Source organism: Urtica dioica, chromosome 7 (assembly GCF_054948205.1).
Source record: "Urtica dioica subsp. dioica isolate 48M chromosome 7, U.dioica_male_clone48M_v1_H2, whole genome shotgun sequence".
In the NCBI taxonomy this organism is placed as follows: domain Eukaryota; kingdom Viridiplantae; phylum Streptophyta; class Magnoliopsida; order Rosales; family Urticaceae; genus Urtica; species Urtica dioica.
The window spans coordinates 32,607,276-32,678,514 of record NC_142762.1 but is presented as its reverse complement, the minus strand read 5'-3'; the positions used below and the strand labels follow the sequence as shown (position 1 = coordinate 32,678,514).

Below are 71,239 nucleotides of genomic sequence, written 5' to 3'. Positions count from 1 at the left end.
TCCTCAATAATCTTACACAAATTAAGAAGAAGAAAAAAAAAAACAAGCTATTACATCTTAAGAATAAAAGTGCAGAATCCTTCCCATGACTACAATATATTAGGCCAACACAAAAGCTTAAGTACTAGCTAGAAGAACACATGATGAAATTTGGTTTATCCGAAAACATTTATTGATAAACGCATGCCCTAATAAGAAGGCCAGTAGGTATCAAGATCCATGCAATTGTCCACGTTGGCGTACGACGACCTACCATTCTGATCATGTCCACTATTATTATTATGAATATTACTCACGTTACTGTTGTGGCTGTTCATGTCCGTACCGTACCCAGTAGCGCTAACCACAGTAGCGATAGTAGTTGCAGCGCTGTGATCCAAACCGGAAAACGAGCCGGTCAATGAAGGGCCGTGGTGGTGGTGGCCAGAGAGGTTCAAGTTTAGGCCGGAGAGGGTGGAGGGTCGGAAAGTGGGGCCCGCGCCGGGGTCGGGGAAGAGATGAGTGTAGGGATTGGATGAGGACGAAGATGAGTTATTATTAGTATTGATGGTGGGTCTGTGGGCGAAGAGGAACTGCGTGGGGTCTCCAAGTAAAGGCATCATCATCTGAGTTTGGCTGTGGTTATGGTGGTGGTGGTGGTGAAGCATTTGGTTATGGTGGTGAGAGTGAGGGTCTAGGGCATAAGGGTTTATCATTATGCCATTTCTTGGTGGGTTTGTTGTTGGGTATATTTTTTTGGGACCTCCGCTCTTTTGGAACACACGGCAAACCACCCATTCGTCCTGCATATTCATCATCATATATCAGACGTCATAAATATTTATAAATAATAATGAATAAGAGCTTATTGTTAACTAGTTTTTGAGATGATATCTTGTCAATAAAATAGTACTATATGCAGCGACCAAGCCATAAAATTTCTTGGTGAAAAATTTCCTTAAACTATTAGAGTTGTAAAACAAAATCAAAGAATAGAAGGAAAATTGTACTATAATTAACATCAACAAGTTTACATATGCTCTAAACACATACGAGTTTAGATATTGTGATAATGCAAAACCTATACGTACACAGATGTATTTTTTTAGGGTATTTAATTAGTCGAAGATATTGAAATTACTAATGGTGTTATATTTATACGCAATCAATGACTTGCAAATCTTATATATGTAATTAATGTCATGCTGTTCAATTGAACTATATATAATATATACACACAAATATAGACTTTGTGGCCCTTCCAACTAAAACCCATAAATTTTTTTGCTTGAAAAAAACCCATAAATTAGTGTTAGCGCATCTTAGTTTCTTCCTCTTTACTAAATATTTTATGATCTAAATATCCCTTGTATTTTATCATGTTGCTTTATGGAATCAATGTTATTTATTTTTACCAAAATTCTAAGCAAATATATTGATGAACTTATAATTAACCTCTAAATGGGTATTTAATGGTTTTTTTGTAATATAAACGTTTCATTAGCTAGGTATGAAATTAAATGCGTAAATGATTAATATGGGCAACATTTGAGGCACAAGGTACCTTGGAAGTTCTAAAGCCAGACTTGGAGTGAATCCTGTACTCATGCATGACCCAATTAGTCTTCTCTCCTCGAGGAGCTCTTCCTCTATAGAATACCAAAGTCTTCTTCATCCCAATAAGCTCTGACGTCACACTGTTGAAGATCTCTTTGTCTTTCCCTGTAGTCTTCCAGTACCCGGTGTTCGTTGCTCGGTTTGTTCTCACCCCCGTCGGGTATTTCCGGTCCCTCAGGCTGAAGAAATACCACTCCTTCTCGCCCATCTTTGCCTTTCCTACTCAATTCACATTCACCATATTAAAAAATAACTAAAACTAAACAAACAAACAAACGGAAATGGTAAACAATACCTAATTTTATCTAGGCTTAAGAACTTATTTCCATTTTTTTAAGAAGTATTAAGTTTAATTACGTCGTTAACTATTTTTATTTATATTTTTTTTCCAATCAGATCTTTATTCTTGTTCGTCGGGTTTATTAGACAATTAGATCTGAGATTCTATTATTGAGCTGAACATGTTTTTTTTTTTTTTTTTAAATACAGATATACTGTGTATAATAAGCATGAAAAAAAAGCTATATGAATGAAATTCCTATAAAAAAAAAATCAAACCCATAACAAAATTTTGATATCTCGGATGTGTAAAAAATAAAAAAGAAGTTGTATGGGAAACAATAGATAGATTCACTAGGGTGATTGTTATGGGGGAAAATGACCGGACATGACAATCAAGTAATAATAACATGCAAATCTAACAAATTTGATTTTGATATATGCTTATACATATATACGAGAAAGCTATATTAACTATTAGGGTATGTTTTGTAGGAAAGGACCCTTATATATTGTAGTACTACTTGGAAGTTTTTTTATAAACATATAAATATATATTAGGGCGTCATATGTACCTGGAAGATCCCAGGGTTCGCATTTGTTGAGATCTACATCGCCGATCGCTCTTCCGGTAAAAGTGGCATCAGAAATCTTGTTTAAGAGGTAGAAAGTGATTAGTTCTTCGTCGGTGGGATGAAATCGGAAACCCGGTGGCAATTTTTCATCCTTGTTTCCTTCACTTCCTGTCATTTCCATACTCTTCTTTGCACTTTCTTCCTTATTAATATCCTATTTGCATATATATGAGCAATCGTTAGATCTTCATAGCACGTTTCTGAACTAAACAATGATTGTTTGTTTGATTTCAAAAAAGCTTACTGAAATTCCTAGAACATAAAAATAAAAATAAAAATACATATACTAGCTAGCTACAAGAACTTGGATTTTGTGGGTATAACGATCTTTATAAATTAATATGACTACATGCAGTGATATATGATTGAGTGAATCCCTAGTTAATTACCTTACTGGCGTGCATATAGATAAATCTCAAGGAATCAAGAAATCTTCTGTTAGGTTTTGATGCGTACTTGTTTTCCTTTTCATAAAGTAAAAATAATTTAACAAGATATAGTATTTACTATATTTGAAGACTTATTGTGCATGAGAGAGAGAGAGAGAGTGATATAGAGTAAATTGTAATTAGGGTTATGTTGCTTACCATGATGAAAACCGGACTATTAATTTAAACAAACTCGTCTTGGGTGTGATATTGAAGTTCTCACCAACTATGGGTATTCAAAGAGAAGCTCAATAATATGTCTAATCTGTAGTCTTCCTTTTATAAAAACTCTGGGCTATTGTTGAAGAAATCCGTATTACATCATCAATGTCCACGTGTTATATGGATTGTGTAGCTAGTACGGAACTCACGGCTGCAAATTAAACTAGCTAGCCAGACGAGTATCAATCGTAATTCGGCCCTAGGTAATATAGCATAGTTTATTTTTGCAATTAACATGTCTTTTATCCAGACTGAATAATTTTGAGATAAATTATACTTCTTTAATTTTATTATTATTATTATTATTATATGAGAGAAATCTTTCACGGTTTTTATTTTTATTTTAGTATTTAACTCGGTTTTTATTTTTAGTTTAGTATTTAACTTTGTGGCATTCATGTATTTAGACGTAAAACTTTAGAGGGACTTATCTGTGATATATAAAAACTCTACGGATTATTGTAAATTGTTGGGCTAAGTTCCATTTTATTGTAATAACTTATAAGGTTCTACATTGTGCATATTGTTGAGAATTCATTCTAGTTTTACTAAAGGGGAAATAAAAATCTGAAAATAATTTAAATTCTACGAGAAAAACGAATTGAACAGATCTAGTTTCAAATGAAGGTAATGAACTTATTATAACAAATCGACCATAATATCCCTCTATTTGAATTTTTCACGCTTTTTGAATTAGCTTTGGGACGTCATTCGCGTTCTTCATATACTTCGAGAATGATTGACTCCAATTCTTGCGAATTGTTCTCCGGATACACAGGGACTAAGGCGTGGACAATTCTATTGCTTCATAGTTATTCCAGTTAGAGTGAAAATATGAATTTTCTTTTTTTGGAAGCGGGGGAGGAAGAAAATTCTAAGGGAGAGAGAGAGAGAGAGAGAGAGAGAGAGAGAGAGAGAGAGAGAGAGATTATGTTTCACGATTTTTTTCTCAACCCTAACTCCTATTTAGTGATTTCCTGTATAGCTGCTCAGTCATAGACTAATCATTGACCAATCTAAGTGCTTCACCCGAGACTTATTTCTCACATTAGATGTAGAGATATAATCTAAGTTAATGCAGAGGGCTATGGATAAACCGAATGTTGTTGTGTATAAAGGTTTGCAACTAATCTTTTCAGTCATTGATTATGTCTTTATATTTTGTTTCATAGTAATCTTTAGGTGGTATCTAGGATAGCTTAGTGGTAATTCCACACCACCTCCTGTGTGGAGGTCGTGGGTTCAATCCCCACTGCAGCAAAACTGTCTTAAACAAATTATACCTATGAGGGTGATTATTAAAATACTCTTCTGTAGGCAACATTTTTAACATGCTTAACGTTTAATAAAATAAATTATATCACCATTTAGCCTCGACAAAGAAGAGCTTTGCAATCTTAATACAAAAAACATAACAACTTTGTAGTGCATAGATTTGAAAAAATCAAGGCACTCTGTCTCGATATCGATTTAGTCATTGCTCGTCTCTTTTTAATTACCTAATAGTTTCCTCCTCTCTTGTGCAATTAAACTGATCTTGTTGCCGATTTGGCCTTGAGAAAAACCCTTCCATGGTTGCAGATAACAATGGCGTATGAATGGCAACTAAAGTCTTCAAAAATGGCAGCGTTAATGTTTATTAACTTCATAGCTTGTGTCGCCAGTTCACTTCGATGTTTGGATGTGAATACCTTGCTCGAAACTCTAGAGATGTTTTGTTGGGCAGAGATTCTCCAAAATTCGTGGAATCAATCGAAATCAAGGAGGTGCTCAACTGGATGATCGATAGCAAATAAACGTACATCAAACTTAAGAAAATTAGCATGGTTTCAAATTAGGCCCTAAGGACCTGAGATTTTTCACTCCCCTATTAATTTATTATTTTTATTTTAGGAGATTATTTAAATTTGTTGTCATTTTTTAAAAAGAAAATTAAGAAAATAGCCAACTTAAACGTTTGACATTGGTAAATAGCCAACGTTTGATAAATATTAGGTAAATAACTATAAATGATGACGTGACCTAATATATGAAAGTTGTAATTTACCTAAGATTTACATATTTAAATGGGTCTAGTGGCTATCTAACCATATGAAACGTTAGAAATTTTGAAATGACCAACGTTTAGTTAATTTTTTGTAAATAGCAACATAAATCTATTTACGCTATAAAAATAACAAAAAACGCAGAGTAAATTTCTAGTAAATATGGTTATTTACGAAATATTTACAACAGTTTTTGGCTATTTACGAAAAATTTACAAAACGTCGACTAAAACACAAACGCTTATAATTATGTGGCTTATATCGCTAAATTTTTGTATATATGGAAGTGACTATTTATCTAAGATTTACCAAATGTTGACTATTTAGCAATGTCAAACATTTAAGTTGATTATTTTTCTGATGGACCCTTTTTTTAAACGATAATAAGGTAGCTCACTTTATAACTAGCTCAACTTGTAATTCGTGGTAGCGTTTCATGGGAGGTTAACGTCCCCGCTAAGCTAATTTTTGTGTTAGCGACGATCAGCCGTCTTAATGAGAAGTTAATTTATCTCTTTGTTAAAAATATTTTTTATGAATGTTTTGAATTAAAGAGTGACATCTTACATAGAAACCGCAACTAAGGCCAACTAAACGGTGCACTTATGTTACACATTTAAGTAATTATGGGATGAAAGTCTAACCTTTAAAGGAATATATATATATATATATATATATATATATATATATATATATATATATATATATATATATAAAAGTCAACACAAAGACTAATAGTAAGATAAAAGGGTCTTTAGACGAGATTGAAGTCGCTTCTATTTCAAACGCGACTTGAAACATGTCCATATTGGTTTAAATCAATAAAATGAAGCATTTATTCTTTTCAAGCATGTATTGTGATTTATTAGTCTTTGTCTACAAACAACTTACACAATGTGAAGAGTCAAATTCATATTTGCATAACATATCTTCTAATAGATGTATAAAATATTATATTCATGATCTTAGGAACAAATGGACGTTTAGTTCCAATAGATAATAATTAGCAGAGCTCATGATGTTTGGTTATTAAACATAGACAGTTTGGGACGAGTTCTTCTTAGATATGTTATGAAAATATTGAATATGACCAATGCACTTTCTAAGATTTAAAGCGAAAACCATTTAATTCTTAAAGTATTAAAGATACTATGTACGAACACACTCAAGTTTGCCTAAATCTTAAAATGAGACATAATCACTTATAATTAGTCATCTTCATTTGATAAGAAAATAGTTAAGATTCTTCTATAAGAACTTATGATTAGACACTTGGTGAAACGATTTTGTCATGTCCGGGTTATGAGTTTTCGTAGATATAGAAATCATGAACAAGATTGCTGAAATTTAATTAATGTATATCACCTCAGGCTTTTTTCTTCATAGTGTAATAAATTAACTAGGCCTAGCATTTAATTGAGAGCACTCATTACATAAAGAGCTGAAGGGGATGCTTGTGCTTATTCGTAAACAACAAAAGAGTTTAAGGGAATAATGATTAGAAAGGTAAAATGATAATTTTATAATTCTCATCTAGTTAATGATATTTATAAAGGGTAAACCTTGAAAGATATTTAATGGATCTCAACGTATAAATGTACTAGTGCATTGAATAGAAAACTAAAACATATGAGCCAATATAATTGTTATTCAATTTTTAGTGGAGTCAGTTAACACTAGGAATGAATGTTAGAAAACGTTTGTGAACTTTCGAGTCCAATGTATAAATCTTAAGCTTTGTTCATATGGGTCCATAAACTATCTCCAACTAGCCAACGAATAACTAGGATATGTTGAAAAAAAACTAAAATTGGAATTAGATTCAAATGTCGAATGAACATTTTGAGAAACACAACTTGAAAATTCACTTCGTGCAAAAACTAGATTTTTCATTAAAATCGCCATATAGTCAAAATATGATTTTGAGCTTTATCAGATGATGCTAAATGAAATAAAAACCATACGTTACAGTTGACATTATCGTCGCGGCATAAGGAATAAAAGACAAGTTTTATCCTTGAATGTTATACACATGTCATTTTCTTATTAGCATTAGACTAATTAAATGAGATGAATAAATAAAAAAAATTGTGATTTGATTGACGACAACATCACAAGCATCACGCTTGTCTGTGCATAGCCATATGTGGCAAGCGATTTTGGTCAAGGAAGAATTAATACACATGTCATTTTGTAGAATTTTCTTGAGAGCAAATTTAAGTGATTAATTGTGTGCTATATTCTTATTGGTTTATTCATTTTCACAAGGTTGAAGATACACTTGCATTCTAGCTTTTATTTTCGAAATGAACACTATCTATGTATCGGCACTAAGCCTTCTCCCATACATAATTAGTTGGTCGTGAATTCCTAGTTGTCAAGTGGCAAATAAAATTGAGTTCTAGACGATTTTCTTTGAGGATAGTTGTAGAATCTTCTTGTGTGGTTGCTCGTGCAGCCAAGCCAATATCGAGCTGACGAGAGAGGTGTGCCTTGAATCCAGGAGCTTCTCAAAGACCAAACACGCTTCGAGAAGTTGATATTCTTTTATATGCACTATCATTTACAACACTATATTAGTCCGTCTCTACAAGGAAACATACACATTATATTGCATATGTTAGTAGGCGCAACAAAAAGCCGTGACTACTCATGTCTTTAGCTCAGAAATAAGGACACAAAAAACACTCCAGCAACATGTCGGGAGTAGCAACAGACGTGTCCTGTCACTTCTTTTGTGGCATGAGGAATTTCAAATGCGACTTATCGCATCTATTTGTTTTTTTAAATTAAGAATAAATATTTTAAAATATAATATAAACTTTAAAATGTTTAAAAAAATAATTTTTAATTTCGTAAATATATAATAGAAACTAATATAAAAATTATATGTTATATCTATATAAATTAATATATATTTTTAATTTAAGGAGCAATCAAGTCAGTAGCTCATTAGCCCATCATTCTTTTATAAAATAGCTTAAGCTTCATTTTATTAAAAAAAATTACAAGTATGCAGTAAATCAAATTAACTAAAGTGGACTTGAAATTTAAACATGGACTATTTTTTAAAGTGAGATAGAAAATTAATTTTTTTTATGGTTTCGTTTAACACTTAAATTTTTTGTAATTTAATTAGTTTTGAATTTTCATTTTGTATAAGTTTTTTTTTTCTCTCTCTCTTATATTTGTAGGCGAATATTAAAAGTGAGAAATGTTAGCTCTAATTTTGATCCCATATACTTGTGTTAGTTGCTATATATTCGACTTAAATTTTTTACTTAAATCGGACCACGTATGCCCTAATGACTAGTTCAGGGAAAGTGATATTACTAAAAAATTTCATGATAAAATAATATATTGCTAAATTCCATTTATATGGCGTGACACTATGTTTTCTTTTACTTTTCTTCTAGTCTTTCTTGTCCCGATAAATTTTCTACTGTCCTAAGTTTCTTGTTTGACGATCATAATATTTGGGTAACCCGTGTCGCTTGACTTCAAGTCCGACGACCAAAACATGTTTTTCTTTGGCTGATTTCTTTATTTTCATTTCTCTTTTCATTCATTCATCATCGCACTAGGTATTATATTATATATATATATATATATATATATATATATATATATATATATATAAATATAAACGATGCAAACACTCCCCATATAAGAACCTATTATTTAATGAACAAATCAGCAATTAAGAGACCTTCCAATAAACCCAGTGGTAAACTAAAATCCAAAAGAAGAAAACAAAAAATTTCTGGAATACAAAATAAGAGTACTGATCGAACAAGGACTAATCGGCATAAATTCTAGTTGATTATTGGAAGTAGAGGTAAAAAAAAAAAAAGAAAAAAAAAAGGACTGTCAAGGCTATAGCCGATATATAATCCACATGATGTGATTTGCATTAATTAATTACCACAGAATGTACAGTAATACATATAAAGAGATGTATAATTATTGATTTTGTAGAATAATTTGGTCTCTACTATACTGATTTTACAATTGAGAAGGCGATAGATAGAATGGGTAGGTGGGGAAAGATGTTAAGAATGGGTAGGTGGGGAAAGATGTTGAGAATGGGCAAGTGCAGTAAAGGAATTAAAAAAGAAGAAATGAATATCTTAAAGTTTTATCTGATTTTTGCCGCAACGAACAATAATAAGCTCTTCGCGGTGCTAATGCAGAATTTAGACAACTTAGGCTTCTATTACTGTATAAACTCTTGCCATAGGGAGAATGCTTAGTACACACAACGGTATACTACTGTCGTTGTATAAACCCCGTCAACGCAACGAGCACATTACTAGCTCGTTGCGGCAAGAGGCGAAAAATTTAGTGTTTTCCACAAGAGTTTGAAAGTACCACTGATGAGTGCGTTTCTTACACACTAATCCACTCTCTTTTAGCTTAAATTTAGCTCATTTTTAAGTGTATTTGACGGTTATTGCAAGATTTTCATGCGAATTTCTGGTTTTGGGTGTTTAATCAAGTACCAGGACGTCATTTAAGCTATTTTGGAGCTCTCAGGAATCAAAACGGAGAAAAATTAAACATTTTGGAGAAAGTCAACGCTGGGAATCCAAAAATCAAGACTCACCATCATGGCGCGGTGAAATTGAGTGCGCCGCGGTGAACGCTTGCAACAGACCGTGGAGAATCACGTTTTGCAACGCGACGCGGTGGAAAAGCAGCGTGGCGCAACACACTGAAGGTGGATCCTGAAGTGTTTATTTCCTGTTTTTGAGCGAATTTGGGCATTAGATCTCATTTAAAGGTCCAGATAGCTCCGAAATAACCCCTTAACCTATATAATTAGACTTGTAACCTCAAAAACACATCTTTTTCTTTTCTTTTATTTTTCTTAAAGTGTTACTTTGGAGAGCTTTGTGAAGAGAATAAGTATTTTTTTGTTGGAATCGACACCTCCGACGAGTCTATTGAACTCATAACAATTGTTCTTCCTTCTTCATTTCTTTTTGTTTATTGTTAGTTATTTTTGAATCATTGTTGAACACCTTTGTTTATTAATATAAATTATATTTTGCTTTCATTGTTAATTTTATTGTTTTTCATTATTTTGTTATGTTTAGCAATAATCATGAATTCCATTAGAGGCGAAGTTTCTTATGGAGTTGCGATGTAGCCTGGATTGATGATGGTTGGGGGGGTTTGAGGTTAGATAGTTATTGTGTGTTTCATTATTATGGATTGCTTGATATGAATTGTTCTTAATGCTTTCTAGTGATTAATCACCATTAGAGTTGTTATCTAGGGTTGTTTGGTTATTTGAGAGAGAGTAAATAATATAGTGTTTTTGTTCATGTCTTCATAGTTGATCTTAGGTTAGTAGAAAATCTAGGCAATTTATTTAATTGTTTGAACTCTTGTCGTATTGCATGTAGTTGTTTAAACAGAACTAGAGGCCGGGAGGATAATAATCCGTCAATTACATAGGTTTGCTAGAACACTCGAGAGAGGTTAGTGAATAATTTTGATAGAGTGAGATTAGCATTCATAGGAGTAGATTTTGTTGCTCGGACCCAAAACCCCCGACCTAGTTATTTCCGGTGAAGTCGTGACCCCTACTTTCTCTTATCCGAAAAACTCGTTTTAAATCCAATTCTCTTTGTCTTATTTATTTTAATTAACTTTTCATTAGTTGTTTAAATCCATCTCTCAATCACCTTGAAATCAATTCGCATCAAGCTAAATAAATTGTTAAATTTGCTAGTTCTCATAGGATTGATACACATACTTCATACACACTATATTACTTGGGCAACATGTGCGCTTGCGTGTGTGAATTTATCGCAACCACATTCTACAATGATTAAAAAAAGGGATTCGCTAAATATATAGCCTTACAAACGTAATAAAATTGCTATATAGTCAGTTTTTCATTAATATAAAGTAAATAGCCATGTCATTTTAGTAATATGACTAAAGTTACGTTAATACCCAAATTTACATCATACACAAAGGGGTATATATGAAATGCTCAAATTGTTCACATGATGACACATCATCCGCATGACTATTTACCTTTGATTAACGAAAAATTAGTTATTTAATAATTCACAAATTTTTCGTGACTTAGTTATTTAGAAATTTGTTGAAAATTGTTGTAAGAAGTATCAAATTCTACAACGGTTAAAAATAGTCCGTTGTAGAAAGTACCTCTTTCTACAACGATTCAGAAAAATCGTTGTAGAAAGTGCACTTTCTCCAACGCTTCACTTCGTTGCCAAATATATAGTATGTAGCCATGTGATTTTCTAAAGAAAAAAAATTAATTAATTATTTGTATGAAATTCAAAACCTAAATCATTTGAAACATACTTACACATTTTAAATAACTGGTGTATAATTTTAAGAAGTATATTAAAATAAAATAATTAATCTTATAAAAAAAATTAAAATTATTTAAATTTTATTTTGTGTTTTTAAGTTCGATATGTAATTTAATTAATTTTTTTATTTATAAAATTGACAAAATATATTAATTTCAAATGTGTTTCAAATCGTATATTTGATGAATTTTCTTTAATTTTTTTAACATGTCTAATGTTACAAAATTAATATATTAGTGACTAAAATACCCCATAGAGAAGTTCCGCATTAACAAAAAAAGTCAAAGCTTATTGATCTCATCAAGCCAAATAAACAAGGGTAGTATAGCAAATTATTCATTGACAAACTTGTTTTTTTTTTTTTTAGCCACTGTTCTGCTAAATTCGTAAAATAGCCATTAGCAGAAATTAACGCTTAATAAATGTCATATATATCTTTAAGTAATCAAGTTTGCGAAAGACAATCAATATATTATATTTATTAATGGTTTAGCAATTAGTTATTTACACCCACGATTTTAGCAATTAGTTATTTCAGAAGTCAGAACCTTATTGAAAAAAACTGAAATTTCATAGTCAATCTAAATGTTTATATTAGTTTATAGTTGTTTGTTAAAAACCAATGGTGTGTAGACAAATAAATATATATCGATCAATGGTTAATTTCGTATCTCACTGTAAATAATGCTTAATATTGATAAATATATTCTCTATATATCTTGCTACTCCATATTTTTGGCCGATTTTACTACAAAGGATAAATATGTAAATGTCCATCGAACAAAAACTACCGCGTGTAAATAATTGGCTAGCTAGTTTTTAAAACAAAATTAATACGTTGACTAAATTGTAGTTCATATACATTTCAGGTGACCTAATTAGTATCATCTTTCAATAAACAAGGGCATCTGATTCTATAATGTTCATTACGCGTCTCCAAATTAAAATTTTGTGTCTGCGTTTTAGTTCTGAATTTTTCTTTGTATAGTGTGGTTAGTTATGATTTTGGAAAGATCGATATCTATTTTTGGAGCTTTTGTATGCATGAGCAACAATGGATATATGTCTATTATTTGGTTTACAAAAATTATATTTGTATCTCATTTAATCCCTTTTTCTTACTTAGAGAACACTTCATGTATTAAAAATAAAAAGGGTCTATATCATATCCACCTGTTTTTTTCCAAAAAACTAGCTTATATAGGTTATATTTGTATATATCTTCGTAGAAACCACCTAAGCGATTGACCGATTTCTCTTCAAGTAATAATTATTTAGGATGCGCGCACACGCACAGACAAACACACACACACACACACACACACACACACGCACATATATATATATATATATATATATATATATATATATATATATATATATATAGTTGTTGTAAGATTAAGACTATTATCTGCATAACATGATGACTGAGTCTGCAGAGATAATAATGTATCAACTTGATCATGGCCAGTAGTGCATCAACGAACATAATTGATTGGTTAATCTAAAGGCGTTTTTTCTCACTGTTGCCCTTGAACTTTAAGGTTTAATAGGTATGAACAATTATTATTATTATTATTATTATTATTATTATTATTATTATTTATTATTATTATTTTTTTCACAAGCAGCCTTTAAATTTTGAAGAACATAATTGATAGGTTAATCTAAAGGCGTTTTCTTCACTGTTGCCCTTGAACTTTAAGGTTTAATAGATATGAACCTTTTTTTTTTTTTTTCTTTTGTCACAAGCAGCCTTTAAATTTGGAAGAATTATAATTTTGCTTCATTTCCGTTATATTTTACACCAAATCTCGATTGTACGTCCCTCGCCACTTAAATGTCTTTAGGTCAAATCAATTGTTTCCTCTACGCACATATTCTCATGCCATTGATTTTCTTTGTATTCCGTCAACCAATTAAAGTGCAAGTACTTTTATAAATTCATATAAACAACTCATTTAACCCTAAAAAATACATTAAAAGATTAAAAAAAAAAAAATTCACGAGTGTCAAATTTCAATGTACTTATTACTGTAGGCATATAAAAACCTAACTTAAATGAGTCAAATAGTTAGGTTACTAATACACAAGTATCATGGCACGTATGGATTATCTTTATGGCAACCCTTTAGGTGTATGTACGTACTTGTAAGAGTCGTATAGAAAATTAAGTTTGAAATATAATTTTCAGGCACTGCCTAAATGATCGTTCTTGGAATCCTTCCTAAACAAACATTGATCATGTAATAAAAATCTCAAATGTAAATAACAGGAAACATCTATTTTCTTAGTAGTTTATTGTGTATAATTTTGTTAGCTTTTCCTAATAATAATTAATTAATAAATAGATAACAGAATGTAGAGACCATAACATGATCAATATATATATATATATATATATATATATATATATATATATATATATATATGCATATGTGAGACAAACTATGGTAATCGTTGTGATGAAAAAGTTGAAGAATTTGTTATGCCGTACTTGTTGCCATAATCAAGACATGTTATAATCAGTTTCGCAAGCCTTTTTCAGAGCTAGCAAGGCTACTTGTCATACACTTCAAGATGACTAAAATGTGAAACTGTTATGAGCTGTAATTTTTTTTTTTTAAGAGCCTCAACGAATTGATCATAGTTTATATATTAATATCATAAATAACCTTCTAGATGCCACCCTACTACTCATGATTGATGGATTGGAAACTTTATTAGGTTCTTATGAAGCTTCAATATCACCCAGCCGGTAAAATGAAATCATTTTAATTAGAACACGTTATTATTATTATTATTATTATTATTATTATTATTATGTACTAAATCAGGATAGCATGTTCAAATCATCTTGTTACATAACCATAATTTCATCCATGGTATTTACAAATGCTCTATTAATTAAACTTGCGTGTCTTTAACAAAATGTTTAAAAAAGACTTGAAAAATCCTATGCGACGACTTCACGAACACGGTCACAAAATACACGTCATGGCCTTGAAAAATAGCAATTTGATAATTTTTTTATCTTGACTTTGTTAGGAAAGTAGGTGTTAAATTTTTGTCGTGGTCGACGACGACTCTCTACAATCAACAACCTTGAACCCTAATAAATCGGATAAAAATTTGATCAATAATGTCCTTCTTGGCATACTACTTGTCAAGCACTTCAAAATAAAAATACCATACTTTTTTGTTGGATCTAAATTCGTTACATACTCCATGGCGTGCATATATGTCCATATGTTACAATAATTTGACTAAACTTTCAATTTCGTGCTCCAAATGGGTTTACCTTCTTGTTGTGCCTTTGTGGGTATTATCAATTTCAATCAGATCAATAAATTTTAGATTATTTAATTTTGTTACCAAAATAGGGATCCATATCGTTTTTAGTTGTAATTTTAGAAAAGCTTGGTCGAAATACATTGATATTTAGTTGAGCATGTGTCCTACTCAAAGCCTTGAAATTATACAACACTTTCTTTTCTGTTTAAAAAAAATTAACATTTTACTGTTGAAATTTTTTAAATTAAAATTTCGGATATATACATAGAAGTTAATAACAATTTAGTTTTGGGCGTATGTGAGATAAAATATAAATCTCGACACTATATTCTTAAATACTCCCCGCGACAACAAAACCAAACATATCGGTGACTCTAGTCTATAATATATATTTTGTCACATAGACGCATAATTGTACTAATGATCTAATTTAGTTGAAGTAAATGAGTTTTGTTGTTCCAATTTTGGGCAACAAACTTCGCAATTTGGCTATGTATATAACTATATCTCATCCGCTGCGGTAGGTTGGAAAATATATAGCCAGTGTCATTATATATATATATATATATATATATATATATATATATATATATATATAGAGAGAGAGAGAGAGAGAGAGAGAGATTAACTTTTATCCATGCACGCTTTATCCTTTTTATAGTCTCTCAATAAGAATCTAACATGAGTTACCAACAAAGATTTAGATACAAGAAAAGTTACACCGCAAAAATCAATCCTATTGGGCCGTACAAAAAATGCATGAGACCATAATAGTTAGCGCTCAAATTAAATAGTACGAGAATTTTGACGATTGGTATCTATTAATAATCATTGTCTTTCTTTGCGCATGGATTGATCCGACACTAAGCGTTTGTGAGTTGAACATGTATGGTTTTTCGTTTATTTGGTGTTGTGGCCAAGTTTTTGTTTAACTAGTCTGAAATTCTGATTAGTCGCAAAGACAAGATGTCGCACACAATGTGATGATAATGTGTCCGACAACTTGCTTGAACACAGATTATGGATAAACAACAAACAGTGCAGTAAATAAACGACACACAATATGGTTACCCAGTTCGGTGCAACATCACCTACGTCTGGGGGCACTCTGCCAGTGGAAAGGATTTCACTATCTTGTAGTCAATAGTACACACAAGGTTTATATCTGATTACAATCAACAAATCAATAAAACCTAGAGACTATTACCACCAGTGATCACCTAGTCAGGGACTCCCCCTGAATTTGAGCTCCGTCTCAATTCCACCCTTCGAGCAACCGCCTGGCTCGGATGACCTTCAGTCTTCAACAGTTCGTGAACCTTCAATCACGAGAACACAAAACCCAAATCTCACAAACACTCAATCTCTCTGGAATAGTGTTTGAGGAATTACACCGCTCTTATCAAAACACAAAGCCTCCCAATCCGCCGGTCTTGCACGTCTAGGAGCTCTAGGTATTTTGATAAAAAGCGTCAAAGCTGCTAAGGGAGAGCGCATGGCTTTTATAGCAGCTGTACAATCCTGGAAGGTATCTCGGGTTTCCTTACCCGGCCTCAAGCGAATATCACAAAGTAAAGACTCCATCAAAGTGAATATTCGTGCAATGAAGATAGCAGCGAAGCAAATATCTTGCAATCAAGTCAGCAGCGAAGCAATATCTCATAATTAAGTCACCAGCGAGGCAATCTGTGAAAACTGGAAACTTGCCCGAAATACTGTCTGCACACAGGAGGAAGGATGTCGTACCAGAAGCTGGAACATGAGGACCGACATCTTTCCAAACAACTTGCACTAAAAAATAAAGCCAACATATAACGTAACAACAATCTCCCCCTTTGGCTATTTTTTAGGCAAGCACTTCCAGGAATAGTTCTCATACAAGCGTCATAACCAGAGAAGAGAGTCAAAGTAAATGACCTCATGACGCCTCTCCCCCTGATTGCCTCAAAATAATACCAAAGGCAAGGATCGACCAACACAGAGGGAGGAACATAACAGCCTGATTAAGGAGATGAGAACTAAAACAACCAGCAGTTAGAAACCACAAACAACATTGTCTGAAAACACATACCGATGAGGAATGCAGAGGCTGATCACCAAGAGAAGCCAAGGAGTGTATCAACCAGAGCAACAACAATATTGTCATCTTCATCTTCCCATTCACCATTATCGACCACATCTTCTTCTTCATCCTCATCTTCAACTTTATTCTCTTCATCTTTTGGAGCAGGCAAAACAGACTGTGCCGGCAGTGAGGTAGAAGCACCATAAGACAAGAACGAGAGGTCATCACCTTAAGAGGGTCATCACAAGCAGTATTCCGACGAGTAGAAGTCTTGGTGATTTCTTTGAGAGCAGAGACTTCCTGAAAGAGCTTTGAGGATGTCACTCTGCACAGACTTGGAAAAACAGCAACCTTCAAAGATTCACCGACGGTGACAACAGTAGCGACTTAAGACCTCCACTTCCTAAAAGTCGTCCAGGGTGTCAGTGACTTCTTTCTCAACATTCCTCTGTCTCAACTTCTTCTAGTTCAAAAATCCTTCTTCACAGGCTCGCTTCTCTTCTTCTTCTTCTTCTTCTTCTTCTTCTTCTTCTTCTTCTTCTTCTTCTTCTTCTTCTTCTTCTTCTTCATCTTCATCTTTAGAAGACCTGCTGAAGCTTACTTCCCCAGTAATGTCAATGATCGAGAGAGAGGCTTTCTTGAGCGTTACACTTCTTGCGGCGGAGAGTGATGGATTCTCATGAGGAATTGACCCAGTAATCGCACCTCCGGCCTGACCATCGGCGCGTTTATTGGATCGCAAACCTCGAACCCGAACACCGTGTCTATAACTCTCCAGCCCAGGCCCCTTTGATTTAACATCTTTTGCCTTTATTGCGGTCTTTTCTTTCTTGGGAGGAAATGTAGTGCTGATCCCACTTCTAGTTCCAACCATTTTGAAAGGAATTTGAACAAAACTGTCACACAAGAAACCGTCGAAAGGGGTGAAAACGCAAAAAGTGTGAAAGAGGGGCGAAGAACAAAGCGAGAAACTAAGAAAAAGGCAATAGATCACTTCCCATCTTTTCTCGAAAAAGTAGCCATCTGCATGTAGGAGAGCATGGCAAGGAGTAATATGACGTTGTAGCAGGGAATGTGCCATGGTCCGTCTCAGGCTCAAGAGAAAAAACAAGTGGCATTTTAGCCCGGCAAAACAGTCGAATGGGCCAACCAGAAAAATGGGCCCATGAGAAAACTATCATGAAGCATACGCGAACATATAACAGAGAGGAACCAGCTCTAACAACTTCTTCTGCTATCTCCACAGATGAAACACGAGGAGATCCCAAGTTATCACAATCACTCTCCACAACATCTTCATACATAGCACTAGGTTCTGGGTTCTCATCAATCACATCAACATCCCTAACCTCCTTTTCTTTCTCAATCAACACGGGGAGTAGGGACAGAACTAGAAATACCTTGAACCCACACAAGAGGAGCTTCACTTGGAGAAAACGAACGCTGTTCTTAGGAGGGAACATCTTCATCGTAGAGATCAACAGACGATGCCTGGAAGAGACAGACCCAATGACACCTTGGATTGACAAAACAGCCTTCCTTGGAGCAATCATCACACCCTTCTTCTTGGCAATAATATTTTCTCTTGTAGGGAGAGTCTTCTTAGGTTGAGCACCTCCGGCCTGACAATCGGCACTCTTCCTAGAGGACATCCCCTTAACACGAACACCACGTTGGGTGATCTGAAACTCTATGGCTTCCTTCACGATAACTTTCTTTTTCACCATGGTAGAAGTTCTCTTCCCGCTTCTTGTTCCAACAACTCTGACAAAATTTGCAAGATAACTTCCACAAAATAACATGAGGCAAAGAGTGGTTACACTAACCAGAAAATCGTCAATAGTAAGAGCTGAGAACCAGAGAAGTCCAAAACATCGTCGTGAGAAAAGCTGAGCCGAGAGATTAGTCAAGCTCAAAAAATATGGCTGCATGACATCAGGGCAAAGAGTGACAGAGTTTTCCCGAACAACCAAAGGAGAGAAACTGGGCCAGAGCAAGTACAAAGCCCAAACTATGAACCAAAATGGCATAAGAGCCCTGTACGCGCGTCGAATGAGCCAACCAGATAAATGGGCCCATGAATAAAAAGAGAAGAAATTCCAATAGTAATCATCCACATAAAACACCATATCATAATCAAAGGCCCTCAAAAGACAATACTGGCCTAGACCCAGTAATTGCTATTGACCAATAACACACAGCTCAAGAGAGGACCGAAGATCTCTAAAACTATCAGCATCCAAAACCTTAGCAAAAATGTCAGCTAGTTGAGTTTTAGAGATAATCATACCACTGATGTTGTTGCAGAACAATGTCTTGATATCTTGGCCGACATCATACTCAGCACTCATTTGTTTCAACCACAAGAGTAGAGTGTTGCTGCTACCAGCTTCAATATATTCAGACTCTGAAATGCTTTTTCTATCAACTGCACTTCCTGCCCAGTCAGTGTCACAGTACCCCACACGAGTAGAAGTAGCATCACAGGAATATAAGAGCCCAAAGTCAGCAGTTCCAGAGATGTACCTTACAGTGCGCTTAGACTGAGAAAGATGGCTAACTTTGGGATTAGCTTGATACAGAGCACACAGACCAACAAAGTAAGCAATATCTAGGCGGCTGATGGTGAGATATGAAAGGCTTCCAATAATACGTATCCCATCTTTAATATCACCAATGACCTCTTCAATATGGTGATTTTTCTGAATTACTGTAGAAGGAGCACATCTTTGAGGCACAACTTCAGTCTCCTTGTCAGGGAATGGCTTATCACGAGGAGAATCGTCTTCAGACACAATGTCGACCACTTTGTCACCAACATCTGTCCTGACATCTGTGCTACTAGATAAAACTTCATCCTCATCATTAGCACTTTCATAATTATCATAAACGTCATTAACAACCACATTTATAAACTCCATCATAGACTTGGTGCGTTTGTTAAAGACACGATAAGTATGACTATTTCTGGAATACCCAAGAAAGATACCTTCATCATTTTCGGGATCAAGCTTACGACCAGGATCCCGATCAGCAAGGATGTAGTGCACTGAGCCAAAGACATGGAAGTACTTGACGTATGTCTTTCTCCCCCTACATATCTCGTAACGAGTTACAGTAGTACCCGGACGAATGATAACTCTGTTATGAATATGGCATGCAGTGTTGAGCACTTCAGTCCTCAAGAGAAGAGGAATGTCTTTGGCAAGCATCATCACTCGAGCCATTTCCTGAAGAGTCCGATTCTTCATTTCAACAACCCCATTTTGTTGTGGGATGATGGGGGCAGAAAATTCAGGAGCTATTCCTTCTATGCTTTCTCCTTTTTCTCTTTGCACTTGCCTCTTTCCACCGAGACTTTCAGTTTGCATAGGACCCATCAAGTCCATGTGTGAGAGCTCCAGAACACGTGAAGTGGTAAGATGTTGCACCATCTTGTGCGACTTCTGAACCCGTTTTCCTATCTTAGCTTCATCTGCCTTGGATAAGAGACACTTGGTGACTTGAGAGTCTTTGACCGGGGACCACATGTAACAGTCGTTCGGAGTCCTGGTTCCTTTCATAAGTTCATCCTGTTTATCATTTATCACAACACACTCATCACGAGTAAAATTAACACGTAAGTCCAAGTCACAGAGTTGGCTAACGCTAATAAGATTAGCAGTGAGACCCTCAACCAACAAAGCCTCTGTTAAGCAAGACAAACCAGGATAGTTAAGTTGACCTTTACCAATAACCTTGGCCTTCACTCCATCACCAAAAGTAACATAACAATTAGTGTAAGGTTTTATATTGGATAAAGAAGTCTGAACACCTGTCATGTGCCGAGAACAACCACTATCAAAGTACCAATCGTTACCAGTGGAGGCAGGTTGGGAGGTGTAAGCAATGTTGGCGCGATAGGACACATTTTTTACTCTCCATTCCATGCGAGATGAGTGTGAAAGACCTGGTTGAGCTTGCTTGTGGGAGGATTGATGCCGATGAAGATTCCTCCCATATAGGCGATAGCAAAATGGCCGAATATGACCCTTACGACCACAGTGATGGCAGACCCAACGAGGTCTGTTGACAAGAGACCTGGTTGGTCTATAAGGATGTTGCTGATGCTGATTCTGGAACTTGTCACGACCAGATGTCTGAGACATATTTCGCGGCATCTGGGCAGCAGACTTTTGAGGAACAAAAGTAGTCTGAGACGTGGAAGCACCGTGAGTATACCCAAGCCCCTTCATGTTCTTTGCAGGCTTTCCAACAGCAGACTTTTGAGGGACAAAAGTAGTCTGAGACGTGGAAGCACTGTGAGTATACCCAAGCCCCTTCATGTTCTTTGCAGTCTTTCCAACTGTGAGAATTTTATCCAGGCTGTCGGTGCCGGAGTTCAGCATCCTGACTGATTTAGTCATCTGATCCAGCTCTCCATTCAGCCGACTGACTTCCTTCTTTAGATTCACAATCGTCTCTAGTAGCCTTGCCTTGTCTTTAGTCAGAGTGAGAATAAGAGCACTCTGTTTGTCGAGAATCTGAGACTCCTCAACCCATTTGGCGTGCAAGGTATTGTATGCGTCATTCATGACATCGTCAGATAGTTCTCCATCTAGAACAATTTTCTGAGAGCATTCACCAAATTTATCAGTAGACTCATGAGCAGTAAAGGCCACAAAATTACTTATCTTATCAGAGTCGCTATCTTCATCCGAAAAGGTAGCGTTGTACCCATTTTCCTGTTTCTTGAGGAAGTTAGGACACTCCTTTTGAATATGTCCGAAACCTTCACATTCGTGGCACTGAATGCTTTTGCCTTTGCCAGGTCGTTCACCGCTATCACTGTTCCTGTGAGGGTTGGCATCCTTCTGGAATCTTTGTTGAAACTTGTCCTTAACATCTTGTGAGACATTTTTTCCATTCATCTGGTTGAATCTCTTCATGACCCTGCTATAATTTCTTGCAAGCATAGCTATAGTATCGTCAATGTCACTATCAGAATCTGAGAATACCTGATCCTTTTGTTTATGAATAGAGCCTTTTAGGGCCACCCCTTTGTGTTTCTTCTCTGTCTTGGGCAGGGAGAGCTCAAATGTCATGAGAGACCCCATAAGTTCATCAAACTTCAAGGTTTTGAGGTCATGGACTTCTTCAATAGCCGTGATCTTCATTTTGAATCTGGGACTCAAAGCTCTCAGAGTTTTCCGAACAAGATCTTCGTCGGTCATGGGTTTCCCAAGAGAGTAGGATTCATTGGCAAGGTCTCGGATGCGAATGTTGAATTCAGCAACAGATTCATCCTCAAGCATAGTAAGAGCTTCAAAATTGGTTGTGAGGTATTGAAGCTTCTGCTCACGGACCTTTGTGGTACCCTCATACGCAACAGCAAGGATTTCCCAGGCCTCTTTGGCAATAGTGCATGTATTTATCAACCTGAAAACATTTGTATCGACCCCATTAAATATAGCATTTAGAGCACGAGAGTTACCAAGGGCCGCCTCTTCTTCAGCAGGAGTCCAGTCTTTTTCGGGTTTTGCACCAATAGAGGCTCCTTTGTCATCAGACTGAACAGGAGCTTCCCACCCGTGTATCACTGCTTTCCAGGTTCTGCTATCAAGGGACTTCATGAAGGCAGTCATGCGTGCCTTCCAATAACCATAGTTGGTTCCGTCGAGTACTGGAGGGCGATTGACAGAACCTCCCTCTCGGGAACTATCCATATTAGGCAATCAGAAAAAAAATCCAGGAAACCACCTAAGAGATCAAGGTGCCTGCTCTGATACCAATTGAAATTCTGATTAGTCGCAAAGACAAGATGTCGCACACAATGTGATGACAATGTGTCCGACAACTTGCTTGAACACAGATTATGGATAAACAACAAACAGTGCAGTAAATAAACGACACACAATATGGTTACCCAGTTCGGTGCAACATCACCTACGTCTGGGGGCACTCTGCCAGTGGAAAGGATTTCACTATCTTGTAGTCAATAGTACACACAAGGTTTATATCTGATTACAATCAACAAATCAATAAAACCTAGAGACTATTACCACCAGTGATCACCTAGTCAGGGACTCCCCCTGAATTTGAGCTCCGTCTCAATTCCACCCTTCGAGCAACCGCCTGGCTCGGATGACCTTCAGTCTTCAACAGTTCGTGAACCTTCAATCACGAGAACACAAAACCCAAATCTCACAAACACTCAATCTCTCTGGAATAGTGTTTGAGGAATTACACCGCTCTTATCAAAACACAAAGCCTCCCAATCCGCCGGTCTTGCACGTCTAGGAGCTCTAGGTATTTTGATAAAAAGCGTCAAAGCTGCTAAGGGAGAGCGCATGGCTTTTATAGCAGCTGTACAATCCTGGAAGGTATCTCGGGTTTCCTTACCCGGCCTCAAGCGAATATCACAAAGTAAAGACTCCATCAAAGTGAATATTCGTGCAATGAAGATAGCAGCGAAGCAAATATCTTGCAATCAAGTCAGCAGCGAAGCAATATCTCATAATTAAGTCACCAGCGAGGCAATCTGTGAAAACTGGAAACTTGCCCGAAATACTGTCTGCACACAGGAGGAAGGATGTCGTACCAGAAGCTGGAACATGAGGACCGACATCTTTCCAAACAACTTGCACTAAAAAATAAAGCCAACATATAACGTAACAACATAGTCTCGTTTATTTGGCTATCTTTCCTGCTCGATTTTCTTACTAGACAGTTGTAGTCTGCAATCTAGATCTTTAATCGAGCTAGGTATTAATTTTCTTTAAGCATTAGTTTATTTATTTCTGGTTTAGCTTGTGTTTTACTTATAAACAAGCTTGTTAAGGCCATCTTTGTTGGACCTATTATTTCTCAAAGCCCATTACGTGGGCTTTGTATGTGGAAAATAATGTGGCTCAAGTGTATTACCTATTAGGTTTAATAATAAATAAGATAAATTATATTGATTAATTAATTAAAAGGTAAATTCCTATTGTACGCTGATGGTGGGTCTATATAATGAGAAACCCTAGGGATTGGTCATCTCTCAACCTATTACGTAGTTTTCTTCTGCCATCAAAAGAAAGCTCTGAAGTCTAAGGAGGTCAAGAGAGAGAAATCAATTCCGGTGATTATCCGCTGCCGTCACCGTCGCTCTCGTCATGGATCGAGGTAGGTTTTCTCAATCCCTAATGTTCTGTGAGAATCATCTAGTTCTAAGATCTTGGCTATCAGGATCGTTTAAATTATGCTTACATGTGGTATCAGAGCCTTGATTGATGAATTAGAGATTTTCCGATTACGTTTTATTTTTATTCCGCTGCTTTAAGATTTGCCTTTATTTTATTCAATTGAATCTGTGATTTATGGAATTATACTCTCTGCGATATGATGATTTATTATTTTATGGAGATCGAGTTTGGTTATTTTGTCAGTGGTGATTTAATGAACACCGAATAAAGTGTATCGGTGGTGTCGCCGCTACAGATTTGCAGATTGATTAGAATTACTTTGATTTTATTTTCGTTGGTTTCTGTGTATCACTGCCATTGATTTATTGTTCATGGTAGAATTATTATAATTCTCAATATTTGCTTTGCTCTATAGAAATTCATATGGTGATGTATATCATAGCCTGTTTTAAGCTAATGGGTATGTTTGAAGGAATCACACGTGACTTTCTTTCTTTTGGCTTACTGTGCATATAATACAAAGATCTTCATGATTCAACGTATAAAGTTTTTAGTTTGCTTCTGCTTTATTATGATGTTTTTCTTTATTGTGTCAATTACGAATACTCAAGTTTTTATGAATGGGTTTTTCCTCAGAACGTATATCAAGCAATTAATTGTCAATTAAGTCTGTTGTTCATTAGATTTTATGTAGATTCGTTTTGAAGGGTATATAACGTCTGGCTATTAAAGCTTATATATATGCCTAAATATCCTCTTAAATATTTAATGAAAATATTTTATTTATGATGTTTGTTTTCCTTTTACCGAATCATATAATATCTCTCCACACTACAACATTTACAACATTTACCGACGATTTTTTTCGTCGGTAATAACCCTAAAGTCGTCGCTAAATACATTTAGCGACGATATTAGCGACGATAAAAATCGTCGCTAATTTGCCGTGCCTAAATATATTTAGCGACGATTTAATCGTCGGTAAATATTTAGCGACGATAATAGCGACGATAAAATCGTCCGTAAATATTGTGACGAGAAGTTTTTTTTCATTTTGAAACAGACCATTAGCGACGAATTTGTCGTCGCTAATTACCGCGGGAAAAAATCCCGCGTCAATTAGCGACGACAAAGTCGTCGCTAAATGTTGTGACGAGAAGTTTTTTTCGTTGTGAAACAGAGTTTTAGCGACGACTTTGTCGTCGCTAATTCACGCGGGAATTTTTCCCGCGTCAATTAGCGACGACAAAGTCGTCGCTAAAACGTTGTGTGAATAATTTTTAGCGACGATTTTATCGTCGCTAATTATTATTATTATAAATTTTTTTTTCGTCGTTTATTATTTATTTTTTACGGTTTTTTTGTTGTGAAATTCTAAAATGAAAAATCATATAAAAACTAAATTATATTATCCAAATCAACAACTATATAAAATCCGGTTACGTACGTTTTCGGTTATCGAGAAATATGTAAATAATAAATACACAAAACAACTAATAAACCACTAGTCGCGACGTTTGCTTTGTCGTCCCGCCACTCGTTTTCCCCCTCCTCGACGAGAAACGCTCTTCTGCTGGCGCTGAAGTTCTGCAGGCTGCGGCGTCGGAGTAGACTGACTTGGTCCGCCGGGCGTCGTCTGCTGGCTGGCGTCGGGAGTCCTCTGCTGGCTGCCCGTCGGAGTGCGGACGTCGGGCGTCGGAGTGTGGACGCCGACCGTCGGAGTCTGCTGGCTGTGGGATGATGGAGCCTGCTGCGAACTCTGCGGAAATTGGGACATGAAGCTCGTGCCTTATGTTCCAGTCCGCCAAAGTCAACCGCGCCTTATCTGTGTCTTTCGTCTTCCCCTCGATGTTCAGCAAGGTACCCAGAAGATTGTCGCATACATTCTTTTCTATATGCATTACATCGAGGTTATGCTTCAGCGTAAGACTCGACCAATACGGCAACTCGAAGAAAATACTTTTCTTTGTCCAATTCAGCTCACTCGCATCGCGCTTTCGTTTCTTCCCACCGAAGTCAGGGTGCTTCCCCGGGGTTGCATCTCCCACTAATCGCAATTGTCGAAGTATATCGCTCGCTGATTTTCTCACTGGTGGTGGTCGTTTCTCATTTCGTACCTTGTACAGTTTGCTCTTCCTCATCGGGTGTAACAACGGCAAGAATCGACGATGATCGCAGTAAACAATCTTGTTTCGAGCCTTGAAAGATGGTGTGTCGTTGTTACACGTCGGACAAGCAAGGTACCCTTGACCACTCCATCCCGACAAACTGCTTCTCGCTGGAAAATCATTCACCGTCCATAGAAGTACGGAAAACAACCTGAATAGCTCACCGGTCGAACCATCTCTCAACACAACACCGGTTTCCCACAATTCCTTCAGCTCATCAATCAGCGGTCGTAAGAAAACATCCATGTCTGTACCCGGCGCACTACGACCTGGTATAAGCAATGTTAACATCAAGTACGATGTTTTCATGCACAACCACGGCGGTAAATTGTACGCAGTCAAGACTACCGGCCACATACTGTACGATAAACTCATGTCACCAAATGGGTTGAAACCATCGGCGGCAAGTCCAAGCCGGACGTTCCTCGGTTCTGCCGCAAACATGGGATATTTTCGGTCGATCTCCTTCCACGTTGCTCCGTCAGCAGGATGTCGCAGTACACCATCCTCTTTAATGCGTTCATTCACGTGCCACTGCATCTCTAGAGCTGTGTGCCGACTCGCGTACAGTCGCTTAAGTCGATCTTTCAGTGGAAAGTAGCGCAACACTTTATGCGCTACTTTTTTTCCACCGTCTTTCATCAGCCACCGGCTCTCATTACAAACTGGACACTCGTCTAGATTGGCGTTGTCCTTCCAAAACAACGCGCAATCGTGTTTGCAAACGTGAATCGACTCGTAACCCATACCAAATCGACGCAATTTCGCCTTTGCTTCATAATGTGACTCTGGAATCGTGTTGTCGATCGGATGAGATTTTTTCAGTACTTTCAGAAGCTGATCAAACGACTTATTCGTCCACTTGTTCATCACTTTCAAATGCATCAACGTGACAACAAATGAGAGTGACGAATACTCCGTACAACCCGGCCATAATTCTGTGTTCAGGTCGCTGAAAAGGTCATCGAACTGTCCACTCTGGTATTCTGCATTCGGGTCAATACTGTCATCGTCACCGTCTACGTCGTTGTGATCTAAGATATCGTGTACAGCATCAAACATCCCTCCTCCTCTGTACTCCGTCTGATACTGCATTACGTCATCTTCTTCCTCCCCGTGAAAGTTCCACCTCGTGTAATTCCTCTTAAATCCTCTGATAAAGAGATGATTCTCTATATCATGAATTTTTTGCATCAACACGTTGTTACACCTCTTGCATGGACACTTAACTCGTCCTTCGACATTTACGTGTTGTCGGGCCATTGCCATGAACTCTGTCATGCCAGCCGCAAACTCAACGCTTAAACGTTGGTCCTCGATTATCCAATTCCTATTTGGATAACTCATTTTACCTATAGATTGAACATTTCAAAATTTAGTATTTTTCGGATTTTATTTTATAATTTCACGATCGATCCTACCGAAATTTCGACAGAACCTCCCCTATAAACTTAACAACCCGGCATCAAGCCTTTAACTTTAAAACCTGCATAGAAACATCCTAAAACTAACAATAAATCCAACCTCAGTGGTTCGATTATTAAAATTCATAATCCATCACATTTTTAATCATTTCTAACAACAATTAAATACAATTCTATTTAATTTACATAAACTAACTAATTGTTTTTACATCATTTTACCAAATATAAAATTTATAACAAATATATAATTCATTTATAATTTATAAAATTTATAACAAATATTTATAATTCATTCATAATTTATAAAATTTATATTTGGTATAACAAATATATAATTCTAAAAATATAAATTATAACAAATTTATAAACTAAAAATATATAATTTATTTATAACTAATTTATACTTATATAACTAAATAAATTATATTAGTTATATATAACAAACATTTATAACTAAAATTATATAATTCATTTATAACTAATTTATAACAAATATATAACTAAAGTTTATAATCCTATAACTAATTAAAATAAATTTATAACTAAAGTTTATAATCCTATATATATTAATCATATATACCTAATATATAACTAATATATACATAAATTTATAACTAATATATATTAATCTTATAACTAACTAATATATATATATATATATATATATATATATATATATAGTTTTTAAAAAAAAAAACTTACCGATCGGACAAAAAGAAGAAGAGGGCGCGGGTTCGCGGGGAAGAGGGGAAGCAGACGCGGGTCGCGGGGAAGAGGGGAAGCAGACGGAGCGGCGGAGGGGCGGCGTCGGCGGCGGAGTGGCTCGGCGGAGGATCTGCACCGGGAGAGAGAGAGAGGTAAGGAGAGAGATGCATGTGAGGAGAGACAGAAGTAAGGAGAGAGAGAGACTTACCGGGTAGCGTCGACGGCGTCGGCGGCACACGGCGGAGGACGGCACGGCGACGGCGGGAGAGAGAAAAATAGAGAGAAAATCGATTTAGGTTAAAGAAAGAGAAATGGGGAAGCTGGGTCGCGATCTGGTATTTAAAGACATTTAGCGACGATTTTCTCGTCGCTAAATGATTTCATTTCGTCGCTAAACGAACTTACGTTAACCAGGCATTTAGCGACGATTTCTTCGTCGCTAATAGTAAATTTCACATATTTAGCGACGATTTTATCGTCGCTAAATCATTTCGTTTTAATTTAATGGGAGGGATTTTTCCCTCTTTAAAATTCGTCAAAATTCGAAAACATTTAGCGACGACGAAATCGTCGCTAATTGTATAGCGACGACAAAAAACTATTTAGCGACGATTTTATCGTCGCTAAATGTTTTTGTCTTAATCAAATTGGAGTGATTTTTCCCTCTTTAAAATTCGAAATTAATTCAACATTATTAGCGACGATATTGTCGTCGCTAAATGATTCAGAAATAATTAGCGACGAATTTATCGTCGCTAATTATTTTCCCGCGAACTTAGCGACGACAAAATAGAATTAGCGACGATAAATTCGTCGCTAATTATCTTTGCCGCCAAACTTTATTATTTTTCGCACCAAAGAATTAGCGACGATAACATCGTCGCTAAAAGGGTGATTAGCGACGATTTATTAGCGACGATTAAGTCGTTGCTAATAGTTTCGTCGCTAAATGTGGCATTTCTTGTAGTGCCATTATTTTATTTGATGTCTATACATTATGTTCAATTTGCTAGTCACCAAAGTGGCCAAATTAGAAAAGTATTAGATATCAAAATAAAATAAATTCAATTACTCATGTTTATGTGATGCTTTTAAAGTAAATGACATTAAGATATTTTAAGTTTTTATCATGAGTAAATTGAAGTTCATGGTTATAAGATATTTTGGATCGCCCAAAGGTTGATTATTCGTTTTATAATTCATGAACATTATGGTGGTAAATTGATATGCTAGGTTAGGTATGTTTAGTATATCCAAAGATTACAAATATATCTAATTCAAGTATGTCAGTAACCTATTATGTGAAATTATAATTTTAGCATCAATTATGTTTACCTTATCGTATATATTGTTGATCTGCCCAAAGGTGACTTCAATGTATACCTTATGTTTATTTTACGTTTTCTGAATCTGTATTATAGTTTAGGTTTATTACTCAAAGCATTAATGTGTGAGCATATATCATCTATTTTTTCAGCCTCTTTTCCTGTTTCTCTTCAGTCGCAAGTTCAATGGTCTTAATTTCTCTAAATGGTCTGAACAAGTTCAGTTTCACCTCGGTGTTCTGGATCTTGATTCGGCACTCTTAAGTGAGAAACCTGCTGCTTTAACTGATGCTAGCAGCGCTGACCAAAAATCATTCCATAAACCTTGGGAAAGATCTAACAGACTGAGCCTAATGTTTATGCGAATGACTGTAGAAGACAACATCAAGTCCACATTTAAGAAAACTGAAAATGCTAAGGAATTTATGAAGTTTGTGGAAGAAAGGTCTCAGTCCGACTCGGCTGATAAGTCATGGGCTGGGGCACTAATGGGTAGGTTAACCACCATGAAGTTTGATGGTTCTCGTACCATGCACGAGCATGTCATCGAAATGAAGAACATTGCAGCAAGACTGAAGACCATGGGAATGGAAGTGAATGAAAATTTCCTAGTAACGTTCATCCTCAATTCCTTACCTCCTGAGTATGGCACATTTCATGTGCATTACAACACTCTGAAGGATAAATGGAATGTGCATGAATTACAAAGTATGCTCATTCAAGAGGAAGCGAGGCTTAAGAAATCGGAAAATCATTTTGCCAATCTCGTTGGTCATAAAGGAGCTAGAAAGAAACCATGGAAGACTGGAAAGGGCAAGCAAGGACTATCAAAGCTTAATGAGTCATCTGTCCAAATCCACAAGAAGGAACTAAGCAATGATGCGTGCCGGTTCTGTAAAAAGACTGGGCACTGGCAGAAAGATTGCCCAAAATGTAAGGCATGGTTCGAAAGAAAGGGTAAGCCTAGTGCATTTGTATGTTTCTAATCAAATTTTGCTGAAGTTCCTTATAATACTTGGTGGCTTGATTCTGGTTGTACCACTCATGTTTCAAATACGATGCAGGGATTTTTTACGACCCAATGTTGGAATCGATCTAGGGTTTAAGAAAAAGTTTAACGCTTCGTTAAGCGGCGGAATTTAAAAAAAATTCTTTTTCAAGTAAAACAGTTTTTACTAACCTAGACAAAGAACAAGTACATGTAAATAAAAACTAATATGAGCATAGAAGTTTACTAACCTTTTAGACGCTTGAACATTGAGAAGCTTTTGGAAAAAGGTTTCAACGTTCGTCTCCCCTCGCAGCACGTCTCTCTTCCTTCCTCGGCAACTCGAGCAACCACGAAAGTTTCTATCACTAAATCACTCGAGAGAAAAGGAATTAGTGAGTTGGCACTTTTAAACACTACGACTAAAGAACGAGTCTTGAAGTCGCAGAGCTAAAAACTAGGTCAAATGAGGACCTAGGTGCCAAAACAATAAAACGAAATTGACTAGAGAGAGAGAGAGAGAGGATCGGCCAACAATGTCTAGAGAGAGAGTCTCTCAATCTCTAACTTATGTTGGATGAATGAAATGTGTGGAATGAGGCTCATATTTATAGGAGAGGTCTCACTTTCTATAAGGTAGTTTCCTCTTCTATAGAATATCACATATTCATGAGCCAATTTCCCTTTTTCCTTCTTGAGATACTCGTCCAACATAGGCTTCAATAAGCCTTGGATTTGTTTCCTATTTTGTTCCATGCCTTGCCTTTGACTCTCTCTTGGCCGAAATTCCTATTGCCTTGCATAGGAAATTTGTTTCCTCTTTTTCTTTTGGCAAGTATCTTGATACGTTTATGCACAAAATATTCTCTCTTTCTCTTGGGTGGTAGGCGCCCAACATGTCTCTAGAAGGAGCTTCTAGAAGCTTCTTCATTTGTTCATGACAACATGAGAAAGGCCCATTAAGAATTTTCAATAAAATTCTGATGAAATGAAATTAATCCACAAGGCCCAATGATCAAGTCATGGCCGAGTGTTATTGAGTCATCAAATGACCTTGTCAAAAAATTTATTGACATTCATTTCATCCTATGTCTCAAAAGATAAAAATACCCTTTTGACAATTTTCGTTCTTGTTTTGACTTAGCTTCCAGTTTAACTATTCCTACTCGATGTGATTCGTGACAATGACCTCATGGATCCAAATGAACAAAGCTTGAGCTAAATACTTGGACTCAAAAGTTCACAAACCTTTTCCAAGTTTAGCTTAATGTCAACTGACTCCACTAAAGAGTTAACACTGAAAATCTCTCGGTTCAAATGAATTTATTTTCTACTCAAGAATTCAACCTAATTGTAATGAGTGGATCCACATAATATTATCAGTGTTTACCCTTCATGAATATCATCAGCTAGTCAGGATTTACAAAATTACCATTTTCCCTTCTAGCTGTTATTTCCTCAACTCCTTTGTCGCTTGTGAATAAGTTAGAAACAATGTATTGACAAGAAGCTAACAAGTCACATTGTTTCATCCAAAAGAGTCAAGACTCAATTTGGACACTGGCCAGTTCATTTATTCACACTCCAAGGAACAAAGCATGATGTGATATACATTGCATTTCAGCAATCTTGTACATGAATTCCATATCTATGAGAACTTCACAAAGTTACTCATGACATTCTCACAACTTAGTACTTCACCAATAGGCCTTGTTCGGAATCACATAGTGAGTCCGAACTCTGACTTTCTCAAATGAGAATACGTAAGGTGTGAAATGACATGTCTCATTTCAGGATTAAGGTAAGCACAATGCAATTCATACGTAGTGACTTTGAGACATAAGAGGTTAAATGGTTTGTTCTTATCTTGTCTCTAGAAGTGCACTGATCAATTCAGTTGCTTCGGAAGATACCTAGAAGAACTATAGAGTCTCCAACTCTCAATGCCTCATAACCAGACATCATAGATTCTTCTAACAATCATACTGAGGTCAATAGTCCTTTGACCCTTAGATTGCGAATATATCGTTTTAAGCAAACTACGAAGAATTTGTTCATGCAAATCTATATTTGTCTCTTCGTAAGTTGTTTAGTTTGTTTATGGACTAAAGACTAATGTTTTATCATAAAGCTTCAAACAGACAATGAAGAATGAATGAACGTTTCAACTTTTTATTAATGAATAAGCAATTACAAGCATGAGACTTTATTACATCAAATGTACAATATAAAGATTACAACTCTTCTTGTGGGCACCATTGACAACACCCAAACCATAAGCCAAAATGAAAAATTCATCCTCATGGGAAACAGAGCCAAAGTCCAAGTTGAAGCCATTGGAACCTATCGTTTAGTCCTAGACACTGGACATCATTTAGACCTTTTTCAAACTTTTTATGTTCCCTCTGTTTCTCGCAATTTGGTTTCCATATCTAAACTCGATAAAGCTGGGTACTCTTTTTAATTTTGGGAATGGATGTTTTAGTTTATTCAAACAAAATCTTTTCTTGGGTTCTGGTATTCTTTGTGATGGTTTGTACAAACTAAAGCTTGATACCCTTTTTGCTGAAACTCTTTTAACCGTGCATCATAATGTTGGTACTAAACGTGGTTTATATAATGAATCGTCTGCTTACTTGTGGCATAAACGTTTGGGTCATATATCCAAAGAAAGAATCGAAAGGTTGGTAAAGAATGATATCCTACCTAATTTGGATTTTACCGATCTTGGAGTTTGTGTTGAGTGCATTAAGGGAAAGCACACAAGACAGACACTTAAGAAAGCAGCCACAAGAAGCTCATAGCTCCTTGAAATTATACATACTGATATATGTGGGCCATTTGACGTTCCATCACTTGGTGGAGAAAGGTATTTCATCACTTTTATCGACGAATTTTCACGTTATGGATATGTCTATTTGTTACATGAAAAATCTCAATCGGTAGATACCCTAGAGGTGTTTGTCAATGAAGTTGAAAGACAATTAGATAGAAAGGTGAAAATTGTCAGGTCTGACAGAGGTGGTAAATACTATGGAAGATATGATGAAAGTGGACAGTGCCCTGGTCCATTTGCTAAGTTCCTAGAAAGCCGTGGTATTTATGCTCAATACACTATGCTAGGAACACCACAACAAAATGGTGTAGCAGAAAGGCGTAATCGTACTTTAATGGATATGGTTAGGAGTATGTTAAGCAATTCTTCTTTACCCAAATCTTTGTGGATGCATGCTTTAAAGACCGCTGTATATTTATTGAACAGGGTTCCCAGTAAGGCAGTTCCTAAGACACCTTTTGAACTGTGGACGGGAAGAAAACCTAGTTTAAGGCACCTGCATGTTTTTGGTTGCCCAACGGAAATAAGAATTTATAATCCACATGAAAGGAAACTGGACTCAAGAACAATCAGTGGTTTCTTCATTGGTTATCCAGAAAAATCTAAGGGGTATCGATTCTATTGTCCTAACCATAGTACGAGAATTGTTGAAACTGGTAATGCTAGGTTCATCAAAAATGGTGAAGTCAGTGGGAGTTTGGAACCACGTAATGTGGAAATCCAAGAAGTTAGAGTGCAAGTACCTTTGCCTCTACCTTCTTCTCAAGTTGTTGTTCCTGTTCATGTTGACCATGATAATGATTTGCAAGAACAACAAATTAACGACCAAGCACCATTGAATGATATCGTACCAAATGAACCTATCATAGGTGAACCACAAGAAGTCGCATTAAGAAGATCTGTAAGAGAACGAAGATCCGCTATTTCGAATGATTATGTGGTTTATCTACAAGAGTCGGAATACGACTTAGGAATTGATAATGATCCAGTTTCGTTTTCACAAGCCATAGAAAGTGAGAATTCTATTAAGTGGTTAGACGCCATGAAAGAAGAGCTAGAATCAATGGATCACAACGAATTTTGGGACCTTGTTGAATTGCCTGAAGGTTGTAAAAGAGTAGGGTGCAAGTGGGTCTTCAAGACCAAGCTCGACTCAAATGGCAATATCAAAAGACACAAGGCTCGACTCGTTGCCAAAGGTTTTACTCAGAAAGATGGTGTTGATTACAAAGAGACTTTTTCACCTGTCTCTAAAAAGGACTCTCTGAGGATTGTTATGGCTATGGTAGCTCATTATGATTTAGAGCTCCATCAAATGGATGTGAAAACTGCCTTTCTGAATGAGAATTTAGATGAAGAAGTGTTCATGGATCAGCCTGAAGGTTTTGTGGTTGACGGAAAGGAACATATGGTATGTAAATTGAAGAAGTCAATATACGGACTTAAACAAGCTTCCCGACAATGGTATCTCAAGTTCAACGATACTGTCACATCTTTTGGATTTAAAGAAAACATCGTTGACCGATGTATATATCTGAAGATCAGTGGGAGTAAGTTTATAATTTTGGTTTTGTATGTTGACGATATCTTGCTTGCAACTAATGATCTTGGTTTATTACGTCAAACCAAGGAGTTTCTCTCTAAGAACTTTGAAATGAAGATATGAGTGAGGCATCCTATGTGATGGGATAAAAATATCTCGTGATGGATCACAAGGATGGTTGGGATTGTCTCAGAAATCATATATTGATAAAGTTCTAGAGAGATTCAAGATGGACAAATGGAAGAATTATTTGTGATCATTGGAAGGCTGCTAAGAAAGTACTGAGGTATCTACAAGGATTGACGGATCGTATGCTCACTTATAAAAATCTAACAACCTCAAGGTGATTGGAAATTCAGATTCAGATTTTGCCGAATACGTGGATTATAGAAACACCACTTTCGGCTATTGTTCCTTTCAACCGAATGAGCAATTTAATGAAAAATAGTACAATGCATAATGATTGCACGCACTATGAAAGTTGAATTCGTAGCATGCTTTGAGGCTACAGTTCATGGCTTATGAATGTGGAACTTTATTTCAGGACTTCGAATTGTCGACACTATCGCCAAGCCGCAGAAAATTTAATGTTAATTCCGCAACAATCTTCTTTTCCATTAATGACAAGTATTAGAAAGGTGATAACCATATGGAATTAAGATACTATGTCGTTAAAGAAGAAATTCGGAAACAAAAAATGTGTCGATCAATCATATTAGCACAAAACTTATGGTTGCAGATCCATTAATGAAAGGATTGGCCCCAAAGGCATTTACTGAACATGTCGAAAGAATGGGGATCCTTTGATGTCATCATTGATGTTATTTCTATGTTTTATGTGATTGACACTTTTGAGCTCGTTTATTTTGTTTCCGATATGATGTAATGAATCTTGTTTTATTTTATGATATGAATGCATTATATGATCAAGATTCGGATCATTATGAATACCTTATTATGTGTCATGTTAAGTGTGAAGCTAGTATTGTGATACATGGAAGGGACTATGTCGACAAATTGATGTACGACCGCTATGATCCTTATTAGTTCTCATGCTAGACAATGACTTTATGATGTAACCGATATTATGATGGATTTATCTTATACTATGCGCACTTATGTTTTATTATTAAGCTACATGGTATGCAATGACACATGGGCCAAGTAGGAGAATGTTGGACCTATTATTTCTCAAAGCCCATTACGTGGGCTTTGTATGTGGAAAATAATGTGGTCCAAGTGTATTCCCTATTAGGGTTTAATAATAAATAAGATAAATTCTATTGGTTAATTAATTAAAAGGTAAATTCATATTGTACCCTGATGGTGGGTCTATATAATGAGAAACCCTAGGCATTGGTCCTCTCTCAACCTATTACGTAGTTTTCTTCTGCCATCAAAAGAAAGCTCTGAAGTCTAAAGAGGTCAAGAGAGAGAAATCAATTCCGGTGATTATCCGCTGCCGTCACCGTCGCTCTCGTCATGGATCGAGGTAAGTTTTCTCAATCCCTAATGTTCTGTGAGAATCATCTAGTTCTAAGATCTTGGCTATCAGGATCGTTTAAATTATGCTTACAATCTTATCTTTGTTTTGTTTAGTGGAGTGGAAAGATGTAGAATGGATCATTATAATTCGTGCATTTGGTATAATTGTCACATATGAATAGAGATGATTTGGCGGGATCAGAAATTCATAAATCCCACCATTTTTACATACTTTAAATTTTGTGGGATGCATATAGAGAAAAAAAAATAGTTAACACTGACAAATTTATCATTATAATTGTTAAAGTTCTTTTTTACTATTATAACCAAAAATATTAATAAAGAAATCTTACAAACCAATCCCCGTATATATATATATATATATATATATATATATATATATATATATATATATATTTTCTTCATATCAATTAAAACTATAGAAATATAAAATTCATATTTATATTTTCCTTTCTATTCCCTCGTAATAAATCCATCGATCTATCCATGATCCCTTCATCTTATTAAACATGGCCTTGTTTTTTTTTTGTTTTTTTTTTAAATATAAAATGAATAAATAAGACACGTTTGTCACTCTATTTCACTTGTCTAATCGAGGAATTTCTACTATGTGCCTCTTTATTTATACATTTTATGAGAACTAGGCAGGCATATGAAACATTCAGACCCCTTATTTGAATATTTTAGTCTAATTATATAATATTATAAAATAGTTTCAGAACGTTGGCTATATAGCAATGTACAATACAATATACCAAATAAAATACACATCAATTATATTAATATAATACAAGCGCAATCTCTTAATAAAAATTAAACTTACTACACACGACATAATTGAAATGAAGTCAAATGAGGGTGTAAGATTTCATCAATTTCTTGATCGAAATAGAAAAATCAAAGATAAAGATGATCACATAGCCCTTCGTAAATCATTAATTGATCATTTATGGGAGGAGTATATTAATGGTACCGAATAGCGATTTGTTGTTTTTTTTTCATGTGTCTGTTTCTTTTTTCTTTAATTTATTTTAAGTATTTAATTTTACCTATGAAATTTAATGTTTATGTAATCTTTACTCTATAAATGTTATCACAAAACAATGTTCTAAATGCCGACGAAAATCGGCAAAATTTGTTGGCGCCGCCTCTGTCGGTGGCTTAGCGGCCGACGAAGACAACTTTTTTTATTTTGTCGTCGTTTGTCGTTTGGTTGTCGCTGAAACGATATGTCAATTGACCAAGAAACGATCGACAGATTTCGTGACTTTTCAAGCAAAAATATGAGTTAAAATCGAAGAACATCGAAGGAAATCAAAGAAAACGACACAGGGAAGCGATTTTCGTCGTCTTCGGCGAAGCGATGCAGAGCTTATTCTAAAGTTATTATCGTAGTGTAACATATACACTTGCAGAATTTGGACAGTTTTACTAGTGAGCCCAATGTGCAATAACCCAAAAAACCCTATTTTTCTATTCTCTCTCTTTCTCACACCGCCGGTACATGGCCGTGCCAAGGGCTATCTCTGAACAGCCATCGCAGATTCTTTGTCGTCGTCTTATTCTTCCCCAGAGGAGGTCGTGAAACAGAGCGACGTTTTGTTAAGGCATCAACGGAGGCTCAGCTGCTTCGACGAAGCCATTCTACTGCTCTGTCGCCACGTTCCGCGAGCTCCGTCACGCCGGCATAGGCGACGCATCCGGAGATACATGCGCTGGTGTGACGGTCTTGGACGGCCGGCCTTTGCCATGCCGCGACGGCTAGGCTCCGCCGAGATCAGAGAGATGGGTTGGGAAGAAGGTGAGGAGAGATGGGTCTGATGGTTATGGCTATGGCAGTGCTGGAGGATATGGTGGTGGAGGTTGTGGTGGTGGTGACGGCAAGCCTGGTGGAGGATTGAGTTAGTTTTATGTATTTGTTTATTATTTATTTGAATCATCGATATCATAAGGTTTTGTTTTGATGTTCAATTTACTTTCATGTTGTCAAACCCTGACAAACGAGACGTGAACTAAACGGAGATAGGTGTCACACCCCGACAAATGTTGATAAAAGTTTGTTTTTGTTTTCGCGTTCTGTTTTGTTTATCTTTGGATTTGTAAAGAGAATAACTGAGTATGCACTGTGAGATGTTTAGTTACTCATTTAGTGTTTAATAAAATATGTTTAATAGTGCTTATCTTCGTTTAGTTCACGTCTCGGTTTCGGGACGTGACACATATACTTGTGATGTTGTGTTACATAGTCATGTTGTTGTAGATGGTGGGACTGATTACAATTGGGATGAAGCTTGTGATGAAGCTTTTACTTGTGATGAAGCTTTTGATGAATGTTGTTATAAAGAATGTGACTTTAATGGTTATATGTGGATTCAAGATGTTTTGTTTCGTTTGTATGGATATTGAGATACGAGGATTTTTTTTTTATGTGTTTGTTGTTGTGAGGCTTATATTTGTTTATGTACGTTATGTGTTAGCGGTTTGGGGTTATGGGAAGTTCTTCCTAAACCAAATTCCTATTTTTAAGAGTAAATTGTCATTCATCAGACTATTTGTTTGGTGATCGAGGTCATCGGGTTTGGGGTTTGACCAGAATTGACTTGGATGAGCTCATTGCTTTGAGTCCAACAAAGCTCACAGTCAAAGACTTTTTGTTTATGAGACTTTCTTTGTGGAAATGTAGAGAAAAGTATAGAGAAAGAAGAGACAAGAAAAATGTGACATTTTTAGTGTTGTTTTTTGGGATCTCATGTTTTTGCTGCTGAAAGTCAAGTCCAAATAAAAGCTTGTTTTACTTGTGATCTATAGTTATGAGTCGGTCTCTTTCACTCAGCATATAGAGAATGCCACACTTGGCAATAATGCACATTTGATTTTTTTAGCCTTGATTTTTCAAATATTAGGGGTTTTCTCTGTTGTAAAAGTTACACCAATTTAGTGTTGTGGATTAGAGATTATCTTAAACCCTAGCTACGCATCTATTTCGTCTACATTTCCGTATGACACTCTCTCATTTGGAGCTTCAATCCCAGCCGAGTCTCGACCCACTCAGATCTCACAGTTCACCCCACGCTCGCTCGCTTTCTTCAACGTAATCTTTCTCCATAGTAGTATTGTTTATCTGATTACTTGTCGAGTTTAAAGAACCCCTGGACGCCGATTACCCAGAGCTTCTTGTTCGAACCAGAAGTTAAAATGAGCAACCCCGTATCATAGTCGTGTTGGAGATTTTCTCCAAACTTTGGATGCCCATAATGTCGTTGTTAGGTACGAGCGAGTGTTACTTGTTTTGCGAAAACTTGAATCTTGTCTCGTAGTTGTGAGGAGATTTTTTTTATTGGATTTCAGAGAGATGAAAAGAATAGTATATTGAGCTCAAAGACTCATAGTTTGATGTTAATGAAAGAGTTTAAATACTATTAAGCAGTGCTAATATTCTTCTATTATTCGAGTTTGAAACGTTTTAGCATACCCACCACCAGGCACGAAGCCAGTACCAGTCCAGGGTGGGCTATTGCCCATTTTCATTTTATTTTTACATTTTTTTAGCCTCAAAATTTACAAACCTGTCCCCCCTGAATTTTGTATTGCAAATTAGCCCCCCCCTCCCCCCCCTCTCGGCGCAATCTAGATTCCTGCCTTCGTCCCTGGCCACCACCGAACTCTAACCCCAAATATGCAAATCCCTTATCCCCAGGGAGCCTTGAGTCTCATTTAGATTCCACAGCTGAATAAGCGAATTAGAAGTAATGTTTTAATGTACATAATTAAGTATTGAAGCGTGAGCTCTTCATATCTGAGGCGATGCGCTCAGTACGTATGAGGCTTAAGCATCAATACGATACGTTAAAAATAATATAAACATTTTTAACATAACACGTTAAAAAAATTCTTCTCATTTTGCTTTCAATTAGCCTCTATATATTGACTAAAGAGGTTTAAAATGATGAAGGAGAAGTAAAATATGTTATCAATTATGCTTATTGTTAGAGTTAACATATATCTTATGTTTTATGTTTATATGATATTACTAAGTCTAACAAACTCAAATTGCTATAAACATTTGTGATGTATATGATCACCTCGCTTATTAGAGGACAGAAGAAAACTTCATTATGAATCAATATTACATACACATAATTCACCATTATTTATTACAAATAATTAAATAACTAGCCAATTAAAACGTTTGAAATTGTTATATAGTCAACGTTTCGTAAATCTGAGGTAAATAGTGATGGAGATTTTCTTAACTAAAGAAAAATTCTACACGACGCAAGCGAACGTGTCGTCAAGTAATAGAGTGCAAAAGCACGGATATCGATCCCACAAGGACTCTAGACTATTTCCGAAGCAAACTCACTAGCTTTCTTTTTCGAGTTATGGAAAATGAAAAATGGGGGGTTTTTGATTGTTTTGAGAACAAGATGAAATGTAAACAAAAGTGAAAACACTATTTAAACACAAGTTAAAAGGAAGGGGCGCGATTTCGTTATTTCATTCGAGTCGGTCGGTCTTGGTACGATTCTAAGCTCGGGTTTAGAGTTGTAAAATTTAGTCTCAATCCCTCTTAAAACATTCACTAATCTCTCTCGAGTCTTTAGGAATCTAGCTACGTGTCGAACTTACACCTCTCGGTTTGGGTCCTACTAAAACACAAAACCGCATTTAGCCCGGGATTTCAATCAACTACATCTACCCCCTAGTCTTTCTATAGCTCTAGGAAGGTTAATGATGGGACGGGTAGAGCTCACTCGTTTATTACCTCTCGGTTTCTAAACTCGTCTAAGGTTCACTAATTAGTTAGCTACTCTAATTAGCGTTAACACACAACCCATACCCATAATATTTCACTCTCAACCCAACCATGAAGCACAAAATCTAATCTAAAGGTTTGATCAACCAACTCAACTACTCAACTACATCGCACCCCAAATCTATTTAGCTACTCATAATTAAGAATAAACAAAGTAAAATTGAAATAAGTAAAAGAAACAAAACAATAAAGAAACAAGACATTGAATGCTAATCTCAACAACCAAACAAAGCTTTCATTAACTCGAGCACTACTTCAATATTCCACTAAGATAAAACAATAAAGTAATCACAATACTCAATGCTCAATAGATAAAAATAATCAACAAAACTCAATAGAATTCTTGAAAGCTTATGGTATGTTCAACAAAGCATTAAGTGGAGTAAATAAGTAAATAACAATAAATAAAAGAGATAGAGTTAAGGATGAACAAATGGAGATGATGAGGATGATGGAGGTTGTCACTTCTCCCTCTTCTTCTTCACTTCCAAGCTCAAGAACAAAAATGAGTGTCAACCCTAGCTTTCTCTCTCTCACTTTCTCTCTCAAGGTTTCAAAACAAAAACTAAAGTGTTCTATGTCAAGCTTCCCCTTTTCTTCTTTGAATAAGTGTATATGAGGGTTTAGGAGAGGTTTTCGGAGCAAATATGGACCCTTGGATGAGATCCAAGGGCCAAAAATGATTTAAAAGACGAGCTCCAAGAATTCTGAAAAAGCATCTGGCGCGGCGCGCCACATAACAGGCGCGCCGCGCCACTCTTGAATTTCTGAAGGCGCGCCGCGCCTCTCTTGCGCGTTGGCCGCTCGAGCTCTCGGGTGTAAATTTAGCCACCAGGGCGCGGCGCGCCATTCAATAGGCGCGGCGCGCCAGCCTTGAAACGCTGACTTCTTGTTGATCGCCGTTGACTTTTGTTGACTTGACTTCAAATGACCATAACTTGCTCGATTTAGCTCCGATTCAGCCCGTTTTCGCACCACCACCTTCTCATACTCTCTCAAACCTGAAAATGCAATAAAAACTACAAAATAATATCAAAAACATTAAGAACAAGCTTCGATTCTTATCTAAGAGTCATAGATAAGTGTGAATGAATCCCACTTATCAAATAGCCACAAACATTATGTGGCATCCCTGATTTTCCATTTCACTGAAATAAAATGATGGGGTATTTACGTAAATTTACGTGTGTAAATACATGAACGTGGCTATTTACCTAAGATTTATGAAACGTTGACTATATAGTAATGTGAAACTGTAAATAATATGACTATATATCTAATGGACTCTATTTGTAAATATTTATACTAAAAAAATGAGATCTCTTTTAATAAATGCATCACATCGCGCAATCGAGAAAAAAAGAACTCCACATTATTATTAAATCACTATTATATATGTAAAATTTACTATTATTTATAAATCAAAGAATACTAATTATAGGAAAAAAAAAATAGAAGTTAATTTGAACTGCTAATAAAAAATTGAATAAATTAATGAGATAAAACACTTTATAAGATGTCTATATTAAGGTTTTAAATTTCTCCGATTTCCGGCCGACGAATGTAGTTTTTTTCGTTTCTTCGTCATTTTTGGTTTGTCATTTACTATTGTTTTGTCTTTTTTTTTCTATCGTCTTTTTTTTCTTATTTGTTTAAAAAAATTATATCCGATCTCTAGGATTCGAACACGAGACACGCTACTCCATGTTTAGAGTGCTATTAATCAGAATTATGTCTTTTTTATGTATGTATTATATACAATGTATATATGTTACATCTATATATTTTAAATATATTTTGTCATATTTTTTTCGTTCGATTTTTAATCGGTTTGTCGATTTTCCATGAAAAATAGAAAATCGATTGCCTTTTTTCACTTTTTTTTGTTCGGTTTTTCATTGGTTCGTCGATTATCCGTAAATCAAAGATTTTACGAGATGCTTGAATATAAAAAGAAAAAAAAATATAATTCTTAAATATAAAAACCTAGTAAGTGTAAGTGATACCTGTACGATTAGAAATCCCTCTAGCCGTCGCTCCCGATTGCTCGCCGTCTCGCCTTCTCCCACCGTCTCGTCGTCACGACCACCAGGTGATGTTCAAACTCTTAGTTTCAGTTCAAAGTCTAATCAAGATATACCATTCCAGGGTCCCTGATTTTAGGGCTAGATGATGGTCTTTGTTCGTGTATTTGAATTTTGGGGAATTTTGTCATGGGTTTTGACTTAGTAGAAGTTTAGGGTTGTGTTTTGAAACTGAATAAAAGTAAATGAAAAAGAAAAACTCTTTATAGCAAGTCCAAATCTGCAAAGTGGTGTTCAAGCAAGGTCATTCACGTTAAAAAAAAAAAATCTTAGCAAGGCGTACGCCTCATTTTCCAGACCTAAAACGTAAGTTACTGAGGCGTTTTCTGGGTGTTTTACCGTTTCCTCGCCTCAGTGCGTACGTTATTAACGTTTTTTTAAAACCTTGATTAGAAGTGAAATTATGATTGAAAAATGAATACTCTCTTCCGAGCTATCACTCCGTCCCGTCTATTTTCATCTAATTAGTTCGGACATCAAATATTTGCACCAGTTTTTGTTTTTTGGCTAAACTGAAAAAATTCTGAAACATGCTATTTGCTCACATACACTTTGGAACAATTGCCAACGCCTTAAATTTATTCTAAAATTCTTACCGGTTTGTGCTCTGTTTGTGCAATTACTATAATCCGCTAAAATAGACTCACCATGTGTTTGGGGTATAATTCGTATAAGTAAGAACTTGAGTGTATGGAAGAAAGGTAAGAAATCTTGTAAATGATTTCGAGAATCAGTACGAAAGTCCTTAACTTGCTCTCCATATACACAGCTCGCAGTAATGTCGACGCTAAGCAAATCGACGGGCCTCCCACGGAAACGATTCTATCGTGCCCGGGCCCACAGCAACCCTCAGAGCGACTCCCACTTCCCGATCCCGATCTCCCCGGCCCACGTTGACTACTCGGCCCACTATCCGTTCTACGCCGAGGCCGACCCACCAAAGAAGGTCGAGTTCGCTGACATCGGCTGCGGATTCGGCGGCCTCATCATCAGCCTCGCAACGCTCTACCCCGAAACGCTGATGATCGGGATGGAGCTCCGCGACAAGGTCACCGAGTACGTCAAGGAGAGGATCACAGCCCTCAGGGCCTCCGCGGGCCCCGCGGGGTACCAGAACGTGTCGGTGGTGAGGACGAACTCGATGAAGTACGTGCCGAACTACTTTGAGAAGGGACAGCTGTCGAAGATGTTTTTCTTGTTCCCGGACCCGCACTTCAAGGAGAAGAATCACCGGAGGCGAGTGATCAGCCCGCACTTGCTGGACGAGTACGCTTTTGTCCTCAGGGGCGGAGGGGTAATTTACACCATCACGGACGTGGAGGAGCTCGGGGAGTGGATGAAGACTTGCCTTGAGGACCACCCGTTGTTCAAGCCGCTCTCGTCGGAAGAGCTCAAGGCTGACCCCGTCGTCGAGTTGCTGAGCACTGCCACCGAGGAGGGTCAGAAGGTGGCTCGCAATGGGGGTCGGACTTTCCGGGCTGTTTTCAGGCGCGTTTCTCCGGATTTTTGATCTTTTTGGTGGATGAGAGCTTTTGATTCATGTCCTAGGATTTGTTGTATTGAATCATTTAAAACAAAAAAAAATAGCTTGATTATTATTACTAGTAACAAACGGGGGATTTGGGCACGGATAACCCAATTTAAATTTTTTGTAGTGGTAGGGTTATATGCCTCATTCAATGTCTGCTGCCTAACCAATTCTTCTCTTTCAGTGCAAATTCAGTTGTAAATGTTGGATAGTACTATGAGACAATTATAAAATGGACATCGCCCATCATTTTAACTTGGGGTGTTCATTTAAACCGTCAAAAATTGCATTCTTTATTAAATCATCACCCCATGAAAACTCTTAAGTTGTTAGCAACTCAAGCTGCAAGTTTTATGGAATGTTTGGTTTTTGATGATCGTTCGATTGGGTTGAAGTTGAACCGAACCAACTCGATGGTGTTAATCTTATATTATTTTAAGATAATTATAAACCGGGAAATGCAACTAATTTATTTTAATAATATTAATGTGGCTTAATTAAATTTTTAAAAAAATTATTACATTTTTTTTTCAATTGCTATAATCATATTTTAAAATATTTGTGTAGTTGTATTAATATATCACAAAGTTACATATAATTTTTTTTATTGTTATTCTAATCTGGTGTGAAAATTATTTTTAATATGTTATAGAGAATAATTACACTAAAATATTTATAGATATTAATCTTCATCGTAAATAAACTAGAAAATAAATTACATGATTTATATTATATACAGAGACTGTAACAAATAGAAATTTATTAAAGATATTTAAAAAAAAAAAAAAAAAAAAAAAAAAAAAAAAAAACAATGACGAATTGTTTGTTTCGGTGTTTAAAATCGAGTTGGAGATAAAAAAGTATTTCATATAATAAAATTGTTGGTGGATCAAGTGGGTATCAGACACGAACAATCGCTCTGATACCACTTGTCGGTGTATCGAGCGCGCATCAGACACGAACGATCGCTCCGATGCGACTCGTTTGAGATGATTCCACCATATAACCATATTAATGCGGAAAAATAATTAATTACGCTGATCATAAGCTAATTAAATTATGGTTATAATTAACAAGATCTAGTTATGTTTAATTAATTTAATTCAAGAGAGCATATTTATCAAGCAACCGATTTGAACGAAAAACGAATACTTACAGTTTTTGGCTCACGAACTGAAAGCTTTCACAATCCGTCTTCGTCTTGAGTCGTCTTGATGAAGGACTCGAGGATGACACCTTAGCCTTCCGAAACGTAATCTCCGAGGCGAATAAGAAAGATGAGTGGGCACAGTCTTTATCTCACTAGATCACGAAACTAGGTGTTTCGAGATCTCGCTCTTATTTTACTAAGAATGGAAACGAATTTCCGAGGGGAGGGAGAGGCAGATGCACGGCCAAGGACAGGCTAGGATGCACGGAATTTTCACCAAAAATTCCTTATTTTTGCCTTCTCATGAACCCCTATTTATAGTAGTAAAAAGAAGATATTCATGGAATCATCCAGAATATTTTATTTCCTTTTATTGTGTTCACATTGGTGGATTAAATCTAGGCCATTGGATCTCAACAAGTGAATCCTACTTTTTCTCTCATCCATCAGATCAATATCTATGGAATATTATTCTCTATTTAAATAGAGAATATTTTATTTAGTGAGAGAATAAAGGGGAATATATTATTTCCCTTTAAATATATTCTCATATATTCTCATAAATACTTTCTTATAAATAAGGAGAAAATATAGGACAATATCTTATATTATTTTCTCTCCTTTATTTAAGGAACTAAAGAGAAAATATTGGTAAATACCAATATTATAAAAATCGGTTTTTAGGCACACGGCCAAGGGGATTTGCGCAAACCCTAGTGCCAAAACCCTAAATCCGACTTTCATATTTTGTGCAAGGCCCAATTGCTTAAAACCCAATTAATTATTTATTTACTTGGTCCAACAATAAACAAATAATTAATAATTGTTTATTTACTTGATCAAACAATAAATAAACAATTCTACCATAAATATTTATTTAATTCTGCGAATACCCGTTTTCCAGAATTAATGCTGTCAATCACAATTACAGCAAGTGAGATTAATAATGATAAACATTATTATACGAAAGTTCTTATCCGTCTTTATCAGAGCCGAATCGGGGACTATGGACCTAGTAATAGAAGCTTAACAAATCCGATGAAAAAGACGAAATAGTCATTTCTCTTTTTCCATCGATTCGTCTAATCTTGGTCAAGTACTCCACCTTGTAAGCCAAGACTGAACTCTCCTTTATACTAGAATTATATTTACTCATCGTGACGAGTGTCCACTGGTATAGTCAGTTCGTGATCAAGATCCTCCAGGTTCAACCCGTGTCAAGAGAAGTCAATTTTTCCGTTATACTTCTTTTGATACATATCAGCCCTAAGCATTGTTGCTTCCCCAGCGAAAGATTCTTTCGAACGTTACTTACTTCGAAAGTGTTAGCAATCTATCGGTTCTGGAATCAACCCTTAGGTGAGTGAACATTAACCTTCTTTCAGGAAGGCTGGATTCCGTATCTGTAAATCACTTCCCACTCGAATTATGCTATGAGAAAACTCCCAAGACATAAGCTGTGATTAGCATGAATAGCCTTTTAGCGAATGAGTCAAAGAGCTCAGTAACATAACCCAGTGTCCATGATCACTTCAGGATTTAGATCAAGTCTCACTGTGACCATCATAGTGGCCTCGGTTAGTGTGTCGTAATGGTCCTTAAACGACACATCTACACCAAGACCTGTCCAGGTCGTACACTTACCACAAGTGTAGAATGCTCCCACATAGTGATCAGCCTTCACCTATGTGTTCCACATATATGACTTTAGATATAGCTTTCCAGGCGTATATCAGTCATCGACCTCGTTTTAGCTCATCGCCCGAACTCAGGTGCCCAGCACGTGACTCAGTTAGATACGGAGGCTATGGAAGATAGTTGTTATTGTTGTAATTGTTTAGAACTCAACCCACTAATCATATAATGCTAATAAAGTAATCTTATTATCGAATTTAGTAATCATTTATTCATTATCTTCAAGTGGGCAATATTCCCAACAAAAATCACATTATTCAATATAAATAATTGCATTTTACAGTTTTGGATTGAAGTTACTCCAACAAACACCCTGTTATTAAATCTTGAATCTTATAAGGATAAGAACTATGTAAAGCGATATGGCTCTTCTTTTTCGGTTTCTTTTTATATCCATCAAAGGACAATCGATATTGAACAACTAACTTTTTTCAATCCTATGACTAAGTTTGACTTATAAATTAAACACTCTTTATAAATTCCATTCAACTAGAAACGAAAAAAGAACATAATTAAACTCTTCACAAAACTCAAAAGAAGCGTATAACAAAGTCGTGTATCTACTTTATTGGGAAAACACTTACCGCACAGATATACCTATAGGTTTAGGCTCTCGTCCATACCCGCTCTGATGCTCAACATTAATCTGATTGTTATGTGAGTTGGGGAGTCTAAGTCTCGCCTATGCGCGCGCGCGAGAGAGAGAGAGAGAGAGAGAGAGAGAGAGAGAGAGAGAGAGAGAGAGAGAGAGATTTGGTATTGTGTGTTTATGTTTGAGAAAACTTACCTCGACCATTTAGTTGACATGGGTATTTCTCAGAAGTCGTGAGACTTGGCTGTGCTTGTACATACACAAGAGCCCATATGGACGAGAGCCTTTTAGGCGAAGAGCTTTGGGCGAATGCGCACTCAGGCGAGATGGTTTGAGTGAGGGCTAATCTCGGCGATGAAGTGTCTGGGGGAAGACCATTTGGCGAGGGCTCATCTTGGCGCATGAGCATCTAGGGAAAACGAAGCTTTACAAGAGCTCACATAAATCCATAACCATACAAAATATTATGTTCGTCAGTGAGCAAGAGAATGTAGCATTCAGAAAAAGATAATGTTCGCTCAAGTAAAGGTACTTCCCGAGAAGGCGAGGCATTGTCTGGGGGAAGACCATTTGGTGAGGGCATATCTTGGCACAGGATCATCTAGGCAAAGCGATTTCTCGTTGAAGGGAGAACCATCGAGGCGTCCTCCAATGAGATAGATCTTGGGCAAATGAAGCTTTACGAGAGCTCACATAAATGCATAACTATACAAAATATTATGTTCATGAGTGAGCAAGAGAATGCAGCATTTGGAAAAAGATAATGTTCGCTCAAGTAAAGGTACGTACTTCCCGAGAAGGCGAGGCATTGTGTCTTGGCCAGAGGAACTTGAGGGTGGGGATGAGAATTTGGCGAGCGAAAGGACCAAGTGCAGCGAGTCGTGTGAATTGAGCATCAACCAGCATGCATCTGCAATCCACGCAAGGGCTTGAGATGTAGGAGATTGGTTTGAGCTTTGGACTCTGAGCTTTGAGATTATTCATGGCTCCAAGTTACTATTTTTGAGGTGTTTTTTTTAGGGTATTGTTTTTCCATCATGAAAAATGACACTATAATAGTAATCATATACCTATGCGTATTTTAAATTAAATATTAAAATATAGATTGCGTAAATATGTACACTTACATCAATATCAAAACTTATAACTGTTAACATTTAGCTCACTACATTAAAAAAAAAAAAAAGACAATGATGAAGCCATGATTTCAAGTTAGGAGGCTAAAAAAAAAAAAAAAAAGTTGCGAAAGCTTATTTGTAAATATTTAAGGTAAAAAAAATTAAAAATTGGCAAGAGGTGCAAAAAAATAAAAATAAATTGAGGGGCTCATAATATCAATGATATTCAATACTAATAATTTTAAGAAATATGGGTGAACAGTGAAACAAATGTTTGAGGTTATTCTATTTAGAGCTAGTAATACCGAGTATAAACAATATAAACAACATTAAATACTCATGAGAAAAAAAAAAATAGTTTTGATGGGTAATCATCGAATCTACATGCAAATTAGAAGGGTTAGGTCTTTGAATATCGTTTATCAATGATTGTGGTCAAGGTTTACTGAATTGACAAACCCAGGATCAATGTTTAGTGTATATATTGGTTTCTTTAATTTCTCGACGCACATGACACCACTCATCAACCGTGTGACTCCACCATTGCCGACATAGCGTGAGTTATTGCGGACTCCTCGGCAGACCCAACATATATTGGGGCTTAAGCTAAAATTAAAAACTAGACCTCATAAAAAAAAAAAAAAAAAAAAAAAAAAAAAAAAAAAAAAAAAAAAAAAAACAAAAAAACAGTTATTGATATAGCAAATTGAAAAGAAAAAAAAAAGTAAATATTGACGATTATTTTTAATCAATATTAAAATAAAACATATCTTCATAAAATATAAAATAAAATGTATTATCATCATTTTTACACACGCTCACTTCTTTATGGTTATTCACCTATGTTGGTTAATAAATCGTTTTTTTAATAAAATTTTCAAGATCTAATTTTTGAAAGTTAACCGATTCTTCTTCTTTTTCATAACCCGAAACATATTTGCTAGTGAAAATAATTTTTCTATGTTCTAAAAAGCAAATAAACAAAAGAACGTAAAATATAAAAATAAATATACATCAAACTCAAATCTTACTTGACAACTATAAGCTTCTATGAAAAAAATTACTTTTCAAAACTTGCCTTCAAGATTATTAGAGCATGAATGAGATAAAAAAAAATGAGAAAATTATTATTGTATAATATGATTAAGATTATGGCTTATTATAAAACCCCAAATGATATGTGTGGATGACGGCTAAAATCATTGAAATATCTAATTATGAAAAAAATAACTTTTCAAAACTTGCCTTCAAGATTACTAGAGCATGAATGAGATAAAAAAAATGAGAAAATTATTATTGTATAATATGATTAAGATTATGGCTTATTATAAAACCCCAAATGATATGTGTGGATGACGGCTAAAATCATTGAAATATTTAATTATGGGCTTATTCATTACAAGCCTATTGATTAGCAATGGCAATAAGCAAAAAATAATAATAATAATAATAAATAAATAAATAAATAATTATATGACGTGTCCTAATATTTCGTTAGATTTTGGGATGTTTTTACCCAAATTTGAAGCCTAAATAAGGCCTAATTTTGCTCCAAAATCACGAACCTTAAGCGAGTACTTACTTGGCTTACTATAAGGGCCGGCCCTGACGGACACATATCAGTATTGGATAACATTACATTAGTATGTGTATCATTGCACGAAATTCAGTTCATGAGCTGATTATGTCAAATATCCGATCCCTCCATGGAATTTGAGCAAAATGCCCTTAATGTTAATATTGAGGGCAACTTCTTTTATAACCTCTAATTTGCTCTCCGAACTAGAGTACTTAAGAAGATAGTCTTTGTTGATATGATCTTCATCGGTCAACTCATGATGCGTCTTCTCCTCGATCCAAATCATTTGAGATGGTTTGAAGTTGAACAAGTAAATCTGAATAAGTGTGTTCTTTTCGTTTGGTTTCATCTCCAGATTATTACTTAGGTCGTGAGAAGTCGGCATACGCATACTCGGTCTTCGCCATAAACCGGACCCAAGAGGTTCTCTTCATATTAGTGTGTCGGATAACCGGGTAGAGAATGATAATTTCATTACCCGTACCCGGATCACTTAAAATCAAAACGGGCACTATTTGTTTACCCATTTATCTTAAAAGAACGGGTATTACCTGACCTGTTTAAAGCAGGTGATTGGCAAAAACGCGGCAACAGGCAAAATTGTCATCTCTAGTTCTCACTATTGAGCCATGTATTCGGAATTGCTAGGCCCATTTTTTCTTAGAAAAAGAGGATAAAATCCTACGTAAAAACAAGCACCTCGCCTAAAACGAAGGAGTTGCGTTCGAGTCGCAGTGAAAACAAAAAAAAACATCAACAAAAAAAATATTTGTTTTTTATGTTAAATTTCTTAGGTATGTACAAGGTTCGGTCCGGTCTTAAATTGATTAAAAAAAATCAAATCAGACCGATTTACACGATTTTGAAAAAATTAAACCAGATCGGACTATATAAGAAAAAAAATCGGACCGGGCTAAACTAGTTAAAACGGTCCAATCTGACTAATCTTTTATACTGTTTTAGACCAGATCGTTTTCGACCTATTTGTAATTATATTTTTCTTCTATAATAATCGATCCTGTCTACTTTTATATTGTTTTAGACCAAACCATTTTAGACATATTTTTTTTATTATATATATTTTAAATATTAATCTGACAGGTCCGATCAAGACCGCGGTTTAAAATTTTTAGATCGGATCGGATCGGAGCTGTGCAATTTTAAATAATTTAAAATCGGACCGTTGATCTATAAACCAATGACCCGGTCCGATTTATGACCCAAGCTTTGACCCGGCCCGCCCAGAGGGGAAAAATGGTGCATAGTTCCTGACTTCCTGTTGGTGAACGCGAGAGAAACTAGAGAAGTGACGAGGAGGAAGATTCATCAATGGCAACGATTAGTGCGAGAGAAGCTCGCCGGAAGAAGATCTTGGAGAGAGGTTCCGACCGCCTCGCCCTCATCACCGGTCAAATCCACTCATTCCCTCCGGATCTCCCACATCAAACGCCCATCGGTACTTTCCATTTCTCTCTCACCGGGAAATCCCTATTTTCGAATATTAGTTTCAATGTTGCTTTGGGAGAAAGTCTCAGGGTCTTTTCACTTGAATTCCACAAATCCAGACCAGTGAAAATTTCTTTTCCTGTCAAGTTATTTGTTGCTTGGTATTTGGGAGAAAAAGACAAGGTCTTCACGTTAATTTCCCAGTCATCACAAATCCAAAGACCAAACACAAGTTTTTTTTATTTTTTTATTTTATTTTTAGGGTGTAGTTAAAAATTTTCATTTGGGAAGAAAGAAAGTTTTGATGAACCCGAAATCTGACTCTAAACAAGTTCAGTGGCAGATTCTTCTCCTTCCAGGCCACCAGAGAGAGGCAATGAAGTTACTCCCATGTCCGTCGATGAAGAAACCCTAAGAAGCCACGGCTCCGAAGACACCAAGCCTATATCGCCTCTGCTCTCGAAGACGGATCAAAGCTCTGCGGAGCCGAGACCACCTTTGCCCTCATCAACGCTTCAAAGCCCTGCACCGGTGGAAATTTCTCCGCCCCGAAGAGGAGTCCAGATTTGGAGCCCGAAGCAGCTGAGCTCTGCCATCGCAGCAACTGAGAAACCCCGGCTGCTTTGCTCGCTTGCGTTCTCGGTGCTGGTCGTGCTGTCGTGCTTGGGATTTCCCTTTCTGGGTTTCTTGATCTTCAAGCCACTGTACTTGGTTCTGGTGACGAACGCGACGATGGTTGTCATGAAACTCCTTGAGCAGCAGAGAAGAAGCCCGGCCCAGAGAAGCCGATCGCCGAGCGGTGGTGAGAGCGATTGGGCTGAGCAGTTGGGAAAGGCGTTGGAGATGGGTTTGGTGATGAAGAAGGTCGCCGATGCCGTGTTCATTGACTGCGCCGTTTACGCAGTCGTCCTCGTGTGTGGTCTCTCCGTCGCCCAGAGATTCCGTTAGATGAGTTAAATTTCTTTGTCTACCGTTTTAGGTTTGGACTTTTTTTCGTTAGTTTCTACACTTGTATATTTTAACTTGTCACAGTTTGAGGAATTCTCGTGAACATGGCCTGGAATGTTTCCGTGTTAATTTTGACTCTTTTACAATTTCTATAGAACAACTAGTGAAAGATTTTGATTGAATTTAAACATTCTATGCAGTCATGTCCTGGGTGATTCATTTTATCACATGATCAGTACTAAAAAAAAATTGAAAAATATTGTTCTATCAGTACACGAAGATTGAATTTGATCATCCAAAGCATCAGCGAAATGTCAAAACTGCTTCCTTTGAATTGGCGTGTTAGCAGAATGTTCTTCTGGTATAATTTCTACAAGGTCCTCGGTAAGAAGGTTTTGGTTGGAAACAAGCAAGTCTAGCATTGAAAAAAGATCATTTGCATATGGTTTCGAAACGTCTCCCGATATAAACTCTTCTACAGCACTGTCGATTTCGATTGAACTACATCCCGGGATTTTCTTCACGCCCTTACTTCTTAACACCTTTCTGATCTTCGCGACCTCGTCCCATCTTCCGACGTCTGCATAAATATTTGAAAGCAACACGTAGTTTCCAATATCGTCTGGTTCAAGCTCCAAAAGGTGTTCCATGGCAACAAGAGCGATCTCGAGATTGCAGTGAACCCTGCTAGAATTCAATAAAGAACCCCAAATCTTCGAATCCGGCTTCATGGGCATTTCCTCAATTGTCTTGAGAGCCCGGTCGAGGAACCCTGATCGTCCAAGAAGGTCAACCAAACAACCGTAGTGCTCGACTTGAGGCTCCAAGTGATAGTCATTTTTCATGGACTCAAAGTACTTTAATCCCTCTCTCCATAATCCAGCGTGAACGCAAGCTGATAAAAGACCGAGAAAAGTGACCCGGTTAGGCTTGACAATTCTCGATCTCTCCATATCTCGGAACACAGCGATCGCCTCACGAGCTTTTCCGTGATTCGCCAAGCCCGCTATCATGGTGCTCCACGAAATAACGTCCCTTGGCGCCATCCGATCAAATAGTTGTACGGCCTGATCGATACACCCACACTTTGCGTACATCTCGATCAAGGCATTGCAAACGCTCGTCGACCGCGATAAGCCCTTTTTATCGGAGTAGAAGTGAATCCACTTCCCGATCTCGAGGGCCCCGAGATGAGCGCACGCCGGCAACACCGACACCACGCTGATCTCATCGGGCTCGACCCCTAACCCTTGCATTTCCCGAAAAACTTCAAGGGCCTCCGAGAACCGTCCGATCCCCGTGTACCCCGAAATCATAGCCGTCCACGAGACGATGCTCTTCTCCGGAATCTCATCGAACACTGTTCTCGCTTTCCTCATCTGACCAACTCTCGTATACCCCGAGCACAGATTATTCCAACACACCACGTCTCTGACACGCATTTCGTCGAACAGCTTATGAGCGTCTATCAAATGACCACATTTTACGTACACGTCCATTAACCCATTATCGATCATGTAATATGACTTTAACCCAAATTTGATAGCCTGTGCATGAACTTGCCTGCCCAGAGAGTCACATACCAACTCGGCACAAGACTTCAACACGAAAGGGAGAGTGAACTCATTGGGCGACACGTGTCTCTCCCTCCTCATCTGCTTGTAGAGAGCCACGGCGGGACCGTACGAGTGGTTACGCGCGTGGGCTCTGATAACGGCGTTGTACAGAAAGACGTTACGGTCGGCCACGTGTTGGAAGAGCGAAACGGCGTAATTAACGTCTCCGAGGTTGTCGCAGACGTCGACCATTTTGGTGACCAAGAAGCTGCTCTGCGTCAACGACAACTTGACGACGTTTGCGTGAACTCTCTTTAACCCTTTCGAGTTCGTGCAGTTTCGCAAAGCGGGAACCAAGAGATTTTCCACTTCTCTCGCTGTCGATCCTCGCATCATCAGTGACGTTGACATCGATGAGTTTGACCACTAAAGCGCTTTCTTTCTTTATCCTGCTTTGAGTACTATAAAAACATCGCTTTAATACCAAAGGGCTTTGGCTTCTCACGACTATTTGAAATAGAGTTGGAGTGTCTTATATACATAATATATATTAATATTGAGAGAGAGAGAGGATTGTTGCGGAAATGTGCCAAAGACAGAACTTGGCGAATCTGCTACGAAATTGCTCGAAGACATTGTCACTGGAAAAGGGACTACAAACTCATGGGTTAGTCTTAAGAATGGGATACGAGTCGGACTTGATGCTGAACAACGACCTCATAGCCATGTACGGGAAATGCAGCAGAACCGAGAAAGCCAACCAAGTGTTCGACAAAATGCCGGAGAGGAACGTGGTATCATGGACGACCCTGATGTGCGCGCAGTTGCAGAGCGGGAACGCCATTGAGTGCCTGTCTCTCTTCAGCCGAATGGACACGGAGCCGAACGAGTTCACCCTCTCGACGAGCCTCAAGGCCGCCGGGATTTCGGGCGTGGCCGAGAACGCAACTCAGATCCACGCCACGTGTGCAAAAACCGGCTACGACAGCGTCGTCGTCGTTGGAAATGCGATCGTGTCGACGTACGCAAAGTTCGGGAGGATCGCCGAAGCTGCGAAGATGTTCGACGCGATGCCCTTCAGGAACGACATCACTTGGAACACCATGATCGCGGGGTACGCGTGTCAGCAAGGTAACGGAAACCGAGCCCTGGTTTTGTTCCGGGAGATGCAGAGGAGCGGGGAGGTCGTTGACGAGTTCAGCTTCGGCAGCGCTCTGAAGGCTTGCAGCGGCCTCGGAGCGTATAGACAAGGGAGCCAAATACATGCTTCGTTAATCGTAGGAGGGTTTTGGCGCCGAGTTCATGCCGGTGCTCTCGTCGATATGTACGTCAAGTGCGGTCACTTGCTCGGAGCTCGGAGAGTGTTCGAAGAAATGGAGAATAAGAGCGTGATATCTTGGAGCGCACTGGTTCTCGGGTACGCCCAAGAAGGCGAGTTAGGAGAGGCGATGGGGTTGTTCCGGAAGCTGATGACGAGCTTTCGCAGTCAGATTGATGGGTTTGTTCTGTCGAGCTTGATCGGGGTTTTTGCCGATCTTGCGCTCGTTGAGCAGGGTAAGCAAGTGCACGCTCTCGCGATCAAACTTCCGTCCGGTCTGGACGTCTCGGTTATGAATTCGGTATTGGACATGTACCACAAGTGTGGGTGTCTAGGCGAATCGGAGAGGGTTTTCAGCGAGATCTCATGCAGGAACGTGATCTCTTGGACGAGCATGATCACGGGCTACGGGAAGCACGGCCTCGGAGGGAAAGCGGTCGAAATCTTCAACAGAATGGGCTCGGACGGCCTGGAGTCCGACGGGGTCGCTTACCTGGCGGTGCTCACGGCGTGCAGCCACGCCGGGCTGATCGACCAAGGCCGCGAGATCTTCCAAAAGCTCTGCAACGACCGCCGAGTCGAGCCGAGGATCGAGCATTACTCTTGCATGGTGGACTTGCTGGGGCGGGCTGGGCGGGTCGAAGAGGCCCGGAAGCTCGTCGAGAAGATGCCGGCGAAACCGAACGCGGCGATATGGCAAACGCTGCTCGGGGCGTGTAGGGTCCACGGGGACATGGAGCTGGGGAGAGAGGTGGGAGAGAAGCTCTTGAGGGTTGACCGGGACAACCCGGTCAACTACGTGATGTTGTCGAACCTGTACGCGGACGGCGGGCAATGGAAGGACTTGGAGAGAGTGAGGGGTCTGGCGAGGAGCAGAGGGCTGAAGAAGGAGGCGGGTCGAAGCTGGGTTGAGATCGAAAAGGAGGTTCATTTCTTCTGCAACAGAGACGAGTCTCACCCTCTGATAGGGGAGATTCGGCGGGTCCTGGGGGAGATGGAGAGGAGGCTGAAGGAGGAGATCGGGTACGTGCCGGGGCTGGCTTTTGCGTTGCAGGACGTGGAAGACGAGTCCAAAGAAGAGAGCCTCAGAGTCCACAGCGAGAAGCTCGCCATAGGCCTCGCTCTGCTCTACGGCGGGCCGAAGAGGACCGTAAGGGTTTTCAAGAACTTGAGAGTCTGCGGGGATTGCCATTCCTTCATCAAAGGCTTGTCGCAGATTCTTGACGTGGTGTTTGTGGTCAGAGACGCCAATAGGTTTCACAGGTTTGAAGGTGGCCTCTGTTCTTGTGGAGATTATTGGTGATCTTTCCGTCAAGTTCAGTACCAAGAAAATTTTGTACTAAGCTTAATAATTTGAATTGTGTGGGGTAATATGGGACGACAGAATATTCATATAGAAAACATTTCAAGAGCCAAAAATACATGATTCATATTTTCTCTTTTTTTCTTTTCTTTTCGGGCTGAAATTCTCTCGCCCCTAAGAAGACATGGGGAGATGATACACCATATAACTTAAAGCTACACAGTACAACTAAAACCTACTCTACTCAGGAGACTGGATTCCTAAAGAAGTGATGATCAAGCGCTTTCCGGGCCGTGAGACGTTCAGAGGGATCGTACATTAATAATCCATACAACAAATCAGCAAGAGATGATCTTGACGAGTCTGCACGTTTCCATACCATATCCTGCATTGAATCGAGATGCCCATTGTAACCACTTACAATTCATTTGAAAGGTTAAAAAAATCACAGAAAGTTGGTAACCTTTAATTTCTCGAGCTTTTTGACAGCTCTAATACTCTCCGAAGAAACTGCTCCTTTGGGCCAATTTAATCTTGCACCTCGCCCAAAATACTTTTCTGCACCCCGACTACAGAAGAAAAACAATAATAAATATATAATGCAATTGATAAATGAATCGGACTTATTCAAAGTTATTTTTTTCTAGTTTCTTTTTGAATGATTGGATCAACAAGGTCTGACGACTCACTTGGCCCTCTGAACCATATGCTCTGGCAGAGGTCCCAAAACCCTCTCCATCATTGCCAAATGCTCAAGATTATCATGCGTCTGAAACAGTGCTTCACCCTGAAAATTATTACGACACATCAACTTTCCAGACCACAAGGTTTACATTACGTTCCACCCGAGACATACAAATTCAGACTAACCGAGAAAAGCTCAACGAGTATGCAACCTATGCTCCATATATCGCATGGACAACTCCATCCTAGACCTGCATGAACGATATGCACATACATGTTAAAGGAAGTAGAAAGCTCGGAATAAGATCTGTGTTCTGATCGACTATTATTAGAGATACGACGAAGAAGATTTACGTAGAGAACAATAACCAAGGATATAGTAGAGCTTCAAAGTCTGAGATCATTCTAGAACAATGGTACAGAATAAAGATCCAAGAATCGCAAATCCAAATAAAGCCATACAAACTGGCATTTCCAAGGACAAATGCAATACAATATGCAGGTCCTCAAAAAATGGAGCCACTGGGGTAGTCTCCCAGTCAATAATGCCTCGGCATCATTGAATTTAGTCGGGTCCAACCCGGACACCACGGTTATTAAAAAAAATGCAGGTTCACAAAGATATCAAACAAAATATAACGGGAATAACAAGCCAACATCAATTCCTATACGAGTATCAGAGAGAAACAAAATTTGTAAGGTATCGCTCGGAATCAATGCCAGATCCAAAGAGTACATCATTATGCACATGTTTGATTAATCGAATTCAGCACTAATTCTCTATACTGGACGTTTTGCTCTTATCACGCACGCACTCCCTCTGAAAGAGATAATCTTGCTATCTACAAAAATCTCTACTCTAAACTCAAAATGCTGCCTTCTACTACCAACTTGCCCATCACTGGTTCAGGCCTTAACACAACAATAGTTCAGATAATACCAAGAGGAGAGCACTGATCTTTCGCTGAAACAAGTTACCTAAAATGACCTCAGGGGCTCTGTAATGCCTTGTGGAAACAATTGAGCTATGATTGTGGGTATCAAAAGCTGTACTACCAAAATCAATCAGCTTAATGGCACTAGACTTGGGCAAGAATCTGTGGTGCGTAACTTCTGTAGACACCCTCTTCTGTAGCCATTAAAGATTTGTTTACATTATAACCAAGTTCTTCTCCTTGTGAGAAAAAAAAAAACCATGATTTTTTACTCGATAAAAGGGCTAGGTACCTTATATGCAGGAAGCTTTACATATTCAGATGACACAAGAAGTATATTTTCTGGCTTCAAATCAGTGTGGATTAAGGATAAGTCATGCATATCTGTTTGATATGATAAAAGAAATAAATCAGTCGATCGAAACAAAACGCCTTTGCTATTGATTGGGAAAGCCCCTGGTCAACCGGACGGAGTTACGGAACAATTTGATGATCTGTAAGGAAAACTAAAAAAGGAACAAGAACACACATGCTACTGATTCCAAAAGCTGTCTTCCGAATTCACGAACAAGATCCACAGGGAATGGGTGGTAATTATTTCTCTTTAAAAAATCAAACAAGCTTGGTCCAAGCTTCTCAAACACCTGATAAGAGCATTAAGATGCATTCAAAGGTCATAAATTCCTCTAATACATTAATATGTATCCTATATAGTTCGGCATCTTCATAATAGAGCCCAACATGCAAGCCTTGGCACCAAACAGAAAAACAAATCAACAGCCACTTAAGATCATCAGTCATCCCAGTAACTCCAAAAAGTAATGCAAGAGCAACCCACTGAAGAACTAAACTTCGTACTTCAGGATTAGGCACTCTCTAGGAAAACAAGACAGCTTAGAGAATAAACAGCTAACGGGGATATACTTACTATGCATATGTGATTTCTGTAATCAAACCAGTCCCTGATTTGCACACAACTGCACAAAGAAAGCAGTACAATTTCACTAAACCATGGATCAACAAATCATATCATTGGCGGAGCAAAGGGACCATGTGTGTACCGCGAGTTTCCGATGATGTCCTCCCTAGCAAGCCGTTCGAGTACTTCAACCTCGATCATCGCTGCCTCCCGATATTTCTTAATGCTTCGAACTACCTTGATTGCCACGTACTCTCGTGTTTGACGGTCCCAGCATTCCAAAACTCGACCAAATGTGCCTACAGCGCTACCAATATGCTGAATGACACAAGCAGAACCACAAAACATAAAATCTTGTACACAGCATGACACGCGACAGCTAACCTTCACCCATTTTGCCAAGTATTTTGTCTGCCAAATACAGAATATAAAAGTTTCCATCAGATTGCAAGTGACATACTATGCTCAACACTCCACAATATGGCGACCAATTTTAAATTCCAAGGTTATATCCAAATTCACTGAGCCGTTCAATTGCGACATAAAGGACACGAACTTCCAAAAGATACAGATATGTGACAATGCCATGCCATAGCGTGTCATGAACAAAGGAATTCCATTGTAAAATAACGACAAGCAAATTCCTTGAAAGATAAGGATATCGATGCCTAAAAAACAACCAAGAAGGAGAGAGATTCCGAAAGAGCTCACATCTTGGAGTGAGATTCTCGCCTAGGCTATAAACGTAATGACCTTCGCGATCATCGTCTCTCTTTGGAGGCGAGGCACGCCTACCAGAGCCTTCAGTTCCTCTAAAATCGGCGCGTTGTACCTGGAAAAGCCGAAAGCAGCGCTGAAGCCATTTTTACTTCACAAATATTATCCAAACCCTAGCGCGATCGGATAACCGAGACTGAACCAAATTTTACCTCTGTTTCCCGCGCCGAGCGAGGCCTTTTCCTAGTTGGACGCTCATCGTTCCCAGTTCGCTCCTCGATTCCCATTGCCACCATTGATTCGTTTAATACGAGCTTATTTCTATGCTCTTAGACGAGAGCGAGCATGGGTGTATCTATCTGCGTATCTGCACCAACAAAATCTGAGACAAGACCTGTTAGAGATTTCAGTCAAGGTCGAGAGACGATTTTGGGTCGAGAACAAGAACTTTACGAAGTTGGATTTTGGCTATATAATAATTGTGTTTATTTAGGGCTATTTGTATTTTCCTTTGCGGGCATTTGTACGAAGTACGAACAGAATATTGATCGCGCACTTCGCGGCTCCTGATATGTCGTGGTTCTCCGTAAATCCTACGGTTCTAGTTGATGCTACGGTGTCGATCGAACGGCTAACTTTCAAGATCGGTTATGTAGGTCTTTGCATTTATGGTCCGGATAATTAAGGTCAAACCTTACTCCTCTTTGCAAAATTCAGACCTCAAGACTAAACTAACATCTAGCCAATTTTGGGTTAAAAAAATCGGAACAATTTGTTCAAAATACCAACAATATATTTCTATATATAAAGGAAAAATGAAAAATGAGAAGATCGGTATAAAAATTACTATAACAGCTTAAATATTGTTTTTATTCCCAAAATACCGGTATTTATAGAAACATTACTATAACAGCTAAAATAAAAAAAAGTTATTATTGAAATACCGATTTTTATAACTCTAAACAGACCCAAAATTTAAAATTGAGTTCTTGGGCCGATGAAGACTCATTATTGTGGTGAGAGAGAGAGAGAGAGAGACGAATATCGTGTGAGGACGGGAGTGACGCGTGGCCGGAGGAAGAAGAAGAGGAAAGTCGTGGCGGTGAGGGAAGAATCGGTCGGAACTTCTCGCCGGGGTGGTCATGAGTGGTGGTCGTCGGGTTCTTCTCGGTGGCAAGATTTAGACGGACGAGCAGAAATCAGCAGAGACGAAGACAACGAAGCCGGAATTTTAAGTTTTCAAGAAAGAGTTATCGAAGTTAAAGCTCGATTAACTCGTGAGTCTTTTAATCGCTTGTAGCGTTTAAAACTCCTGTTTTGGATCGTGAATTTCGTTATGTAGTGTATTCCTTTATTTAAATAAATAATTTATGATTATTTATTTAAAAACGTTTAAGAATTTAATTTAATTATTCGTTTTGGAATTCTCGGTTATTTTGATTCGGATTAACTAATTTATTTAAGACTCATAATTATATTGTTGAATTTTATTTCGTATCATTTTCGATACGAAAATCGTGGGTCTTAAATAAGTTTAACTTCCGAAAAACCGGAGAATAATAAATTAAATTCTCGAATTCCGAACCGACTCAAATCTAATCCTGACAACGAATCATATCTTCTTCAAGTAATCTTGAATCTAATAACTAACGGACTTCCAACCTCGGATGCTAGTTCTTTCAACGTTTCGACAAGTGTCAAGTATCTCGGAGAACGTGAAAAGCAAGACATCGTCGGAAGTTATCGAGCTTTCTGTCGAACTATTTCGGGTAAGTGTGGAGACATAAATCAACTACTTACCAACGGAATAATCCTGTTTACGTCCATTTACGTGCTAATTATAATAAAAAGTAGGAAAAACCTTAAAAGACACAAACACTAAAGATTAAGGCTTCGGCCACTCTTTATGGAAAATTTAGTTGGGTTTTTACTCATAGGTTCAAATGTTAATTTGAACCAGCCACGTTGCTACTTTGTTGTAGTTATATTCCTCTGCTAACCATTGAGTTTGGCTAGATCTGAGGTGACAGGAGAGCATGTTGGATTCTCGGATTCGAGCCGAGAGTAGAAGTACCGGGAGTCACGTCCCGAGTCTTCAAACTAAAATACTTAACGAGCATGAAAAGGGGAACCAAAATTCTTTCAGGATTTATCCCGAGACGCTCTCATGTTTGTAATTAGTCGGGTACTCTATATGCTAGACTACCCAAATAATAAATAACAACGAGTATTAACCTTTCATTATTATATCCTTATTACTTCCTGTTTAATATTTATTATTTAGTAAAATTACAATATTACCCATGACATATTTTCCATGTGACGAATACCGTCGATACAAGTTAACAGAAGGAGCTAATCATTACATTGTAGGATTTCAGGTCCTTTGACGCACGTTTTCAGATAGAGAAATTGCCCTATTTGCCACTCTTTTGATAACTTTTTCCCACATTCCACTAAAACCTTAATTTGTCCCAAAATGCCACCATGACAAGAGTAAAAAGTCAAGTTTTCCATTCACTATCTATTTTCTTAACAAATTGGCATCTATGTTTACTCAGCCTAAATGAAGACTCAGTCAACCCATTTCTCCCGATATTTCTCATCTCAAACTCAAACTTTTCTCATTTTCCCTCTCTCTCACGTCAAAATCGTCGGACTTCTCTCTCTCTCTCTCTCTCTCTCTCTCTCTCTCTCTCTCTCTCTCTCTCTGTAACTGCATGTAACCTCCGAGAAACCGTCGACTCAAACCCACCCATTTCGTCTCTACAGTAACTCTCATTTCTCAACCCACTCAAACCCGTCACTTCTCACCCGAACCCCTAACATCGAGAAGAAACTCTCTCTCCCTCATCTCGTCCAAGCTCTCTCGTCCAGATCTTCTCTCTCTCCCTCCCCCATTTCGTCCAAGCTGAGAAAACTCGTGAACACAGCTCAAAAAAGTCGTCGGAGGAGCTCAGTTATTGTCGGAGGAGCATTCCGAATTTCAGCCCAAAAAAAGAGAAGTTGCAATCAACGAAATAAAACCCTAGGTTCGTTTTTTTTTCATTTCCGAGCATAAAAATATTTTTCGTCTTGAAATAATGAAGTTTTTATTGTTTAAAAGCATGGGTTTGTTATTGGTATGTTATGTGATTACTTCCTGACTTTACAGAACCCGTTTATGAGGATGCTATACGTGACGTGGTTTGCCGCGCAGCTCATGTCCTTCATCGATCGAAAGCACACGAGAGCCTCGTCGATCTCCTCGGCTCTCACGAGAGCGTCGAGAAGGCAATTCCACGTGTACGCGTTCGGTTTCAGACCCTTCTGCAATAGCTCCTCCATTATCATATAAGCCTCGTCGACTCGGCCCACTTTTCCGAACCCGTCGATCAAGCTCGTGTAGATCACCAAGTTCGGCTCGAACCCTTTCGATTTCGCTTCCTCGAAGAGCACGTAAGCCTCATCGAGCCGGCCCGCCTTGCACAGACCATCGATCGCCGAGCCGTACGTCACCACCGTCGGATCGTTCCCCTTTGACTTTGACTTTTTCATTTCTTCTAGAAGCTCGCACGCCTTGTCGACTCTCCCGGACTTGCATGAAGATGACGTTCATTATTTGTTGACATATATGTCAACAATGTTGACATTAGATGTCAACAATGTTGACTTTATTGTTGACATTTATGTCAACATTGTTGACATATATGTCAACAAAATAATAACTCTGTTTACTTTTTTGTATGCAGTGATGGGGGATATTTATTTATTATTCAAGCATAGTGGTACTTGGGTTGAACCTGATCGGTATCACGAGAAATGATCTTTCGGAATCGTGGTGCCGTACAACGTCAACTTCGCTAGTTTGATGCAAATCATTTACACGAACTTGCGTAAATCACCATCCACTCATACTGTTGGTGTTGCATACTCGATGGCTAGTGCAGTGCAGCCTGTTGAGATAACCAACGATGACACGCTCAAAGATTTCTTATATTTGCGGAGAAGAGGAGAAGATGACATGGAGAAATTTCAATTGATATTGGAAGTAAATGAAAAACAATCGGGTCCCGATTCAGCAGGGATTGGATCCACTCCCAACAGTCGTGGTAGTGGTTGTGTTGGAAATCTACCTAGAAGAGTTTCCGACATGCCATCTATAGCCGAGGATGGGTGTGGTTCGGTCCCGACTCTTAATCAAACTATGGGATTAGATGAGTTTATGTTATTTGACGATGCGACACAACGACGAGGCTCTCCACCACCCCAAAACTGTCCTCCACCACAAAATTCGCCTCCACCACCACGAAACTCGCCTGCACCACAAAACTCGTCTCCACTGCGAAACCCGCCTCCACCACAAAACTCGTCTCCACTACGAAACTCGCCTCCACCACAAAACTCGTCTCCTCTGCGAAACTCGCCTCCATCACAAAACTCGTCTCCTCTGCGAAACTCGCCTCTACCACAAAACTCGTCTCCACTGCGAAACTCGCCTCCATCACAAAACTCGTCTCCACTGCGAAACCCGCCTCCACCACAAAAACACTTGATGTTGTTCGCTGTAGTCAACATCTGATGTCAACATTGTAGACATCATTGACCACTGTTGATATAGATTTCAACAATGTTGACATATATGTCTACAATGATATGAGAATCAAGAACAAAAAACAATAAATTGTTGACATCTATGTCAACAATGTTGACATCTATGTCAACAATGTTGACATCCGATGTCAACATTGTTGACATCTATGTCTACAATGTTGACATCTATGTCTATAATGTAGACATAAGACATAGATGTCAACATTGAAGACATCTGATGTCAACATTGTAGACATCTGATGTCAACATTGTAGACATATGATGTCAACATTGCAGACATCATTGACCACTGTTGATATAGATTTCAACAATGTTGACATATATGTCTACAATGTTGACATCGATGTCAACATTGTTGACATCTATTCAGAGACAAATACAACAACAATACAGACCGATTCTCATGTTCATAGACAAATATTCCAACAGGTATTCAGAGACAAAATCACCAACAAATATTCAGAGACGAACCGATTCCCATGTTCAGAGACTAATATTCCGAAAATTCAAGAAAATTTCATCAACAACACTAACCCATAATTTCATCAACAACACTAACCCAAAATAAATCAATAAAATCGAAATAAATCAATAACTGTTAGGGATTTTGGATCAAAGACTAACTTTTGAAGTTCCCATTTTTGTACGGGGTTTTTTGGGAACGACTTCTTCCTCTTCTGTGTCGGACGAACTCGCCTTGATGTTCTTCCTCTTTGGGGGCTTCGTCGCCGCGATTTTCGTCCGGGGTTTGGGTTTCGGTGAAGTTGTTGTTTTCCGTTTCCGAGTCGGCATTGGACTTGCCGGCTCCTCCGGGACTTTAGTTACGATTGTCCGAGGACTCCGACGCGGGGGTGTCGGACGCGAGGGTGATGAGTTTGAGTCCGCCATTTTTCTTCTCGATGTTAAGGGTTCGGGTGAGAAGTGATGGGTTTGAGTGAGTTGAGAAATGAGAGTTACTGTAGAGATGAAATGGGTGGGTTTGAGTCGACGGTTTCCCGGAGGTTACATGCAGTTACAGAGAGAGAGAGATAGAGAGAGAGAGAGAGAGAGAGAGAAGTCCGACGGTTTTGACGTGAGAGAGATGGAAAATGAGAAAAGTTTGAGTTTGAGATGAGAAATATAGGGAGAAATGGTTGACTGAGTCTTCATTTAGACTGAGTAAACATAGATGTCAATTTGTTAAGAAAATAGATAGTGAAGGACAAACTTGACTTTTTACTCTTGTCATGGTGGCATTTTGGAACAAATTATTTTAGTGGAATGTGGAAAAAAGTTATAAAAAAAAGTGACAAATAAGATAATTTATCTTTCAGATATTAGGGATAAATAGTTACACACCATAAAGTTGAGGGGACAATAATATCATTTATCATAATAATAATAATAATAATTCCTTAAAAAAAAAAAAAAAAACACTCTATTCCAGTCTATTTTACTTCACAGTTGTTAATCGAATATATTCACATTCCCAAGAAAATAACAAGATTTATTATTTTTAATCAGAAGAAAATAACAAGGGTAGATACTTGGTTCACTTCACGCGACTGCCACGACCCACGAGCGAGCTTTCATCACTTCCAAAGTGTCCGTTTCTCTAGAATTGCATTGCTTGGCACTATGCAGAGCCTTCAATCCAGAGCTTCCGAGTTGAGCGGTATCGACTCGGCCGATGCGCTCGCTATCGACGATACTAACCTCTTCCAAAAACTCGGCCTTCAGACCTTTATTGACCTCTCCACCAATTTCTACACCAGGTCGCTTGCTAGTCTATTTACCATACATATTTACAGTTCTTGTGTTGCTTGTGTTATCAATGCATTATGTGATTTCCTCAAAATGAGTTTTTTTTTTTTTTTTCTCAATAGAAATCCGAGTCTCGAATCTTTTTATACTTTGATTTGAAAGATTTGGGATTGGTTTGGCTCTAAAAGAAAATGGAAAATATTAACTAGGGTTTATGAAGACGAAGAAGAGTGGTTTCGGGCGATTTTCGCTGGATCGAAGAGAGAAGACGCAATACAAAACCAGTATGAGTTTTTCGTGCAGAGAATGGGCGGTCCTTCTCTCTACTCTCAGAGAAGAGGTACTGCATGTCTATTATTATTATTATTGTTGTTGATATCACTATTGTGGTTTATTGATATTTCCTTTGATTTTACTCGCTATGATTGTTGAGTTTGAGTTTGAGAGTTGCGTTTTAGTTCCAAGGGTTGTTCTTGGAACCAACTTGTCAATATTCAGTGACTAAGTAAATCTGCAGTGGGTCCAAAATCTGATCTGGTATGTTTATTCAATTTAGTTAATAAAAAAGTAGTCATTTTTAATGTGATAGTGTGTCTGAAAGTACAAAAGGTATGTTTTTTCTGTACTTTGTTTTGATCCATGGAGTTCTATTTTTTTTGGATGATCCATGGAGTTGTACAGTACTGCAGAGTATAGTTTTGGATGTTATACGCTTCTAAAATATAACTAGAGGAATATACCGAATTCGGAATGGGCACTCTGTTTTTGGTGGCGTAGAACCTGTAAAATTTATCCTGGAAAATTCTTTATTTCCCGAGGATGGGTTCGAAATATTGGTGTTTAAATGTTTTCTTTTATCAAGTTTTGTGCCTATAAGTTTTTCTCTTCTCAATAGAAGGCGAAACTTGGGTAGAAGGCTTGTGGGTTTTTTCATTTTTCCGGAACCTGAATGATAACAGTTCCATAAATTATGTTGCAAACTTGCAATGTGAAGATTGATTTCTAATCCAACTTTTAGCTCGCTATAAATCTCTCTACCTTCAAACAGTAGACCGTCAAAAGAAAGAAAAAAAAAGTGTCTTCTTCATCGATTGAAAATGGAGCTTCGCAAGCTGGTCATACTTGTCAAGAGTTCATAATTTCATACCAAAGAGTTTCTCTTCTCCCGAGTTGGTTAAATGGGTAGACTAATTCCGTCATAAAAGTTAATCTCTCTCTTATGTATATAATTTCCAGGCCATCCGGCTCTGATTGCTCGTCACCGGCCATTTCCAGTGACGCAGCAAGCTGCCGAGAGGTGGATGCACCACATGCAGCAAGCACTGGACACCACCCCCGATATCGACGCCGACTCCAAACTCAAAATGTTTAATTTCTTCAGGTGAACTGTCTCTCTCTCTCTCTCTCTTTTTTTATTTTTATTTTTTATCACAGCCGACTGTGCGTGAGCTTGTTTCTGTTGAAAATTTTGGCGTTTTCTTTTTTATTCTGTGATTTTAGGCACACGGCATTCTTTCTTGTGGCCGGGGATGAGTTGAAACAGAAGAAAGATCAGACGGTCCCGTGCAAGAACTGCAAGCACGGAGGCCACCATTGATTTGGGAATGTAAAAAGCTTTTTCAATGTTTGATAGTAACATAGACTACGCTCTCATCAATCAAATCACAGCAACGTTATTAGAATGTTGAGAAGTTTAAGTAAGTCTTGCAAATTATATCAACCTGTGACTGTGTAGTGTTTAAATGACTCGAAAATTCCATATTTGGTCCACAATAGAATCCAGGTCTTTGATGAATACAAGGCCAAGGAAGCATTTCAAGTGCTGAAGTTTATGTGCCTTGGCACGTTTCCGTTTTGTTATTAATCTCTGTATACTCTGTATTTACGTATTTAGAGGCTTTTACAATTCAATCTGATGCCCATTCCATGATACAAGTCCTAAATAGTTGTTCAGATATAACTTGTTTTTTTCTTTTCTTTCTTTCTTTTTGCTTCTTGCTTCAAAACTATGATACGTAGAAAGCAAAACCTATGATTAAGAAAGTACTATTTTAAATTAGAACTACAAAATATACATAACTGAAATTTAACAAAATATTAGAACTCCTTGTGATGCTAGACTAGTCTCATTTCTCAAACACATCTATTTGATTTCTGATCAAGATTCTAATACTGATTTCGTGGTTCTGAGATATCGGTGATCGACTAGTATTTCAATTGCTATTTCAGAATGATCTAAGTATCAAGATCAATTTCTACAGGTCATCTACCGATTACAACTGGTATTTCAGATACTTGGATCATTCTGATAGATTTCTTCATTTTATTTCTTCATTTTACCTCTCGAACGGTTTTATTTCATCATTTTATTTCTGATAGATTCTTGGATCATTCTGGGCTTATATATGATATCAATTTCTTCATTTTATTTCTCGCACGGTTTTTGAGAGAGAGAGAGAGAGAGAGAGAGAGAGAGAGAGAGTATGAAGTTCATATTCAAATTCAAAACCACTGCCTTCCCTCATAAACTACCATGTCTCCGGTTTCCACGGCATAGCTCTCATTCTCCGTCTCCTTTTCCTTCTTATGTCTTCTTCTTCTTCCTCTTCATAAGGAAATAAATAAGAAACCCCAAACACCACCGACTTCTGAATAAAACCTCTCCTAAATAACCTCGTTTCCTAAAAATGCTCGCCTCTACGAATAAGTCTAGGAAGAGGGCGACATTGATGACCAAAACAAAACCCACTCATAAGCGATTTGTATTTAATAGTTTAAGAAAATTTTCAACCATATTTTGTGTCTCAATCACTCATACTTTTGCTCGTAATAATACTTATCTGATTCAATTATGTAGTTTTTAATAAATTGCAAGAATTGGACCGAAATAAAGAAGTTTTAGAGCTCAGAATCAAAGCTCAAAAGGCAAGAAGAAACAAGCCCAGAATTAGAGCCACAACGAACTTTGACTTTGTCCTCAAACCACGGGCCCACATCACTGCGTATCCTCAAATCCAATAGTTGTTGGTCATATTCAAATCACTTCACAAACCGAATCACGGTTAGACCCGAATTTGGCCCGTGAAGACAACGAAATCGCGACAAATTAATTAGCACTGATCCAGGGCAAGGCACGCCGCACCTCTGCGCTAGTCAGTGATCTTCGCACACAATAGTCGATCACACATCACGCGCAAAACCCATGCGCGCCGTGCCTCTTGAAAAATCAGCGCGCACCCCCAGGTTCGGCCTCCCTCTGTGCCATGCATGCCCGAACTCATCTCTTAGGGCTTCATAAGCCTCTAAACACCTATAAATACGCCCCATCGGGAGAGGGAACAAGTTGATCACAAAAAACTGATTATCGAGCTCCAAAACACTGCTGAGAACTCTTCACACTTGGTTTCACCATGAATCTCTCTCAAACACTCTAAAATAATCTTGGTGCCAACACCTCAATCAAAACAATCCAATTGATGTTGAGCGTAGGAGAGCATTAGAGGCACCGCCTCTACGCCTTGTCTCTGCCACCCTTCTAGTTTTCTTCTCATTCCTCTTCTTATTCTCGGGTATCCGCAATGAACGAACAACATTCTTGAAACCAAGAAAGCATACTCGAGACTTCGAGCTGAATACACTCAGACTTGAGTGCGATTACTTAGTCCGACCTAAACGTGGCCTAACGGTAGCGGGATGAGACGGAATCCCCGCTACCGTTAGGCACAGTAGCGAGAGCGGGAGTCCCGCTACTACAACCGGACGGGACGAGAGTCCCGTTAAGGGGACTAACGGGACACGGTGATCCCGTTAGTCCTGGACGAGATTTTTTTTTAAAATTCATGCCGTTGGATCAAAGATCCAACGGCCGAAAAAATAGCCGTTTGTTTTATGACCGTTTTAATATAGCCATTGATGGCTATTTCGGTGGGTT

The 71,239-nt window shown here is 37.7% G+C and overlaps 7 protein-coding genes across 9 annotated transcripts in view; 4 read left to right on the top strand and 3 right to left on the bottom strand.

Annotated features, from left to right (window-relative positions):
- Positions 1–2,990, bottom strand: part of NAC038 (NAC domain containing protein 38) — a 3,070-nt gene extending 80 nt beyond the window's left edge. The window contains exons 1-4 of the mRNA XM_089619636.1: positions 2,900–2,990; positions 2,451–2,664; positions 1,544–1,815; positions 1–782 (exon numbers count right to left, since the gene is read on the bottom strand). The exon at positions 1–782 is cut by the window's left edge and continues 80 nt beyond it. Coding sequence (XP_089475762.1) covers positions 189–782; positions 1,544–1,815; positions 2,451–2,664; positions 2,900–2,914 — 1,095 coding nt within the window. The 5' untranslated portion in view covers positions 2,915–2,990 and the 3' untranslated portion in view covers positions 1–188. The remainder of the gene's footprint in view (positions 783–1,543; positions 1,816–2,450; positions 2,665–2,899) is intronic.
- A 40,398-nt stretch (positions 2,991–43,388) lies between these two features.
- Positions 43,389–45,267, top strand: LOC149390885 (tRNA (guanine-N-7) methyltransferase). The gene is made up of 2 exons (XM_089618510.1): positions 43,389–43,492; positions 44,254–45,267. The coding sequence occupies exon 2, from the start codon at positions 44,263–44,265 to the stop codon at positions 44,992–44,994; it is 732 nt and encodes a 243-aa protein (XP_089474636.1). The 5' UTR covers positions 43,389–43,492; positions 44,254–44,262; the 3' UTR covers positions 44,995–45,267.
- A 7,107-nt stretch (positions 45,268–52,374) lies between these two features.
- Positions 52,375–53,743, top strand: LOC149390884 (uncharacterized). Of its 2 annotated transcripts, none has more exons than XM_089621449.1 (2): positions 52,375–52,602; positions 52,936–53,743. In XM_089621449.1, exons 1-2 carry the CDS (start codon positions 52,476–52,478, stop codon positions 53,538–53,540), a joined length of 732 nt encoding a protein of 243 aa, XP_089477575.1. In that variant the 5' UTR covers positions 52,375–52,475; the 3' UTR covers positions 53,541–53,743. The 2 variants fall into 2 exon arrangements, with proteins under 2 accessions (XP_089477575.1, XP_089477574.1); XM_089621448.1 differs by having other exon boundaries at positions 52,930–53,743.
- MEF21 (mitochondrial editing factor 21) lies at positions 53,624–55,613 on the bottom strand. The gene has a single exon (XM_089621445.1). The coding sequence runs from the start codon at positions 55,505–55,507 to the stop codon at positions 53,855–53,857; it is 1,653 nt and encodes a 550-aa protein (XP_089477571.1). The 5' UTR covers positions 55,508–55,613; the 3' UTR covers positions 53,624–53,854.
- A 47-nt stretch (positions 55,614–55,660) lies between these two features.
- On the top strand, positions 55,661–57,746 carry LOC149390882 (Tetratricopeptide repeat (TPR)-like superfamily protein). The gene has a single exon (XM_089621444.1). It carries the CDS (start codon positions 55,681–55,683, stop codon positions 57,715–57,717), a length of 2,037 nt encoding a protein of 678 aa, XP_089477570.1. The 5' UTR covers positions 55,661–55,680; the 3' UTR covers positions 57,718–57,746.
- Positions 57,747–57,790: 44 nt separating this feature from the next.
- Positions 57,791–61,472, bottom strand: AME3 (Protein kinase superfamily protein). Of its 2 annotated transcripts, XM_089621446.1 has the most exons (12): positions 61,185–61,466; positions 60,967–61,087; positions 60,640–60,666; positions 60,398–60,554; positions 60,265–60,313; positions 59,866–59,980; positions 59,629–59,720; positions 59,380–59,530; positions 58,588–58,652; positions 58,407–58,504; positions 58,181–58,286; positions 57,791–58,102 (listed from the first exon to the last, which is right to left on the bottom strand). In XM_089621446.1, exons 1-12 carry the CDS (start codon positions 61,266–61,268, stop codon positions 57,962–57,964), a joined length of 1,206 nt encoding a protein of 401 aa, XP_089477572.1. In that variant the 5' UTR covers positions 61,269–61,466; the 3' UTR covers positions 57,791–57,961. The 2 variants fall into 2 exon arrangements, with proteins under 2 accessions (XP_089477572.1, XP_089477573.1); XM_089621447.1 differs by lacking the exons at positions 57,791–58,102; positions 58,181–58,286 and having other exon boundaries at positions 58,403–58,504; positions 61,185–61,472.
- A 5,584-nt stretch (positions 61,473–67,056) lies between these two features.
- GLB3 (hemoglobin 3) lies at positions 67,057–69,243 on the top strand. The gene is made up of 4 exons (XM_089620284.1): positions 67,057–67,319; positions 67,518–67,648; positions 68,545–68,689; positions 68,809–69,243. Exons 1-4 carry the CDS (start codon positions 67,183–67,185, stop codon positions 68,903–68,905), a joined length of 510 nt encoding a protein of 169 aa, XP_089476410.1. The 5' UTR covers positions 67,057–67,182; the 3' UTR covers positions 68,906–69,243.
- Positions 69,244–71,239: the final 1,996 nt, after the last annotated feature.

What these genes read in the sequence shown, in the direction of transcription:
- GLB3 (XM_089620284.1), top strand. Translation starts at nt 67,183, where the DNA reads ATGCAGAGCCTTCAATCCAGAGCTTCCGAGTTGAGCGGTATCGACTCG. An exon ending in TCCACCAATTTCTACACCAG is followed by an intron (nt 67,320 to 67,517) that starts GTCGCTTGCTAG and finishes AATATTAACTAG; the next exon opens with GGTTTATGAAGACGAAGAAG. An exon ending in TCTCTACTCTCAGAGAAGAG is followed by an intron (nt 67,649 to 68,544) that starts GTACTGCATGTC and finishes TATAATTTCCAG; the next exon opens with GCCATCCGGCTCTGATTGCT.
- LOC149390885 (XM_089618510.1), top strand. Translation starts at nt 44,263, where the DNA reads ATGTCGACGCTAAGCAAATCGACGGGCCTCCCACGGAAACGATTCTAT.
- AME3 (XM_089621446.1), bottom strand. Translation starts at nt 61,268, where the DNA reads ATGGTGGCAATGGGAATCGAGGAGCGAACTGGGAACGATGAGCGTCCA. An exon ending in ACAGAAATCACATATGCATA is followed by an intron (nt 59,981 to 60,264) that starts GTAAGTATATCC and finishes TGCTCTTATCAG; the next exon opens with GTGTTTGAGAAGCTTGGACC. An exon ending in TACTCGTTGAGCTTTTCTCG is followed by an intron (nt 58,505 to 58,587) that starts GTTAGTCTGAAT and finishes AATAATTTTCAG; the next exon opens with GGTGAAGCACTGTTTCAGAC.
- LOC149390884 (XM_089621448.1), top strand. Translation starts at nt 52,476, where the DNA reads ATGGCAACGATTAGTGCGAGAGAAGCTCGCCGGAAGAAGATCTTGGAG. An exon ending in CCCACATCAAACGCCCATCG is followed by an intron (nt 52,603 to 52,929) that starts GTACTTTCCATT and finishes AAACAAGTTCAG; the next exon opens with TGGCAGATTCTTCTCCTTCC.
- MEF21 (XM_089621445.1), bottom strand. Translation starts at nt 55,507, where the DNA reads ATGTCAACGTCACTGATGATGCGAGGATCGACAGCGAGAGAAGTGGAA.
- LOC149390882 (XM_089621444.1), top strand. Translation starts at nt 55,681, where the DNA reads ATGTGCCAAAGACAGAACTTGGCGAATCTGCTACGAAATTGCTCGAAG.